We start from the raw sequence: 70,745 nt of genomic DNA, 5'->3' as shown, positions 1-70,745 counted from the left end.
GTCATGCTCAAGCAGGGCGTGGTGCCACATGCCTTTGATCCCAGCACTCGGGAGGCATAGGTAGGAGGATCACCGTGAGTTCGAGACCACTCTGAGATTACATAGTGAATTTCAGGTCAGCCTGGGCTAGAGTGAGACCCTACCTCAAAAAAAAACAAAAAAAAAATTAAAATTAAAAAAAAATCATGCTCAGGAAGGCTGGGGCAATGGCTCTGTGGATAAGGTACTTGGCACACAGTGTGAGGACTGCCCCAGAGCTCAGATTCCCAACACCCATATCCATGCCAGGTGGCCATTGTGTGCTCTTGTTTGTAACCCCAGTGCTCCAGAGGCAGAGACGGGGATCTGTGGCTCAAGCTGACTAAGTAGACTGGCGCAATTGCAAGCTCTGAGTTCAAGGGAGACACTCTGCGTAAACAAAGTGGAGAGCCATCATGGAGGACCCAGTGTTAGCCTCCAAATGCGTGTGCACACATGTGCCTGTGCACTCCCCACACATACATGCACACACAAACATAAGAGCGTGCACACCTCACACTCCAAAAGAATTGGGCTTAGTGGTAGTCAGAGACAAGTGACATAACTGTAAGCATTGCTAAGTTATTTTTAAATTATGAGTAAGAAATTTAAATTACCTAGAAATCCATATATATATTTCTTTTTCCTTCCCCCTCCCCCCCCGCAAGGTAGGGTCTCACTCAAACCAAGGCTGACCTAGAATTCACTGTGTAGTCTCAGGGTGGCATCAATCTCATAGCATCCTCCTACCTCTGCCTCCCAAGTGCTGGGATTAAAGGCATGCACATCACTCCAGGCCCTTTTTTTTTTTTTTTTTTTTTTTTTAAGAGAGAGTGAGTTTGGGCATGCCAGGGCTTCTTGGCGCTGCAGACAAACTCCAGATGCATGCACCACATTGTGCATCTGACTTTACATGGATACAGGGGACTTGAACCCAGACCATCAGGCTTTTGCAAGCAAGCACCTTTAACCACTGTGCCATCTCCCCAGCCCTAGAAATCCCATTTTAATGAAACTTTTTGTAGCTACCATATGCAACATGACATTAATTGATGATGAGAGAGGAGAGGAGTGTGTCCATGTTTGCACATCCTCCCTGGCAGAGTCTGCAGAGCCACCTTAGCTCACTGGCCTCAGGATGTGACTATTGCTTGGACATAGAGAAAGGATATTCAAAGAACATTTGCTTTAACCAAATTGTTCTTTCATTATTAGGCCTTGTGTCATTGCCCTCCTTCCGTAACAAATGGCCATAGATGTAGGCACTTAACACAAGATCAGTATGGTGCCACCCAGAGGTGCGAAGCAGGTCTCACTGGGTGTTGCAGTTACTGGATAAAGCACCCATCCAAAGCAGGGGGTGGGAGGACAGAGCATTTTGGCTTAGAGTCTCGGGGAGAGGCTTCATGGCAGCAGGGAAAAGCAAGGCATGAGAGAGGCTGGATGTCACCTCTGCCATGGCAGGTGGAAACAGCAGAAGGAGAGTGAGACAAGTTCTGGCCAGCGAGAACTGTCTATAGCACCCCTAAGCGTGCCCCCAACAGCACACCTTCTCCAGCAAGGCTCCGCCTCCCAGGTGGCCACTAGCTGGGGACTAAGCAACCAGAACCCATGAGTTTATGGGAGGCGTATGGTGGAAGCCACCACATGGGGCTGAGCCAGGAAGTTCAAGGCTATTCGCCTTTCAGAAACTTCACAAGACATCCTGCTTCCCTGCCTTCCCAGCTTCTCTCTAGAGGCTTCCAGCATTGCTCAGTTCCTAACCGTCCCCCATCTCCAAAGCCAGCGAAGTCAAGTTAGTGGCTTGTGCATCTCACATGATCTCACTCTGACCTTGTGATCCTACCTTTATTGCAGCCCCTCGAGTCTTTGAGCCCGCCCTGGTAATTCTGGGCTATTCTTCCATCTTAGGGTTATCAGTTTAGCAAGTTAAGTTTTTCTGCAACCTTGCTTCCTTTGTCATGTGACAACACACTCCCAGCTTCATGAACTAGAGCAGGGACATTGTTGAGAGACACTTAAAGCCTATCTGCCTCAGCCTTACGCACTCAGCCTGTGCTTAATGAGTGCACGGTCTAGCTCCCCGATAAGTCTGGCCCTGGATTTATCAGTTTTTTTCTAATTGGGAGTCCATTAAGTTATAGATTTTATAACAGTAATAATGCAGGCCTGCAAAAACTAGAGAGAGAGAGGGGACTCTAAGGAGCTCATTAAGAACCTAGGCCGGGGACCTGGAGAGCTGGCTCAGCAGGGAAGAGCACTTGTAAGATGCAAGAGCCACAGCGGAGGAGGAGGACGACCCTGGGCGCCCTCCCCGGGCCTCCCCCTACTGCACACGGGTGGGAGGATACCCCTGCCCACACGTGTGTGTGTACCACCACACATAATGCACACTCCAAATATATACGCACACATAGACACACACATGTCAGGCTAGGCCTGGTGGCGGTACATACCTGTAATCCAGCTACTTGGGAGGCTGTGAGGCAGGAGGATCATATGTTTAAGACCAGCTTGGGGAAAAGAGGGTAGGGGATCAGCAAGAGATGAAGCTCAGTGGTAGAGGGCTTGCCTAGCAAGCACAAGGCTAAATGTTGAGTCTGCTGTAACATGTCAAAATTACCCATATTACCATCCATACATAGTCATTCCTGTATTTTCCTGTGTGTTTCCAATTGTCCACTCCCAAACATGTTTGAGTTTGTTTCTATGATCTTAAGTCCTCCAGGTTAATCATGTAAATATTTGAGCCAGGATCCCAAAATCTTAGTGGGTAGCCAGGCATGGTGGCACATGCTTTTAATCCCAGCACTCAGGAGGCAGAGGTAGGAGGATCGCTGTGAGTTCGAGGCACCCACAGACTACATAGTAAATTCTAGGTCAGCCTGGGCTAGAATGAGACCTCGAAAAACAAAAACAAAAAGTGCTACAAGCATCTGACTTCTTTTTTTGTTCTGTTTTTTTGAGGTAGAGTCTAGTCCAGGCAGTACAAGCATCTGGTGTTTGCTTGCAGCAGCACCGAGAGACTCTGGAGCGACCATGAACACAAACACACTCACACATGCAAATAAATAAAAATATTAAAAAACCAATGAAAAAGCCAGGCATGGTGGTACATGCTTTTAATCCCAGTACTCGGGAGGCAGAGGTAAGAGGATCTCCATGAGTTTAAGGCCACGCTGAAAGTACATAATTCCAGGTCAGCCTGGGATAGAATAAGACCCTACCTCGACAGGGCGGTGGTGGTGGGGGGGGTACCTTAGTGTGTAGCTGGGTGTGGTGGCGCCTGCCATTAATCCCAGCACTGGAGGCAGAAGTTCAAGGCCACCCTGAGACTATATAGTGAATTCTAGGAGGTCAGCCTGAGCTAAGAGTGAGACCCTACCTCAAACAAACAAAAAATCTTGGTGTGTGAAAGGAGTTTGTGCAGTTATAGGTCATCCTAACCTGTGAGAATGTGGGGAAAAGAAGGGTGCACCGTGAACTTTGTCTTGCTTTGGAAATAAAACCCTAAAAGATAGGAGATGTAGCATCTGAGACTAATCCCATAGCAACAGGTTATCTAGAAAGCAGAATTATAACTGGGGAGATGGATCAATGGTTAAAAGTGCTTAATTGCAAAGCCTGCAGGTATGGATTCAACTTCCAGTATCAAATGACATACATATCTGGAGTTTGTTTGCAGTGGCAAAAGGCCCTGGTGTGCCCATACTCTCTCTCTGCCTTCTGCAACTGTAAACACACACCACACTGTGCATCCAGCTTAATGTGCGTACTGGAGAATCAAACCCAGGCCACCAGCTTTATAAGCAAGCCGTCTTTGAGTACTGAGTCATCTTTTCAGCCCTCTACCTTATTTTTTGAGACAGAGCTCACTGATTAGAGTAGGGTAGTTACCAGTGGGCCCCAGGGATCCTCCTGTCTCTACCACCCTAGCACTTGGATTGGGGACATACCAATTTTATGAGTTCTGGGGTGGATGTCCAACCTCAGGGCCTCTTGCTCAGGCAACAAGCAGCTTGCTTACTGAGCCATTTCCTCAGCCTTCATGTAGGATTTTCAGGTCTCTTTCAAATAACACGATGCCAATCAGTATCTGTGCCTTACCTACGGAGGCTATACAAGTGGCATTGCCATGATCACAGTGCAGGGAACAAATGTATGGACTCAGTGCACTAAGGGCTTGTTACGTAGCTCAGAGTGCCTAAGTTCAAATCCCCAGACCCCACATAAAAGCTGGACACTGTGGTGGGTTTCTGTATTCCCAGTGTGTCTGTGGAAATGAGGTGAAAGGTAAGGACTGACCCAAAATTTGTCCTCTGACATCTATACAAGTGCCTCATGCACACACAAGCGCGCACGTGCGCACACACACATAAGAACTAATTTGTTGTTGTTGTTGTTTTTCAAGGTGGGCTCTCATTGTAGCCCAAGCTGACCTGGAATTCACTCTGTAGTCTCTGGGTGGCCTCAAACTCATGGTGATCCTCCTACCTTGGCCTCCCAAAGTGCTGAGATTAAATGCATGAGCCACCACGCCCAGCCAATAAATAATTTTTTTGTTTTTATTTTTCGAGGTAAGGTCTCACTCTAGCTCAGGCTGACCTGGAATTCACTATGGAGTCTCAGGGTGGCCTTGAACTCATGGCGATCCTCCCACCTCTGCCTCCCAAGTGCTGGGATTAAAGGCGTGCACCACTACGCCCAACCAATAAATAATTTTTTAATGTGCTGTAGAAGGAACAAATTCAGGGCTGGAAGGATAGCTTAGCAGTTAAGGCACTTGCCTGCAAAGCAAGAGGACCATGGTTCGATTCTCCAGGACCCGTGTAAGCCAGATACACAATGGGGATGCTTGCAACTGGAGTTTGTTTAGGACGGATGGAGAACCTGGCATGCCCATTTTCACTTCTTTCTGTCATAAATAAATTAATTAATTAAAATTAAGTTGGCTTTTAAAAAAAATTTTTTTTGTTCATTTTTATTTATTTGAGAGTGACAGAGACAGAGAATGAGGCAGATAGAGAAAGAGAGAATGGGCACGCCAGGGCTTCCAGCCACTGCAAATGAACTCCAGACGCATGCGCCCCCTTGTGCATCTGGCTAACGTGGGTCCTGGGGAATCGAGTCTTGAACCGGGATCCTTAGGCTTCACAGACAAGCACTTAACAGCTAAGCCATCTGTCCAGCCCCTGTTTTTGTTTTTGTTTTGTTGTTGTTGCTTTAAGAAGGAACAAAGCTGGGCATGGTGGCATATGCCTTTAATCCCAGCACTCGGGAGGCAGAGGTAGGAGGATCAATGTGAGTTCAAGACTAGCCTGAGACTCCATAGTGAATTCCAGGTGAGCCTGGGCTAGAGTGAGACCCTGCCTCGGAAAGAAAGAAAAGAAGAAACAAGTACATGATAGGTAAATAAGATGGCAATCATTTAATAGCTCCCATCAGCCTCTCGTCTCAGACAGAATACACAGTTCAGCCTCTTGCCAGGATTTTCTCTTTAGCGTCTTACCATATTCATTTATTTCAGCTACATTTTGGATGCAAAATCACGGCCCCACCTCTGATTGCAAATGAATGGAGCACATTCCCACCGTGTGTGTCTTCCAGCTCTTCCAGCTGCAGTGCTGAGGCTGCGTGTAGTACTGGGAGTGAACCGGGCTTGGTGCATGCCAGCCAATACAGTGAACCAGGCTTGGTGCGTGCCAGCCAGTGCGGTGGTGCTCACTGAAAAGAGCCTCGTGCTTAAGCTCGCGCTCCCAAAACTTTACTTCGTTGGCATTCATTACACTGGGGGATTAGAAAGCATAGAACAACAGGCTTGAATTTTTTTTTTCTTTTTTTGATTTTTTGAGGTAGGGTCTCCCTCTATCTCAATCTGACCTTGAACTCAATATGATCCTCCTACCTGTATCTCATGAGTGCTACAACTAAAGGCCCACCATGCCCAGAAAGAATAAACTTTAAAAAGAAAATTTCACCTGGTGTGTTTGTATGCACCTTTAATCCCAGCACTCAGGAGGCAAAGGTAGGAGGATCTCTGTGAGTTGAGGCCAGCCCGAGCTAGAGTGAGACCCCACCTCAAAAAATAAACAAAAACTAAACTGCTTAAACTATGAAAGAAAACTGATGCATAATGTCTGCATGAATGGATAACATTATAAATAGCCAGAAGGGGCTGGAGAGATGGGCTTAGAGGCTAAGGCACTTGCCTGCAAAGCCAAAAGACCCAGGTTTGATTTCCCCAACACCCACGTAAGCAGATGCATAAGGTGGCACATGTATCTGGAGTTCTTTATAAAAAAATAAATAAGCTGGGAGTGGTGGCACACGCCTTTAATCCCAGCATTTGGGAGGCAGAGGTAGGAGGCTCACCATGAGTTCGAGGCCACCCTGAGACTACATAGTGAATTCTAGGTCAGCCTAGGCCAGAATGAAACCCTACCTAGAAAACCCCCCCCAAAAAAATTCTTTTTGAAAGTCTAGAGAGAGAGGGAGGGAGAAAGGGAGAGAATGGGTGCACCAGGGCCCCTAGCCACTGCAAACAAACTCCATATGAGCCATCTTGTACATCTGGCTTTATGTGGGTACTTGGAAATTGATCCTGGATCCTTGGACTTCACAGGCAAGCGCCTTAACCGGTAAGCCATCTCTCCTGCCTGCAAGTCTGCTTTTAATAAATTTAAAAGTTGGGTTGGAGAGATGGTTTAGCGGTTAAGGCGCTTGCCTGCAAAGCTTAAGGACCTACGTTTGACTCTCCAGATCCCACATGAGGCCATCTTGAGACTACATAGTTAATTCCAGGTCAACCTGGGCCAGAGTGAGACCCTACCTCAAAAAAACAAAAAAAAAAGTAAATATTGAAGGGATGGCTTAGTGGTTAAGGTATTTGCCTGCAAAGCCAAAGGACCCAGGCTCGATTTTCCAGGACCCACATCAGCCAGATGCACAAGGTTGTGCACGTGTCTGGAGTTCATTTGCAGTGTCTAGAGGCCCTGGCATGCCCATGCTCATTCTCATTCATTCTCTCTCTCCCTCTCCCCCTCTCCCTCTCCCTCTCCTTCTCCCTCTTTCTCTGTCAAATAAACAATTAAAAATGATTTTTTCAAGTAAATATTGGGCTGGAGAAGCACAAGGTAGCACATGCATGTGGAGTAAGTTTGTAGCAATTGGAGGCCTTGGTGGACCCATTCTCTCCCTGCCCCCCCATCAGCCTCCCTCTCAAATAAAATATTTTAAGAGTAAATATTACCAAGTGTTGTGGTACGCACCTTTAATCCCAGCACTTGGGAAGCAGAGGTAGGCAAGGGCCTTGACTTTTAAGCCATCTCTCCAGCCCCTCCCCACCTTTTTAAATATTTTCTTTATTTATTTGAGAGAAAAAGAAACAAAGTGAGTTTTAAATATGCTGTACATTCTTTTTTCTTTGTAATGACCAAGCCACGCGGTAAGTTTCCTGGATTTATTTCCTCCTCTCTTACTGAAACATTGTGCCACCACTCCTGGTTCTGCATACTGTTTCTATAATGCTGTAGTGATTGATGAACTCTAGATGCATGCTTTGCTTTGTGCATCTGGCCTAACATGGTTACTGGGGAATCGGATCCAGGCCATCGGGCCTTGCAAGCAAGTGATTTTAACAGCTGGGCCATCTCTCCAACCCCTCCTTGTTTAAACAAATTTTTGATTTTCAAGGTAGGGTTTTGCTGTAGCCCAGGCTGACTTGGAATTCTCTATGTTGTCACAGGGTGGCCTCAAACTCATGATAATCCTCCTACATCTGACTCCTGAGTGCTGGCATTAAAGACATGCACCACCACACCACTTCCTGCTAATTTTTTCAATAAAAGATATTTAGTGATATTACAGATTTATTTTCATTTTCCTAAATATTAGTGATGGGGACATTCTTCTTATACTTGTTAGTTAGGGAACACAGGCATCAGGCCCTAAGCATTTCTATAATGAGACTTTGTTTTACTTATTAAAACTTCTTACTGGCTATTGATGTCTTAAGATTTTCTATTTATAATGACAACAAATGCAGCAGGGGTGTGGGGAGAGGAGAACTCTTACTCACTGTTGGTGTAAACAGTGCAAACTGGTGCGGTCACTATGGAAAATTAGCGTGGAGGTTTCTCAAAAAGCTGAAAATAGATTTAGCATATGACACAGTTATATCCCTCCTGGGCATACACCCAAAGGACTCTACCCTAACACAGAGATGCTTGTACATCTATGTCCTAGCTCTTCTGTTAACACTGGCTAGGAAAGGAAACCAGCTTAAGTGGCCTCCAGCTGATGATCAGATAACAAAAGTGGGGTACATATACACAATGGGATTTTATTCAATATAAGGAAAAATAAAGTTAACGAAATTTGTGGGAAAATGAACCGGATGGAAAAGATTACACTAAGTGAGATAACTCTGACCCAGAAAAATTGAATGTTTTTCTCATAAGCAGATTCCAAATATTTTATTTTATTTGCAAGGAGAAAGAGAATGGGCAGGCCAGGGCCTCCAGCCACTGCAAACGATCTCCAGATGTATGCGCCACTTTGCGCCTGGCTTACATGGGTTCGGGAAAGCAGACACCTTAACCACTGAGCTATCTCTCCAGCCCCAGATTTCAATATTTAGTGTTTGTATAAGGAAATAAAAGGATATGAGAGTGAGTTTGGACTATGAATCCTGACAGGAGTTTGTGAGAGAAGAACAGGAGGTGACGAGATGCGAGAGACAAATGGAAACTAGTATGAAAGTAGAGAGAAAGCTGTGGTGGGGAGGAGAAGAAAACAAAATTTGGGCTAGAGAGATGGCTTAACAGTTAAGGCATTTGCCTGCAAAGCCTAACTACCTAGGTTTGACTCCCTAGTAACCACATAAGCCAGATGCACAAGGCGGTGAATGCATCTAGAGTTCTTTTGGAGTGGCTAGAGGCCCTGGCATACCCATGCTGTGTCTCTATCTCTCGTTCTTTCTCATTCACTCTAATAAAAAAATAAAATATACTTTTTTTTTCTTTTGGGGGAAGGGAGTTTTGAGGTAGGGTCTCACTCTAGCTCAGGCTGACCTGGAATTCAGTATGTAGTCTCATGGTGGCCTTGAACTCCGGGCGATCCTCCTACTTCTGCCTCCTGAGTGCTGGGATTAAAGGCGTTCACCATCACACCCAGCTGAAATGTACTTTAATTTTTTTTTTAAATAAAACATAATGAATCCCACTACCATATAAGGACTAACTGACTGAGATCTTCATGACCCCACTGTGAATACCATAACCCTACTGTGGAGGTTCCCCAGAGTAACGGGAGCAGGGGGAAGGGTTTAAAAGAGTATAAGCTATTATATACAAAAATTTTTAAGTGGGGGGAAAAAAACATAATGAAACCTAATTTTTTATATGCTAATAAAAGGTACACTGGCCCATGGCTTTAATCCCAGCACTTGGGAGAGAGAGGTAGGAGAATCTCTATGAGTTTGAGGCTGCCTGGGCTAGAATGAGACCCTACCTTGAAGAAAAAACAACAAAGGAGGGCTGAACAAATGGCTTAGCAGTTAAGGCACTTGCCAGCAAAACCAAAGGGCCCAGGTTCAATTCCCCAGTACCCACATAAAGCCAGCTACACAGGATGATGCATGTATCTGGAGTTCATTAGTAGTGGCTAGGGGACGTGAGACAACCATTCTCTCTCTCTCTTTCTGTGTGTGTGTGCCTCAATCTGCTTGTCTGTCAAGTAAATAAAATATTTTTTTTATTCTTTTTTTTTTTTTATTCTTTTTTTTATTTTTTTTTTTTAGAGAGAAGGAGAGAAAGGAAAGGTAAAGAATTGGCATGCCAGGGCCTTAGCCACTATAATCAAACTCAGATGCTTGCACCACCTAGTGGGCATATGTGACTTTGTGCTTGTCTCACCTTTGTGTGTCTGGCTAACGTGGGATCTGAACAGTAGAACCTGGGTCCTTAGGCTTCACAGAAGCACCTTAACCGCTAAGCCATTTCTCCAACCCTTTTTTTTTTTCATTTTTTTAATTTTTTATAATTAACAACTTCCATGATTGTAAACAATATCCCATGGTAATTCCCTACCTCCCCCCCACTTTCCCCTTTGAAACTCCACTCTCCATCATATCCCCTCCCCATCTCAACCAGTCTCTTGTTTTATTTTGATGTCGTCATCTTTTCCTCCTATGATGATGGTCTTGTGTAGGTAGTGTCAGGCACTGGGAGGTCATGGGTATCCAGGCCATTTTGTGTCTGGAGGAGCACGTTGTAAGGAGTCCTACCTTTCCTTCGGCTCTTACATTCTTTGCACCACTTCTTCCACAATGGACCCTAAGCCTTGGAAGGTGTGATAGAGATAATGCAGTACTGAGCACTCCTGTCACTTCTTCTCAGCACTGTGATGCCTTCTGAGTCATCCCAAGGTCACTGCTATCTGAAAAGAGAAAGTTTAACGAAAAAGTGAGAGTAGCATTAACATATGGGTATGAACATTAAGAGAAATGCTTACTATAGCCCCTTTTTAATAATTTTTTTAATTTATTTTTTATTGACAACTTCCATAATTATAAATAATATATCATGGTAATTCCCTCTGTCCCCCCCCCCACTTTCCCCTTTGAAACTCCACTCTCCATCATATCCCCTCCCCCTCTCAATCAGTCTCTTTTATTTTGATGTCATGATCTTTTCCTCCTCTTATTGTGGTCTTGTGTAGGTAGTGTCAGGATGAGGTCATGGATATCCAGGCCATTTTGTGTCTGGAGGTGCACATTGTAAGGAGTTCTACCCTTCCTTTGGCTCTTACATTCTTTTTTTAAAATTAATTAATTTATTTGACAGAGAAAGAAGGGAGAGAGAGAAAGAGAATGGGCATTCCTGGGCTCCAGCCACTGCAAACGAACTCCAGACAAGTGCACCCCCTTGTGCATCTGGGTAACTTGGGTCCCGAAGAATCGAACTTGGATCCTTTGGCTTTACAGGCAAATGCCTTAACCACTAAGCCTTCCCTCCATCCCAGCTCTTACATTCTTTCCACCACCTCTTCTGCAATGTACCCTGAGCCTTGGAAGGTGTGATAGAGATATTTCAGTGCTGACCACTCCTCTGTCACTTCTCAACACTATGGCGCCTTCCAAGTCATCCCAGGGTCACTGCCATCTGAAAAGAGAAGGTTCTCTAACCAAAAGTGAGAGTAGCATTAATATGTGGTATGAACATTATGAGAAGTGCTTACTGGGCACTTTGGTGAGAATAATATATACTTTTAGCCCAATAACAGCAGACGTTAATACCCCTAGGGCTCATAACTACCCCTGTTGTAGGTCTTCAGTATCAGGGTTATATTCCCTCCCATGGAGCGGGCCTCCAGTCCAGTTAGAGAGCAATTGGTTTACCCCATAATAGATATGCCACTATTGCATCCCTTGGCTCATTTGGCCTGGCTGGCCAAATTTAAGGCTTGCAGTGTCCACTGTGGAGTATCTTCACTGGTGATTTCTCTGTCTCCCATGGAGCTGCGTGCAGTGTAGCTTTTTCTAGCTTTTGGTCAGCTGGTCTACATGGAGGAGGTTTTCAGCTCAGCTCCAACAGGATTTTTCAGTGACGTTGCGGCCCAAGTATGTGGAGTCTTCAGCAGTAGGGTCTTACCATCTATTCCTGGTAGGAAACCAAGGGCCTCAGCAATGCCCTGTAATGTTTTGGGAGCATCAGGGATCTCCCTGGCCAACAAGTCACTGGAAGGTATCCGATCCCTGGTACTGAAAATATTCTAGTAACAATCTATGGCTTCTGAGTTCCTTTGTCCAAGAAAGTGGTTTTCCATGTAACTTATTTATATCCTCTTAGATTTTGATTATATTTTTTAGAAAAATTAACAGCCAGTCATGGTAGTGCACACCTTTAATTCCAGCACTCAGGAGGCAGAGGCAGGAGGATTGCCTTGAGTTCAAGGCCATCTTGAAACCACACAGTGAATTCCAGGTCAGCCTGGGCTAAAGTGAAACCCTACCTCGGAGGAAAAGGAAGGAAGGAAGAAAAGCTAGATATAGTGTCATGCCTTGAATCCAGCACTCAGGAGGTGAGGTAGGATAGTCATGAGCTCAAGGCCAGTTTAGGCTACAGAGTAAGTCCCAGGTCAGCCTGAGCTAAAGAGAGATGCTGCTTCAACAAAAAGAAACAAAGAGCTGTTTCAATTGCTTAGCAATTAAGGCAGGTGCCTGCAAAGCCAAAGGGCCCAGGTTCACATAAGGACCCACATAAGCCAGATATACAATGTGGCACATGAATCTGGAGTTTGTTTGCAGTGACTAGAGGTCTTGCTGCTCTCTCGTGTGCGCTGGCTTGCTCTCTCACTCGCTCGCTTTCTCTCTCTCTCTCTCTCTCTCTCTCTCTCTCTCTCTCTCTCAAATAAGTAAATAAAATTGCTGAAAAATTATTTTTAAGAGCTGAAGAGATGGCTTAAGATGGTTAAGGCGCTTGCCTGAAGCCTAAGGACGCGTGTTTGGCTCTTCGTGTCCCATGTAATCTAGACGCAGCGACACAAGCCCACAAGGGTGCACACGTCTGCAGCTCAGTTACAGTAGCTGGAGGCCCTCGCACACCAATTCTTTCCCCCTTCTAACTCTCACACATACTTTCTCACTCTTGAATTTTTTAAAAAAAAAAGGGAAAAAAATTATTTAAAAAAACAAAGAGAAACAGGGCTGGAGAAATGGTTGAACGGTTAAGGCACTTGCCTGCAAAGCCAAAGGACCCTGGTTCAGTTCCCCAGGATCCATGTAAGACAGATGCAGAAAGTGACATCTGGAGTTTATTTGTGTTGGCTGGAGGCCCTGGCATGCCCATTCTTTCTCTATCTGCCTCTTTCTCTCCCTCAAATAAAAGATTTTTTTAAGTTAAAAAAAAAAACAGGAAAAAGTTATATTTATGATACAGTCACAGTGGGCTCTGTAGTACTAGCGACCCCTCCACAGTGTCTGTTTTGTAAATTTTTGGCAAATGCTCATGATAGTCTTTTGATCCTCTGTTTCATCGTATCAGTTGGATTATCTGTTATGTACAATTTTATAGAATTTTTTTCATTGTTAGTCCAGCGAAATGTTTATTTTGTTGCTGTTGTTTTTTTGTTTGGAGTTTGTTTTTTGAAAAGCCAATTGACTAGCCGGGTGTGATGGCACACACCTTTCTTTAATCCTAACACTCAGAAGGCAGAGGTAGGAGGATCGCCATGAGTTCAAGGCCACCCTGAGACTACATAGTGAATTCCAGGTCAGCCTGGACTAGAGTGGTACCCTACTTCAAAAATAATAATAATAATAAAAATAATAATAATAATAATAATAATAAATAATAATAATAATAAAACAAATAAAAACCAACAATTGGCGGCTGGAGATCATGAGGTCTGTGCCCAGCACTGCAGAAAGAAAGAAAGGAAAAGAAAATGAAAAATTAAGTTGCATATGTAAAGGAAATTATTCAGCCAGCTAAAGTTACTGTCTTCTGATTTCTTTGTACAAATTCAAGAACAGGAAAAATTGCACTTGTGTCTTTAAATATAGCGCATGAGTGTTGCTACAACAAATACACATGCAGTCACCCTCTAAGCAGGTCTGGTCTGGGGAGTCCTCAGCCCCGAGGAAACCAAAACTCAGAGTGAGAGCCAGACACACACCTGCGACCCCAGCACTTGGAGTCTGAGGCCAGACTGTCAAAGTTTAAGGGGAGCCTGGGCTACATAATGAGACCCTGTTTCCAAACTGTAGTAAATGCATATAATAAACCCACATGTCATATATACTAATTTTGTTTTGTTTTTCAAGGTAGCGTCTTGCTCTAACCCAGGCTGCCCTGGAACTCACAATGAGCCTCCTACCTCTGCCTCCTGAGTGCTAGGATTAAAGGAGTGTGCCATCATGCCTAGTTCTTGTTTTGTTTTTTGCCTTCATTGGGGCTAGAACCCAGGGCCTTGCACATGCTAGGCAAATGCTCTACCACTGAGTTACATCCCCAGACCCTTCCTGTGTAACTGAAATCACCACTAGATTAGTTATCTTACCTAATACAGTGTGTATAGTTGTTACACTATATGTGTTCAGGTCATAATGGGGGGGTCGTGTGTACATGTTTAGTACAGGCACATTCATTCGAGAGATCTAACTGCTTCCAGCAATAACAACACAATTGAATTGGTAGATGAAGAACCCAGAAAACAAAGGGTCACCATATAGAAAATTTTACACATGTGTCCCTGTCCCATCTTGACACCAGGCCAAATGTCCTTTATTTCACCACTTCTTCCTTAAGCTTCTTGTTCACATACTCGTATTTTCTGGTTTCATTGTGGAACGCTGTGCCTTGATTGACGTGTGCTGTCCAGAGCCCCCAGGAGCTGGGATGTCGCAGTCCTCTGTACATCCCACACAGAGAGCAGGACGCGTTCGCTGGGACAGTTTGCCTTTGGCCCTGGCCACCAACTCCTGCAGCCCTGGAAGCCTGACTGGAGAAGGTTGTGGACTTCATTTCCCAGAGGCCTCTGTGCTCGGCCACTCGCTCATGCAGCATGCTGGAACACAAGTGGTTTCCATGGACACAGCTGCCTTTTCCTCACCTTGGGGGCCCCTCTGGACACTGGGGGGTGATGAGATCTAGGTCGCTGTGTGTTGCCTAGGTGACAGCATGTCACCTTTCACTGCGGCTGTTGTGCAGGGCTTGCGCGTGTCAGTGAGGGCTCGCAGGGAGCATCAGACCTTGGCCGACCCCGCGCGAGGCCTTGACAGGTGCGCGGATACACGCCAGGAGCCCGGTGTGAGGCCTCAGAGCTGGCTCCCCGGCAGTGGCGCGGCGGTGAGGATGATGGCTGTGTCTCCCTTCCCTGGAAATACACTTATTGCATCTCCCTCAGGGTGACAAGGCATCAGTGTGCCTGGACCTGGGACTGAGCCCATGACTCCTGAGTGATCGCTTTGGGGCCGTTGAGTGCATCATCATCTGGTGAACACGAGTGTGGCACCGTAGCCTGTATTTCTGTCTTCTCTGTTGTTGCTTTCCCTTCATTTTCCAACCATGGGGTACCTCTTGAGACCAGTGGTGCCAAGTGAGACATAGGAGACCTGACCCTGCCATAAAACTGACCAAGGGAAAAGCTGGAGAGATGGCTTAAGATGGTTAAGGCACTTGACTACAAAGCCTAAGGACGCATGTTCAATTCTCCAGGTCCCCTGTAAGCCAGACGCACAGTGATGTACGTATGCAAAGTCACACGTGCACAAGGGGACACACACATCGAGTTCATTGCAGTGGCTGGAAGCCCTGTTGAGTCCATATGCTTTCTCTCCCCACCCCACTTCCCTCTTAAATAAATAAAAATTAAAAAATATTTTTGAGGGGCTTGAGAGATGGCTTAGCAGTTGAGGCACTTACCTGCAAAGCCAAAGGACCTCGGTTCGATTCCCCAGGACCCACATAAGCCAGATGCACAAGGTGGCGCATGGCTGGAAGCCCTGATGCGCTCTTCTCTCTCTCTCCCCCCACTCTTCTCTCTCTCCCTCTTTCTCTCTCACTCTCATAAATAATATTTTTTTAAGTTTTAAAACAAAAAAAAAAAGCCTACTTGACTACACATCATTTAATTTTTTTTTGGTTTATTTTTATTTATTTATTTGAGAGCAACAGACAGAGAAAGAGGCAGAGAGAGAGAGAAAGTGAGTAAAAGGGTGTGCCAGGGCTTCCAGCTACTGTAGATGAATTCCAGATGTGTGCGCCCCCTTATGCATCTGGCTAACGTGGGTCCTGGGGAATCAAGCCTTGAACCAGGGTCCTTAGGCTTCACAGGCAAGCACTTAACCGCTAAACCATCTCTCCAGCCCCTACACATCATTTTAAAAAAAAAAAAGTAGAATGATACCAAAGGAATGGTTTTTTAAATTTTGTATCTACTTATTTGAAAGCAGAGGAAGTTAGAAGAGAGAAACAGAGAATGAGTGTGCCTGGGCTTCTCACCACCACCACTGAACTCCTGATGCAAGCACCATTTTGTGCATCTGGCTGTTCGCGGGTCCTAGGGAATTGAACCCAGGTGATTAGGCTTTGTAGACAAGTGCCTTAACTGCTAAGCCATCTCTCCAGCCCTGATTTTGGTCTTTGTTCAAGAGTCTAATTTTTCAGAGCACTGCAGGGAAAACAATGGTTAGTTTAGCTGCCACGTTTAAAAATAGGTTGTGACTTCCAAGGCTCAGAGTCCATTGTGGAAGAGGTGGTGGGAAGAATGTAAGAGCCAAAGGAAGGGTAGAACTCCTTACAACGTGTTCCTCCAGACACAAAATGGCCTGGATATCTATGACCTCACAGTGTCTGACACTACCTACACAAGACCATCATAATGGGGGGAAAAGATGGTGACATCAAAATAAAAGACTGAGAGGGGGAGGGGAGATGATGGAGAGTAGAATTTCAAAGGGGCAAGTTGGGGGAGGAAGGGTAATTACCATGGGATGTTATTTACAATTATGGAAGTTGACAATAAAAAATAAATAAGTAAAAATTATCTCCAAAAAGGGGGTATGAGCCAGACATGATGGCACACTCCTTTAATCCAAGCACTTGGGAGGCAGAGGTAGAATAACTGAGTTTGAAGCCACCCTGAGACAACATAATGAATTCCAGGTTAGCCTGGGCTACAGCCAAACCCTATCTCAAAAAAGAAAAGGGGGCAGGGTGTGCTAGGGAGATGGCTCACTTAAGCCTGCAAAGCCTAACAACCCCAGTTCAATTCCACAGTACCCACATAAAAAGCCAGATTCACAAAGTGGCCCATGCATCTGGAGTTCATTTTCAGTGACTAGAGGCCCTGACATGCTCATTCTCTCCCTCCCCCTCCTCCCCATGCCTCTCTCTCCCTCTCTTCTTGCAAATAAGTATTTAGAAGATGGGTGCAAGGTTCTAGGGAAAGGGCTCAGCTGTTAAAGGAAGACTCTTTCTTATGAAGCATGCCAACCAGGGTTCATTTGCCCGTTAACCAAATGCACAAGGTAGCACATGTGTCTTGAGTTCTGCTCTGGTAAGAAGCCCTGGTACCACACCCATGTGCTCGCTCGCTCTCTCTCTCTCGCTCGCTCTCAAATATCTTTTTTAAATTATTTATTTATTTGTAAGCAGAGAGAAATGAAAGACAGAGACTGGGCGTGCCAGGTCTTCCAGCCTCTGCCAAGGAATTCCAAATATATGTGCCACTGTACCTGGCTTTATGTGGGTACTGGGGAATCGAACCCAGGTCATTTGGGCTTTGCAGGCAAGTGCCTTAACCATTGAGCCATCTCTCCCGGCCCCAAATAAAATTTTGTTTGTTTGTTGTTTTTCAAGGTAGGGTCTCACTCTAGTCTGGGCTGGCCTCAAACTCATGGTGAGCCTCTTACCTCTGCCTCCCAAGTGCTGGGATTAAAGGCATATGCCACCACGCCCAGCTTCAAATAAAATTTTTTAAAGATGAAGTTTGAGGGTTGCAGAGATGACTTAGTGGTTAAGTCATTTGCCTGTAAAACCTAAGGACCTGGGTTCTATTCTCCAGCACCCACGTAAAGCCAGATGCACAAGGCTGGAGTTTGTTTCCAGTGGCTAGAGGCCCTGGCATGCTCATTCTCTTCCCCCTCCCTCTCTCGCTCTCTCTCTCTCTCCCTCCTCCCCTCCGTCCTTCCCTGTGTATTGCTCTCAAATAATTAAAAGAAAAATTTTAAGTGGAAAGTGAGCAGTGGTCTCTGTCATCAAGTAATTTATAAATGGGAACTTGTTCTGTTAATTAGGACTAGTTTGTGGCTAACAGCTTCAGTCTTAGTTTTGTTATTGTGAAGTAGAATCTCACTGTAGCCCAGGCTGATCTGGACCTCCTCATAGTGATCCTTCCATCTCAGTTTCTCCAGTGATGAGGTTAAAGGCATGCGCCACTATGACCAGCCCTTGCTTTAGATTTTCTGTTTTGTTTTGGTTTACTTTTGGTTTTTTGAGGTAGGGTCTCGCTCTAGTCCAGGCTATCATGGAATTCACTTTGTAGTCTCAGGCTAGCCTCGAACACACAGTGATCCTCCTACCTCTGCCTCCTAAGTACTGAGATTAAAGGTGTGTGCCACCACACCGAGCCTTGGCTTCTGCCTATTTGTATTGGCTCTGACAGTGTGGTTTCCGTTGCTTTTTTTTTGTGAACTCATTCTAGCCCAGAATGGCCTTGAGTGCACAGCACTTCTCCCTCAGCCTCCCCAAAACTGGGAACATAGGCTTGAGGCACCATGTCTGGTTTGATTATATGTTCTGGATCTAGATCAGAGGTTGCTAAACTCTTTTATAATGTTTTTATTTTGTTAGTTTATTTGCAAGCTGAGAGAGAGAGAGAGAATGAGCACGCCAGGGCCTCTAGCTGCTGCAAACAAACTCCAGGGACATGTACTACCTTGTGCATCTGCTTCTATGTGGGTACAAGGGATTGAGCCCAGATAGTTGGGCTTTGCAAGCTAGCATCTTAACTGTTGAGTCAACTCTCCAGCCCTAATGATGGACAAACTTTTTAACTTTTTCTGTTAAAGATTAGGTGATCTGGGCTGGGGCCATGGCCTAGTGGTTAAGACACTTGCCAGCAAAGCCAAAGCACCCAACTTCATTTCCCCAGGACCCACATAAAGCCAGATGCATGAAGAAGAGCATGTGTCTGGAGTTCATTTGCAGTGGCTAGATGCCCTTGTGCACCCATTCTCTATCTGCCTGCCTGCCTGTCTCTCTCTCTCTTTATCTCTATCTCTATCTCTCTCTCCCCCCCCAAGTAAACAAATAAATAGGTAGATAGTTTAGGTGATAAATATTTTGTCTTCTGGGGGCTACATATGGTTGCATATGTTGCTGTTTTGAATTTCAGTAGTTGTTCTTTCTCTAACATCCTTAGTTTTTTTTTAACTTAAGTGACAAATTGTTATATTGATGACATATATGATGTTTTTTTAAATATTTTATTTTTATTTATTCATTTGAGAGCAACAGACACAGAGAGAAAGAGGCAGATAGAGAGAGGGAGAGAGAATGGGCGCGCCAGGGCCTCCAGCCACTGCAAACGAACTCCAGACGCTTGCACCCCCTTGTGCATCTGGCTAACGTGGGTTCTGGCGAAGCAAGCCTTGAACCGGGCTCCTTAGGCTTCACAGGCAAGCGCTTAACCACTAAGCCGTCTCTCCAGCCCATATATGATGTTTTGATATATGTGTATGCATTGTAGAATGATTAGATCAAACTGAATAACATTTCCATGCCTTACTAATTATCTTTTTTTTTTTAATTTACTTATTTAATAAACAGAATGAGAGAGAGAATGGACACACCAGGGCTTCCATTGCAAATGCACTCCAGATGCATGCACCACTTTGCATCTGATTTTACCTGAGTACTGAGGAACTGAACCCAGATCATCAGACTTTACAAGTAAGTGCCTTTAACCACTGAGCCATCTCCCAGCCCCTAATTATCATTTTTACAATAAAACTACTTAGTATCTACTTGGTTTTCAATTTTCTTTTTATATTTTATTTAAGACAGTGTCTCACTCTAGTCTAGGCTGGCGTCAAACCCATCCTGATCCTCCTGTCTCACCTGCTCAGTGTTGCACTAAGGCTTATTGATGGCCCTCTTTTGGGAGGCTATAGAGCCTTTAGGAGTGAGAACTAGGTTCTTATGAGTGAGCCTTTGAAAGTTATAGCCCAGCTTCTGGTTGGCCTTAATGAACTGAAGCCTTTGAGACTCTGCAAGCTAAAATAAGCCTTTCCTGTGTCAGACATTATGATCAAAGAAATGCCCAAGTAACTAACACAATCTAGACATGGTGACACAGACCTTTAATCCAGGCACTCAGGAAGCTGAGGCGTAAGATCACCAGGAGTTCAAGGCAGCCGGGTGCTACAGAGTGAGTTCCAGGTCAGCCTGGGCCACAGTGAGAAACCTACCTTAAAAAAAAAAAGTGTAAAGCTGGGCATGGTGGTGCATGCCTTTAATCCCAGCACTTGGGAGGCAGAGATAGGAGGATCACCGTGAGTTCGAGGCCACCCTGAGACTCCTAGTGAATTCCAGGTGAGCCTGGGCTAGAGTGAGACCCTACCTCGAAAAACCAAAAAAAAAATTTTTTAAAGTAACACAGACATAAGCCCAGAAGTGGGATTGCTGAGTTTGAGCATCACAGGAACTTTGATGTTATTTTCCATAATGGCTATAAATAACTTGTATTCTCATGAAGTTTTGTCATTGTTTGTTTTTTATTTAATAAATTTACTTTGTAGCCAAGCATGGACGTTCACAAGTATACTCCCAGCACTTGGGAGGTAGAGGCTGAAGAGTCATGAGTGCAAGATTACCCTTGGCTGCATGGCAAGTTGAAGCGCGGGCTTGGCTGCATGAGACTACACCAGAAAGAAGAAAAGATGAACAGGTCCAGGTATGGCGTGATATCTCGTTGTTTTAATTTGCATTTCCCTGGATATTACTTCAGATATTGGTCATTTTAATGTGTTCTTTTAAGAAACTATTCAGGTTTTTACCCATCTTTTTGACATTAATTAAAGTTTTTATTAGGTTATGAACCAGCATTTTCAGAGGATGGCCCCAGAAGCTTCATTAGCTCACCTCACTTAGGATAAAGGAAGGACTGGTTTGTAGCTCTGTTAGAAGTGGCGATTGATCAGCTTTTATGGATGATCAGGGGAGCCCGTGTAGAGGGAGTTACATTGTTGTATGACCATCTGCGTATGAGTTCTCTGTAAATAAGCAGAGGTAAAGTTCACACAGCCATTAAATATCCAAAAATCAAGAGACTAACCATTAAGACTATAATAGGTATAATCTTTTTCCATCACAAAAAACCTGAGATCCACTTACCTATTTTTTTTTTTTTTAGTCAGGTTAATTGTTTTCTGGCACTTAAACTGTATGAGCTCCTTGTGTTATAAGACTGTCATTGCTTTTTTTTTTTTTTTTTAATTATTTATTTGCAAGCAGAAAGAGAGAAGAGAGACAGAGAGATAATGTGTGCACCAGGGCCTCTAGCCACTGCAAACGAACCCCAGATGCATGCACTGCTTTGTGCACCTGGCTTTACATAGGTACTGGAGAATCAAATCTGTTTTGTTAGGTTTTGCAAGTAAAGCACCTTAACCTCTGAGCCATCTCTCCAGCTGTTGTTTTGTTGTTGTTGTTGTTGGGCTGGTTGGGTTTTTTTTTTGTTTGTTTGTTTTGTTTTGGTTTTTGAGGTAGGGTCTCATTCTGGTCCAAGCTGACCTGGAATTCGCTATGGAGTCTCAAGGTGGCCTTGAACTCTCGGTGATCCTTCTACCTCTGCCTCCCGGAGTGCTGGGATTAAAGGCTTGCACCACCATGCCCGGCTTGCTTGTTTGTTTTTTGAGGCAGGGTCTCAGTCTAGCTCAGGCTGACCTGGAATTCACTATGGAGTCTGGCCTCAGACTCAAGGCGATCCTCCTACCTCTGCCTCCCAAGTGCTGGGATAAAAGGTATGCATTAACACACCCAGCTCCCTGTTGTTGTTATTGCTGTGTGGTTTTGTTTTTTTTTTTTTTGGTGGGGGGGGGGTTAAGAGCGAAAGATAGAGACTGAGTATGGGTACATGAGGGTCCTCGCTATCCCTGGGGGTCGTTGGCCACCGATGTCCCAGGCGCAGGAGGAGTTGGGGGGAGCAGGGTGAGTGTGACCAGCAATGAACCACCCGGGAGACAGTCTGATGGGTAGGGCTTTGTCTCGTTTATTCAAAAGGGGGTGGGTGTGTACACACTTGGGAAAGGTTGAGGAGGCACACACAGACTGTAAGGTGATTGGATACATAGGGTTGTGGGTTGCTACCTAATTGGCTGGTGTTGGAAGGCAGTTGTGAGGGAGAAGTTGCAAGGGAAAGAACAGAAGGGCGGGAAAAGCTACGTGACTTCAGCCACATACTGGATGACAACAGCAGCAGGGAGACTGCTTGCTACCATATAAGGGTCTCTTGGCCAGCTGGCCACAAGGTCAGGAACTGCGGGGGGCTGGGGGGAGAGCCTTAGACTATGGAATGCTCAGGTGCTTTGGGATGGGGCCCAGGGGTCCCATTTCCTCTGGGCAAAGATGAGGCACACTACAACCTCCCTAGAAGGGAGGGCCAGCTCCGGAGCCAGAGTGGGTTCCCAACAATCAGGCCGGCTGCATCCCCCACAGACCAAGGGCCCCGGCCATGTCCAACAGCCCAGGCAGCTTTCTGACAGTCCCGGCCCATGTTTAGCAGTGCTGGACAGGTATGCCAGAGCCTCTTGCCCCACTGAAAACAAACTTCAAAAGCATGTGTCACTTTGTGCATCGGGATTTATGTGGGTATGGAGGAATTGAATCTTGGCCAACAGACTTTGCAAGAAGTGGCTTTAACCATTGAACCATCTCTCCAGCTCCGACCATTTATTTCTTATCAGATACATGGTTTGCAGGTATTTTCTCCAGTGCATAAGTCATCTCTGCATCAACTGTGAAGTTACGCTATTGTTACTGTTACTACTGTTCCCAGTGGCGCTGGGGACTGAACACAGTGCCTGTGCATGCTCAGCAAGCTTCTACCACTGAGCTACACGGTAGAACTGAACACAGGGCCTGTGCATGCTCAGCAAGCTTCTACCACTGAGCTACACGGTAGCACTGCAGAAGTTTTTAACTTGATTCGGTCCACTTGTCTGTTACTCAGATATACCTTTTAAGGTCACATTCAAAGATTCTTTATGAAGAACAACCTCCAGATCTTTTCTCATGTTTTCTTCTTTTTGGTGTTTCAAGGTAAGGGCTCACTCTAGCCCAAGCTGACCTGAAATTCACTATGTAGTCTCAGGGTGGCCTCAAACTCATGGTGATCCTACCTCAGTCTCCCTAGTGCTGGGATTAGAGGCATGGAGGCATGTACCACCACACCAGGCTTTTTCTCATGGTTTTTTTTTTTTTTCAATCAGTTGTGTCATTTATGGTCTACTGTGTAAGTCATTAAAGCATTTTGAGCTGATTTAGGTACATGGATTGAGGTAAAGATCTAATTCTTTCTTCATGTGAATATCTAGTCATCTTGGTAGTATTTATTAAGGAAGTGGTCTTTTCCTTGTGTGTGATCTTAATTCCTTCACCAGTGCTCATTGATGATACATATGTAGATATTTCACGGGCTTTCTGTTCTGATCTAATTTTGTGCCAATACCTCAGAGGGGGGTTGTTGTATGGAGCACGTGTGTCTGTGTATTAGATAGAAAGAGGCAGATAGAGAGTATGGGCACACTAAGGCCTCTAGCCACTGCAGACAAACTCCAGACACATGTGCCACCTTGTTATCTGGCTACTCAGGAATCAAACCCTGGTTGTTAGGCTTTGCAGGCAAGTGCCTTAACTACTGAGCAATCTCTCTATCTCCTGTTGTATGGACTTTTTTTTTTAATGAGAGATAAAGAATTGGCACACCAGGGTGTCTAGCCACTGCAGTCCAAGTCCAGACATGTGTTCCACCTTGTGCATCTAGCTTACATGGGATCTGGGGAGTCAAACATGGGTCCTTAGGCTTCATAAGCAAGCACCTTAACCACTAAGCCATCTCTCCAGCCCCAGTATGGGCTTTTTTGTTTTGTTTTTGTTTTTTAAGGAAGGGTATCTCTGTACCCCACACTGACCTGGAATTCACTCTGTATTCTCAGGGTGGCCTCGAACTCACAGCTATCTTCTCACCTCTGCCTCCCGAGTGCTGGGATTAAAAGGCGTGCGCCACCACACCCCACTTTGGACTAAGGAGAAGTGTACAAACATCGGCTCACGAGGATAGGGTGCCTACCACAGAAACAAAGTAAAGACCCCAGCACGCCAGTGCGGTCTGGTGAGCCAATGATTTTAACTGGGGTTAAAGATTCCACCATGCCAGTGCAGCTTGGTGAATCAAGAATGGTAACTGAGGCCTGGAGATGGCTTAGCAGTTAAAATGCCTGCCTGAGAAGCATAATGACCCAGGTTCAATTCACTAGAACCCAAGTAAGCCAGACATGCATGGTGAAACATGCATCTGGAGTTCGTTTGCAGTGGCAGGAGGCCCGGGTGCACCCATTATCTCTTTCCCCCTCTCTCTTTCTCTCTCAAACAAATTTTTTTAAAAAAATTTTGAAATAAAGTGTAATTGGAGCTGGGTGTGGTAGTGTAAACCTTTAATCCCAGCACTTGGGAGGCAGGGGTAGGAGGATTGTGAGTTCCAGACCAACCTGAGACTACATAGTGAATTCCAGGTCAGCCTGGGCTAGAGTGAGACCCTACCTTCAACCCCCACACACACACAAAAAAAGTATAATTGGGCCAGGCATGGTGGCACACATCTTTAATCCCAGCACTCAGGAGGTAGAGGTAGAGGATTGCTATGAGTTCAAGACCTTCCTGAGACTACATAGTGAATTGAATTCGAGGTCACCCTGATTTGGAGCAAGATGTTGCTGTGGAAGAAAAGAGAGAGACAGGCTGGAGGGATTGGCTTAGCAGTTAAGGCACTTGTCTGCAAAGCCAAAGGACCCAGGTTCAATTCCCCAAGACCCACATAAGCCAGATGTACAAGGGGGCACATGCATCTGTAGTTCGTTTGCAATGGCTAGAGGCCCTGAGTGCCCTTTCTCTATCTTCTATCTCTCTCTGTGCTTGCAAATAAATAAATAAAATTTTAAAAATAAAAAAGAGAGAAATGTAATTGGAATTACAGATTCCACCATGCCACTGTAGCTTGGTGAACCAGTGACTGTAATGAGTTAAAGACTCACAAGCAGAGCTGAGGAGATGGCTAAGTGGTTAAGGCACTTGCCTGGGAAGTATAAGGACCCAGGTTCAATTCCCCAGTACCCACATAAGCCAGATACACCAAAATGGGAGCATGGAGCGTTCATTTGCAGTGGCTAGAGGCCCTGGCATGGCCATTCTGTCTATCTGCCTCTTTCCGTCTCCCTCTCTTAAATAAATAAAATAAAATATTAAAAAGGGACTCAGCCGGGCATGGAGGCACACACCTTTAATCCCAGCACTCGGGAGGCAGAGGTAGGAGGATCGCTGTAAGTTCAAGGCCACCCTGAGACGAGAGTGAATTCCAGGTCAGCCTGGACTAGTGTGAGACCCTACCTCAGAAAAAAAAAAAAAACAAAAGGGACTCAAGCCAAGCATGGTGGTGCACGCCTTTAATCCCAGCACTCGAGAGACAGAAGTAGGAGGATCACCGTGAGTTCGAGGCCACCCTGAGACTTTGTAATGAATTCCAGGTCAACCTGAGCTAGAATGAGACCCTACCTCAAAAAACAAAACAAAACAAAAAGGGACTCAATCAAAAGCACAATATTCTTCTGTTTGTCTGTTTTTTTAATATATTTTTATTTATATTTATATTTTATTTATATATATTTTTATTTATTTGTGAGCAGAGAGAGAGTATATGTGTATGCCAGGGCCACTTGCCACTGAAAAAGAGAAGCTCGAGATACATGCTTCACTTTATGCATTTGGCCTTATGTGGATGCTGGGGATTGAACCTGGGCCTTTGCAAGTAAGCGCCCTTAGCTGCTGAGCTGCCTCCCCAACCTCCAGGATTTGGCTCTCGTTACTTTTTTCCTTATGAACTCCAGCTTGAACACAAATCTTGCCACATATGCTTTTTCTTTTCTTTTAATGTGAAAGAGATTGAGAGTGAGAATGAGCGTGGGTGTGTCAGGGTCTCGTGCCGCCGCAAGCAACTTCAGACACATGCACCACTTTGTGTGTTTGGCTTTACGTGGATACTGGGGAATTGAACCCAGGCTGTCAGGCTTTGCAAACAAGCTCCTCTAACTGCAGCCCCACCTATGCTTTTGACTGACCTGACAGGACCCATCACTGGCTTCTCTTCCTCCCCTGTTCTCTGAGCACACGTGAGAAACCTGGTGTATGTGCCAGTCAAAGTCCTGCTGATCTGCCAAAGCCTTTCCTATCTCATAAAGATCACCGCCCACCATGGCAAAGCCACTAACACCCCTTTACCAGTCCTGAAGTCCCTGCTATAAACCCCTTTCTTAACTCTCCTGTGAACACAGTCTCAGCCGGCTTAGTGAACTGGGCATCGCACTGCCTCTCTCATGCCCTGTCCCCTTGGTAATGCCGCTCTTCCTGTGTTGGCCCCAGCCCCTGCTCTTCGTGGGATCTCAGACTGTGGCAACCCACTGTCCCTGCTGCTTGTATGAAGACTGACTTCTCTCCCTTGCCTCAGGCTTCGCAGCCTTTCTCTCAAGGAGCTCTGGGCACTTGTGTGGCAGCTTCTCTGCTTGCTCCGCACTTACACTGATGCCAGCGTGCCCCCATTAACCAGGCTGTTAGGGGCACTCTTGTTGCTTGTTTCACTGACTGTCAATTTCTTTTTGTTTTTGTTCTGTCTTTTCTTTTTTTTTTTTTTTTTTTTTTTTTTGGTTTTTCAAGGTAGGGTCTCACTCTGGTCCAGGCTGACCTGGAATTAATTCTGTCATCTCAGGGTGACCTTGAGCTCATGGCAATCCTCCTACCTCTGCCTCCCGAGTGCTGGGATTAAAGGCGTGCACCACCATGCCCGGCTCTGTTCTGTCTGTTCAAGGTAGGGTCTCACTGTAGCCCAGGCTGGCCTGGAATTCACTTGGTCTTGAACTCATGGCAATCCTCTTACGTCTGCCTCCCAAGTGCTGGAACTAAAGGTATGCACCACCACGTGCCCATTAAGTCCTCCGTCTGCATGGTGCATCATGGATTTTCCCTTCCTCTGTATTAGGTCAGACCTGAGGTAACTTCTGTGACCTCTACCTCACTCTCTCTCTCTCTCCTCACTGTCCAGTTCTTCCCATGGGGTCCGAGTTTTGAGTTCCCTGAAGGGATCTAATTTGTACCTTTTTTTTCTTACACCCTGTCCCCAGCCATTAAAAAAAAAAACAGGAAACCAGCAACTCTATCCCATACTTCTTTTTTCCACTTTTCCTGCCCACTCAGAGGCTAATGTGGAGGGCAGCATTTCCTACACGGACAGATCCTTTCTGGATAGACACAAAGGCTTGCTTACAATCCTGTCCCATGTTCAGGGGTTGTAATATATTCTCTAGTCTGTCAAGCATGTTGAGGGCATCCTCGTGCTCATGTGGAGGACCCCATTCATTGAGCAGGGCCACCACTGCACAGCACAGAGGACGATGCCCCATCCACCTACATACAAACGGGGCAGCCTCGGTTGCACAACAAGGACACGCCGGTCAACGCTACTCAGAGGAGGGCAGCCATGTCGGGATTGCCCCCACTAGACACTCCACCGTCAGGTGGTTCGGCCACAGTTACATCCAGAGCAAGGCCGTGGCGTTGCTCCTCCCTGGTTCTCTGGTTCTTTCATGCTACAAGTGGATGCCAGATATTGTGTAAACTTTTTCTGAAAAGAAATAAACAAAAGTTTACTCACTTTAGCTGGGGTCCCAATGGCAGAAGCATATGTGTGGCCTGGTGAACCAGTAAGTTTCACTGGGGTTACTGGCAGGAGCATGGGTGAGAAGTTACTCCTAGGAGCACAGATAGCTTATAGACAGCTACCCTTCTGGAGAAAATCTCTCTTCTCAGGCAACCTTTAACTGTCTGTGTATCCCTGGAAATGCGCATGGCTTTGTGAGTTTAGCAACTGTTAACTCTATTAATGTCTGGTCGGGGAAGGGCCTCGTGAGCCCCACTTCCACTCTGCGAAGCAGAGCTCACGGCCCAATCTTGTGCTGGTCCCCTTGTAATCACAGCTGCCAACAGTGCAAGGTGTCGATGGCCATGTCATGCCTGGAGGGACGCATTAGGATTGTTGTTGTTGTTTTTGGGGGGGTAGGGTCTCTCTCAACCTTAAATTCACTATGTAGTCTCAGGGTAGCCTCAAACTCAGTGATCCTCCTCCCTCTGCCTCCCAAGACAAATTAAAGATATGTGCCACCACACCCAGCTTAAACTCCCTATGTAGCTGAGGCTGATCCTCCTGCCTCTCCAACCCAAGTGCTGGGGTGACAGGTATATGCCACCACACCTGCACTGTTTATGACATTTTCATATATGTGTATTACTATAGTATGCTCATGTTCATCCCCACAGAACCCACCCTTTCACCTTCTCAGTAGTTCCCTTCCCCCCACCATCAACTATCTCTCTACTATTTTTATGTCATATGTATGTATTTAACTCCAGGTTTCACATATAAGAAAGAACCTAGGGCTGGAGGGATGGTTCAGCAGTTAAGGCACTGGCCTGCAAATCCTAAGGACCTGGATTCGATTCCCCAATACCCACGTAAAGCCAGATGCACAAGGTGGAGCATGCATCTGGAGTTCATTTGCAATGGCTAGAGGCCCTGGTGTGCCCATGCTCTCTCCCTGTCTCTGTCTGCCTGCCTGCCTGCCTCTGTCTCTGTCTCTCTCCCCTAAATAAAAATTAAATATTAAAAATAGAGCTGGGCCAGGCGTGGTGGTGCACGCCTTTAATCCCAGCACTCAGGAGGCAGTGGTGGGAGGATCACCAAGAGTTCGAGGCCACCCTGAGATTCCATAGTGAATTCCAGGTCAGCCTGGGCTAGAGTGAGACCCTACCTCGAAAAACCAAAATAAATAAATACAAATAGAAAGAGATGTGTAAGGAGATTGAAGGGGGTGGAGGATTGAAACAAGGTCTCACACGATAGCCCAGCCTAGCCTAGAACTCACTATATAGCCCCAGCTGGCCTCAAACTCACTGCAGGTTTCTGAGTACTGGGATTAGGCCTCCTGCCCTGCCTAGTCCTTGTGGTAGTTGTCTCTTTTGTTCCTTCCTATTATCCTCTCTTTTCTCTCTCTCTCTCTCTTTTTTTTTTTTTGTTTTGTTTATTTGTATTTATTTGAGAGCTACAGACAGAGAGAGAAAAAGGCAGAGAGAGAGAGAGAATGGGCGCGCCAGGGCCTCCAGCCACTGCAAACAAACTCCAGACGCGTGCGCCCCCTTGTGCATCTGGCTAACATGGATCCTGGGGAATGGAGCCTCGAACCGGGGTCCTTAGGCTTCACAGGCAAGCACTTAACCGCTTAGCCGTCTCTCCAGCCCCTATTATCCTTTCTTGATCACTCTTCCTCCCTCCTTTTGTATCCCTTCTTGCTCCAAAATAGTCCTCTTTCTACATTAATATATATGTAGTATGTGTGTGTGGTATGTATGGTGTCAGATGTGTGTAATACATGTAATGTGGAGGGTGTGCACATGCACACATGCAGAGAACAAAAGAAGATATCAGATGTCCTCCCTTATCACTTTCCTGCTTTATTTGCTCAAGCCATTCTCTCACTGAACATAGAACTCCCCATTTTTCAGTTAGGTTGGCTGACCAGGAGCCCCAGTGATCCCCCTGTCTCTGTGGTGTCCAGCTTTTCACATAGGTGTTAGGAATTGAACTTGAACTCATGTCCCCACTCATGCATAGGGGCCTTTACCCAGGGCCCTTTCCCCATCGCTGTTTGTAGTTGGTGAGATCCAGTATGTGATGTGTCCCGCCATAGTCTTGTTGCTCAAGTCAGCTTCAACTATTTGGGATCTTTGTGGTTCCAGATAAATATTAAACTGCTTTTTTTAATGAAAGAGAGCGAGAATTGGCACACCAGGGCTTCCAGCCTCTGCAATCGAACTCCAGACATGTGTGCCCCTTGTGTGCCCATGTGCGACCTGGTGCACTTGCGTCACCTTGTGCATCTGGCTTACGGGAGACCTGGAGAGTAGAACGTGGGTCCTTAGATTCTGCAAGCAAGCACCTTAACCATTAAGCTGCTTTCATTTCTGAGGGGAAAAGAATGCTATAATTTTGATAAGGACTACATTGCATCGGTAGATGACTTTCCTCAATACCTCCCCCACCCCTAGATAGGACCTCACTCTAGCTCAAGCTGACCTGGAATGCACTGTGTATTCTTAGGGTGGCCTCAAACTCTTATCTCTGCCTGTGCTGGGATTAAAGTCGTGCACCACCATGCAAGCCTTTTTTAAAAAAAAAAAAAATTAATTATTTACTTATTTGGGAGAGAATGGGCACATCAGGGCCTCCAGGCATGGCAAGCAAACTCCAGATGCATGCACAACCTTGTGCATCTGGCTTATGTGAGTCCTGGGAATTTGAACCTGGGTCCTTTGGATTTGAAGGCAAGTGACTTAACTGCTGAGCCATCTCTCCAGCACTCAATTCCTTCTCTTTTTTTTTTTTTTTTAATTTATGACAGAAAAAGGAAGGGAAAGAGGCAGATAGAGGGAGAGAGAATGGGTATGCCACGGCCTCTAGCCACTGCAAATGAACTCTAGACACATGAGCCACCATGTGCACCTGGCTTATGTGTAGATTCTGGGAAATCGAACTTGGGTCCTTAGGTTTGTAGACAAGTGCCTTAACTACTAAGCCATCTCTCCAGCCCTCACTTCCTTACTTGAGGAAAAAAAAAAAAATTTTTTTTTTTTCATTTATTTTGACACTGTCAGTTGAGCCCTGGAGTTTGTACATGCTAAGTACATCCTCTACCACTGAGTACACCTGAGCCCTGGAAGTGAAAGGGTTTGGTTTGGTTTGGCTTTCTGTTTTGTACTCCAGCACCAGCATTTCACCAACATTTCAGTTTGGCATATATTCATAATTTGTCTCTTCAGTTTTTTTCTTCATGCAGTTCTTGCTTTGTTTGTTGAATGGGTTCTAACTGTATGGCCCAGGCTGGTCTCAATTTCCTGGGTTCAAATGATCCTTTTGCCTCAGCCTCTTGTGTAGCTGGGGCTACAGGCATGCACCTTCAGTTTTTTGGTGTGTGTGTGTTTTCTTAATAATTTATTGACTTATGTGCAAGCAGAGACAGATAAAGAGGGACCGAGAGAATGGGTACACCAGTGCCTACAGCTATTGCGCCACTGTGCATCTGGCTTTGCATGGGTACTGGGGAATCAAACCCAGGTCCTTAGGCTTTGCATGCAAATACCTTTTAACTGTTGAGCCATCTCTCCAGCCCTGTAGGTTTTACCTAGTTGTCTGGTACCTGCATTTCATTGAGCCTCTGCAATGGGCTGGGGAGATGGCTCAGCAGTTACAGGAGCTTGCTTGCATAGCCTGCTGGCCCAGGTTCAATTCCCAACCCTCCCCACATAAGCCACACGCAAAAAGTGTCACAAGTGTCTGGTGCAGACACACACAAGAAGAAGAGAATGGAAAGAAATGAGGAAAAAGAAAAGAAAGAAAGCCAATCCCAGCACTCAGTAGACAGAGGTAGGAGTATCCCTGAGTTTGAGGCCAGCCTGAGACTACATGGTGAATTGCAGGTCAACCTGGGATAGAATGACACCCTACCTTGAAGAAAAAAAAAAAAAGAAGAAGAAGAAAGGAAGGGAGAGAAAGAGAATAAGCTTTAAGACTCTGTGAGGCAAATTGTAGGTCTATTTTGGATGGCTTACTCCAGCTTTCTGCCATTATTTGGTGTCTTATTTTCTGTGAGTTTTAGTGATCCGCCTTCCGTTGAAGGAGATACACCACTTCCAGTCTGGGCCTGCTGCTCTGTACACATTGATGCCTTCATGTTAGAGCTCTAGGCTGCATGTGATTCACCCAGGGATCACAGTGGAGTGATGTGTGTAAACCAGGTCATATGGCTGTTAGTGGGTTTATGTTAGAGTGTGGGCTGCAAGACCTAACAGGAAGAATCTCATCAAGAACACAGCCAAGGGGGCCAGAAAGGTGGCTCAGCAGTTAAGGCGCTTGCTTGCAAAGCCTAGCTGGAGGCCCTGGCATGCCCATTCTCTATCTTTCTCTGCTTGCAATTTTTTTTTAATTTTATTTATTTGCCACAGAAAGAAAAAGAAGCAGAGAGAGAGAGAATGGGTGTACCAGGGCCTTTAGCCATTGCAAATGAACTCCATCCAGAAGCATGTACCACCTTGTACATCTGCCTTATGTGGGTCCTGGGGAATTGAATTTGATCCTTTGGCTTTGCAGGCAAGTGCCTTAACTGCTAAGCCATCCCTCTAGCCCACAAATAAATATTTAATTTATTTACTTGCAAGCAGAGAGAGATAAGAGAAGAGAGACACAGAGAATGGGCATGCCAGGTCCCCAACCACTGCAAACTCCGATACATGTACTACTTTGTGCATCTGGCTTTATGTGGGTCCTGGGGAATAAATCCTGGATGGTTAGGCTTTGCAGGCCTTAACCACTGGGCCATCTCTCCATCCCAATAAATTAAAAAAATAAGAAGAACACAGCCAAGTGACTGGCTGGGGAGTGGGGGATTCAGGGCTGTTACAGCCTCTGCTGACGGATTGTGTTGTTGTACAAGGCAGTCCTGATGACCCAGGTAATGGACTGCACTGCTCTCAGGACACACTGGTAGGTTCAAAACTTGGCCTTCTTGGGGCAAGCTTCTGGGAAGCTCTGGGAGTCAGCAAAGCATGTCTCACTCTGAGATTTTTCTGTGAGCTGATCTGTTCTGGGAACACAGCTGAGTGAGCTGGAGCCAAGTGTCAGGACTGCCTGGGCCACGCCTGTAATCTCAGCTACTCAGGGTACTGAGAGGGGAAATTGTGAGTCCCCCATCGCAAAACCAACTGAGGGCTGGGGAGGTGGCTCAGCAGGTAAAGGCACTTGGTTGGAAAGCCTGTCATTTGAGGGTTCAGTTCCCCAGGCCACATATAAAGCCAGATGAGCAGTGGTGCATGTGTCTGGATATTGTTTGCAGCAGCAAGAGGCCCTATTTACACCCATGCCCATTCTTTCTGTCTCTGAATTTGAGGTCAGCCTGAAGCTACAAAGTGAGTTCCAAGTCACCCTGGGCTAGAGTGAGACCTTACCTGGGGAAAAAAAATAATAAATTAATGAATGAATTACAAAGATAGTACCAAGAGTTTCCAGATACACAAGCTTTCCCTTTTTCTCATTGTTACAATTAATAAACAACTTTTTATATATTCTATCAGTTAAGCTCCATTCTTTATTCAAATGCCTGTTTTTATGTAGCTGTTGGTCTGTTCCAACATCAGTAATTATGAGGACACATAAGAAATTGTAATTATCCCAAATTTTTCATTACACGGTGTACAGGAATCCTACCCAACATGTGTTCCCAGCCGCCAGAGTTAAGACACGGACATCTCTGAGAGACAATGGGTGGTTGTGCCCGCTACAGGCTTTCCATTCAGCTTTTCCTAGTGACCGCGACATACTGCCTCCCCCCAGCTATGGCCATTTGTCTTTGTTAATCCTTTCTCTCTTAATTGAGACTCCCTTAAGTGATAGTACACATAATGGGATTAATGTGGGCAAGCTGCCAAAAAAATAGGAAATCGGTTCCCTGGGGCCCTCATAAAGAATGGCAAAATTACCCTCTGTAGATAATTACTGCTAATATTTTGCTATGTATGTGTCTCCACTTCCTCTCTAAGTATGGGTGTGTTTGTATTTCTGGAACCTTGAATCCTGCTAATTGATCGTGTAAATGGGTCAAAGACTCTCCAAACCACAGACTATAAAAGAAATCCTACTGAGCCCTGGGTCACATAGTAGCTATGTTGATGTGGGCGAAGGCAGGGACACCAATAATCTCTTCTCTTGAAAAGCCACTCACGTATATATTTTTTTCTTTTTTTAATGAGTGCACAAACTAATGGGTTTCATTTCAACATCTTTGGAAGTTAGGGTGTTTTTTGTTTTGGTTAAGTTTGTTTTGTCTGGCTCTTTTTGTTTGCCAAGGCTGGGTCTCATTCTAGCCCAGGCTGACCTGCAGCTCATACTGGAGCTCAGGCCTGCCTCGAACTCACAATGATCCTCCTACCAAAGATCCTAGGATTAAAGGTGTGAGCCACCGTGCCCAATGTTCATAATTTGTTTTTATTGATTCTCCTCTCCCCTTCTCCCTTTTATTCCCCACTCCCATGCCCTTCTAACCCTCAGTAGCTCCTTTCATATCATATCCCATATTACATACTCTGCCTTATAGAATTAGAGGTATATCACTTAAAACTAATCCCATGGAAAAATATCAAAAAATACAGAGCCGGGTGTGGTGGCACACACCTTTAATCTCAGCACTTGGGGGGCAGAGGTAAGAGGATCACCATGAGTTCAAGGCCACCCTGAGAGTACATAGTGAATTTCAGGTCAGCCTGGGCTAGAGTGAGACCCTACCTTGAAAAGCAAACAACAAACAAACAAACAAACAAATAAAAACACAGCCTTTCAGAATTAGAGTTCCTATGATCTTCATGTTTATTACACAGGAAATAGTAATCACGGATGCCTGGTGCCCTAAATTTACGCTATACAAATAACACGTCTAAGACATAAGGAAAATGACTAAGGTGGCTAAATATAAGTGATCACAGAGACCTCCCACAACAGAGGGGAGGTGCGGCTGAGCCTGGGCCAGTGTTCTCAATTTGGTATCTTTTCCCATTAGTCTGTGAGCCTGATTGCCAATGCAGAATCATGCTTCTGCCCCCTGCGTGTTCATAGTGAGGGGACATTTCCTCCTTGTGTGCCACAGAATCCTTTTGGCCAATATTGCTAAATAAAGAGAATCTCATTCTTAGCATCAGGCTCTGAAAGTTTCTCGTATTTAACATTCATTCCATTAGCAGCTGCTTTACAAAGCACCTGTTTTTCTGTAATAAAAGAAGGAGGGCTGGAGAGATGGCTCAGCTGTTAAAGGCACTTGCTTGTAATAAAAGAAGGAAACAACAGGCTTATTTTTTCACTTATAAATATGAATTAAGGGATGTCTACCACTACTGATCTTCAGTAACAACAACTAATTTGTGTGAAATAATTATAATGTATTCTGGATGTTTTATGTGAGTTTATCTTAATAGCTGAGGCAGTTGTCTCATTTGACCTGCAGTATAATTTTATTTTTTTAATTGAGAACTTTATTATATGAACATACAGTAATTTTGATCACGTTCCCATCCTATTGTCCTGTTTTGTCCCCTCTTCCCCTGCCTGATCTCCTGAGAAACCCCCCCCCCTTTCAAGTTAGTTAGTCCTCTGTTCTGTTTTCTCATTCCCTTTATCTTCTTCATTCTCCATGTTAAAATGTTGATGGGCAGGTTGGAGAGATGGTTCAGCAGTTAAAGGGGCTTCCTTACAAAGCCTGATGGCCCAGGTTCCATTCCCCAGTGCCCCCATAAAGCCAGGTGCACTAAGTGGCACTTGGATCTGGAGTTGGTTAACGGTGGCAGGAGGTCCTGGTGCACCCATACTCACTGTCCTTCTGCCTCTTTCTCTGTGTCTGTCTGTCTGTCTCTCTCTCTTAAAATAATTTTTTTGGGGGGTTCTACGTAGGGTCTCACTCTAGCTCAGGCTGACCTGCAATTCACTATGTAGTCTCAGGTTAGCCTCAAACTCACAGCGATCTTCTTCCTACCTCTGCCTCCCAAGTACTGGGATTAAAGGTGTGTACCACCACACCTGGCTTTAAAAAAATTTTTTTTTCTTTTTTTTGGTTTTTCAAGGTAGTGTCTCGCTTTAGCCCAGGCTGACCTGGAATTCACTGTGTAGTCTCAGGGTGGCCTTGAACTCATGACAGTCCTCCTACCTCTGCCTCCAGAGTGCTGGGATTAAAGGTGTGCACCACCACGCCCGGCTTAAAAAAAAAAATTCTTTTAAATCAAAACACAAAAAGCAAACCTTCATGGTGATCCTCAGTCTACCAAGTGCTGGGACTAAAGGCATGAGTCACCCTGCCTGGCTTTCTCTTTTTGTGTTTTGTGAATTTTGTTTATTTTTTTACTTTATTTTGTTTATTTATTTGAGAGAGAAAGAGGCAGAGAGAGAGAGAATGAGTGTGCCAGGGCCTCCAGCCACTGCAAACAAACTCCAGACGTATGCTCTACCTTGTGCATCTGGTTTACGTGGGTCCTGGAGAATCAAACTGGGATCCTTTGGCTTTGCAGGCAAGCACCTTAACAGCTAAGCCATCCCTCCAGCCCTAGCTTTCTCTTTTTAATTCTAATAATCCCTGGTGAATAACATCAATGAATTCTTGGTGTTCTAGTAATATTACACTATGGCACAATCACTAATTGGCATAAGTAAGTGAAAGACACAAAACCTCTCAGAATCATTTCTCATAATTATATTATAACTGAATATGATCTATAATTCTCTTCTCTTTTCTTGCATGTGCATGTGTATAGTCTATGTGCCTATGTGTGTGTTCTAGTGTGTGGGCACATGTGGGGGGGTGCTTGTACACGTGTGTGTATGCATTTGAAGTCCAAAGGTCGACATTGAAAGACTGGAAGCCTTCCTCAATCACTCTCCACCTTTCTTTCCCCCACTTTGGTTTTTTGAAGATCACCCTGTAGCCCAGGATAACCTGGAATTCACTCTGTACTCTCAGGCTGGCCTTGAACTCATGATGATCCTCCTACCTCAGCCTCCCAAATGCTGTGATTAAAAGTGTCCACCACTACGCCCAGCCTCCACCTTATTTATTGGAAAAGGGTCTCTCAATTTTAGAGCTTGCTGAGCATTGTGGCACTTTTCTTTAATCCCAGCACTTGGAAGGCTCACTTAGGAAGATCGTTATGAATTCAAGGCCAATCTGAAGCTACAGAGTGAGTTCCAGGTCAGCCTGGACTGAAGTGAGACCCTGCCTCGGAAATATATATATTCAATATGTATATATTCAATAAACTCCCATATATATGTATGTGTTACACCATGCCTACTTGTCTTTCATCTCTTTAAATATTTTTTATTATTTTATTTTCAAGCAAAGAAAGAGAATAAGGACTGGAGAGCGGTTAAGGTGCTTCCCTGCAAAGCCAAAGGACCAAGGTTAGATTCCCCAGGACTCATGTAAGCCAAACGTACTAGGTGGCGCATGCATCTGGAGTTCGTTTGCAGTGGCTGAAAGCCCTGGGATGCCCACTTTCTCTCTCTGCCTCTTTCCCTCTAGCAAATAAATATATAAAAAATAAAATATTTTTTAAAAAGAAAGAAAGAGGGCTGGAGAGATGGCTTAGCGGTTAAGTGCTTGCCTGTGAAGCCTAAGGACCCCAGTTCAAGGCTCGATTCCCCAGGACCCACGTTAGCCAGATGCACAAGAGGGCACACGCGTCTGGAGTTTGTTTGCAGTGGCTGGAAGCCCTGGCACACCCATCTCTCTCTCCCTCTCTCTCTCTCTCTCTCTCTCTCTCTCTGCCTCTTTCTCTGTCACTCTCAAATAAATAAATAAGAATAAACCAAAAAATTTTAAAAAAAAAGAAAGAAAGAGAATAAATGGGCAGGCAAGGGCCTCTTGCCTCTACAAACTCCAGACTGCATGTGGTACTTTGGGCATCTGGCTTTACATGAGTACTGAGGAATGGAACCTGGGCCAGGCCAAGCTACAGGCTTTACAAGCAAACGCTTTTAACAGCTGAGCCATCTTCCCCAGCCTAAATATGAGAGAAGGAGAGTATAGACGCACCAAGGACTCTTGCCACTGCAAAGGAATTTATATGCCACTTTGGGCATCTGGCTTTACATGGGTACTGGCGAACTGAATCTCAGAAATATATATTTCCGAGGCAGGGTCTCACTTCAGTCCAGGCTGACCTGGAACTCACTCTGTAGCTTCAGATTGGCCTTGAGATTTTTTTTTTTTTTTTAGTTTGCAAGAAGAGAGAGAGAAATAGAAGTGAGATAGAGAAGAATGGGCACACCAGGGCCTCTAGCCACTGCAAACAGACTCCAGATGTATGTGCCCCTTGTGTATTTGGTTTATGTGGGTCCTGGGAAATCAAACCTGGGTCTTTTGGCTTCACAGGCAAATGCCTTAACCACTAAGCCATTTCTCCAGCCCTCTTTAAATACTGTTTTTAGGGCTGGAGAAATGGCTTAGCGGTTAAACACTTGCCTGTGAAGCCCAAGGACCCCGGTTCAAGGCTCCATTCCCCAGGACCCACATTAGCCAGATGCCCAAGGCAGCACAGCGTCTGGAGTTCGTTTGCAGTGACTGGAGGCCCTGGCGTTCCCATATTGTGTGTGTGTGTCTGTCTCTCCCTCTCTCTCTCTCTCTCTCTCTCTCTCTCTCTCTCTCTCTCTCTATCTGCCTCTTTCTCTATCACCTTCAAATAAACAAATGAAAATAAATATGGTTTTTAAAGAAAGTTGTTTTTATTGGAGAGAGAAAGGAAAAAAAATGGGCATACCAGGACCTCTTGGCCACTGCAAAGGAACTCCAGACTTGTATGTCACTGTGCATCTGACTTGATGTAGGAACTGGAAAATGGAACGAGAACAAGTATGTTTTGCAAGCAAGTGCATTAACCACTGAGCGACTCCACGGACTTTTTTTTTCTTCGAGGTAGGGTCTCTATCTGGTCCAGGCTGACCTGGAATTTATTATGTACTCTTCTCAGGGTGACTTCTAACGCAAGTGTTCCTCCTACCTCTGCCTCCCAAGTGCTGGGAGTAAAGGCATGCACTACCACGCCCCGCTCCCCAGACCTCTTTAAATATTTTTAACCTCATACTGTTGTTACCGCTATCTATGTGTTTATGGAGTCAGATTTCCCGCACTTGGTATGGAACACTTGTGCACCTGATGTGCTGTCCATCATGGCAGCAGTGAGGCCATCTGAGGCACTTTGTCCCGGACGGGCCACGTGCAGAGGCCCCATGGGTTCACAGTGTGACTGGTCACCCTCCACCCACGTCTCATGCAGCCCCCAGGCCTTGCCAGAAGGGCCTGAACTACGTTTCCCAAAGGCCTCTGGACTGTGCCAGTGGTGCGTGCTGCATGCTGGGACAGGGGTGTGCAGGCTCTGGTTTCCATAGACACGGCCTCCTGTTCCCCTCACCCCTATACCTTCACACCACCCAAGCAGAGGCGATCCAGGGGGCCAGAGGCGTCCCTCCAGGGGCCCGACCAGGTCTTCGAGCGCCACGACCCAGTGAAAGCTCCGCAGAGAACTTTGCAGGGCGCCGTGCCCATGTTCACGCGTGCGCGCGCATGTCCCCGTGCGCGTGTGTGTGCGCGCGTGTCCGTGTGTATGTCCCGGTGCCTGCGCCTCGGCCTCTGGCCGGAGCCCTGTGCGCATGCGTGTGTCCTGGTCCGAGGTGGCCGGGCTCGCGCGTGGCCGGCGCCGTGTGCGAGTGTGCCCGCGCCCCCGTCACCGTGACGCACGCGTGTGCCCGCGTCACCGGTGCCCCCCGCGGGGGCGGCAAGCTAGCGCATCCATGCCTTGACGCAGCCGCGTTGCCTTGACGACGACGCGGCAGCGCCAGCCGCTGGGGCCCGGGGGCCTCGGGGTCGCCGCAGGGGCCCCGCGCCGCCGCCGCCGCCGCCGCCTGACGCACTCGCCGCGGACCGCGCTGCGCTGCTGGCTCGCTCGCTCGCTCGCTGGTGCTCGAACTGCGAACTGCGCCACAGGTGTGTGGAGTCGGACGCTCCGTGCCGCCGTCCCGCGCCGCCCGCTGCTGCCTGCCCCGGCCGCAGGTAACTTGTCCGCGGGGCAGTGCCGCGCTCGCCCGCCCGCCCGCCCGCGGGTCGGGGGTGTGCCGGCCGCCGGCCGCATTGTGAGCTTGCCGGGTGCCTGGCGCGGAATTGGCGCTCGCTCGCTCGCTCGCGTGTCTCGATACTTAGCCAGACGGCTTTTGCGGAGTGAGCCCAGTTGTGGGGTGCTGTAACCTGTTGTTGCGACGTTTTTTGCCGCTTCCTCGAACCAAGGGGTGTCGGGGTCGTCCCCACGAACCGGAGTCAGGACAGCCTGAGAGCGGGCAGTGCTCGGTGCAAACTACCTGCGGGGCGGCAGGAGGTGGCCCCGCTGCAGCTCCTCGCGTGCAGGGAAAGTTCTCATAGTTCTGGTCGCATGTGTCGGTCCCCGTAGTTTCGCAAGGACTCGCTCAGAATCTCAGATCAGGGCCACTTTTATTTCCACTTGCTTTTGCCTTCGCGTGTGTTTTCCGTCGTCACCTGTTGCCCACAAAGACCCTGGTGTCTCACCATCGCCCTCCTCTTACCCCCACCCCAAGGCCAGCTTTTAAAGAGTGGATCGATCGTCTGATCTGTAGGAAGTGTGGTACATCTGAAATTTAAGGTTCTGGTGAGGTCCCTTTTTTTTTTTTTTTTTAAACTACATGGTTTCACCTTATAGATACTGGAAGGGAAAATGGCATATTTATAAAAATCTTGAAGATGACACAAGGGTCATGGTAAAACAAAGGTGAGAGGAAAGGTTTGTCATAGGAGCATTTACAGACGTGTGTGCAGTCTGTGACCCATGCTTTGAGTGCACTGTGCAGCGTTGTATGGCTGTCCAGCGTATTTGTAAAAAATAATAATACCCACGAAACAGTGTTTTCAGACTGAGAAAGGGGAGGGAAGGATGGCAGGGATGAAGGGAAAGGGAGGAAGGGAGGGATTGCAGGGATGAAGGGAAAGGGAGGAAGGAAGGGGAGATTCAAACCTGTCTGTCACTGGCGCTTCCTACCATTTTGAGCTTTCAGAAAATTGGGTCATTATGAGGACAGAATGCATTAAATGTACTTAAAACCCATACGCCAGCTACTCAGAGCATAAGTGCTCAGTAAATACTGTAGCTATTATGTGGTAAGCCTGGAAGTTTATAAATCATGAACAACACACATATGAAGATAACAGTACTAAGAGGTTCACAAAATGAACTAGAGCCTCAGACGGTCAAGAACAGGAATTCCAGCCAGACATGGTAGCACACGTCTCTAATCCTGGCACTCTGGAGGCTGAAGCAGCAGGATCACTGGGAGTTCAAGGCCAGCCTAGGCTACATAGTAAAAACATTATCTAAAAATAAATAAGCTGGGCATGGTGATACATACCTTTAATCCCAGTCCTCAGGAGGAGAAATAGGAAGATTGCCATGAGTTCAAGGCCACCCTGGGACTACATAGTAAATTCTGGGTCATCCTTGGCCAGGGTAAGACCCTGCCTCAAGAAAAAAAAAAAGGAAAAATAAATACATAAATACATGGGGCTGGAAAGATATATCAATGGTTAAAGTTAAAGGCTTACTACCAGCCTGGGCTCAATTCCCTAGCCTTCCATGTAAAGCTAGACAGGTGATTGTTTGCATTAACAAGTGACTCCAGGGCACATACATGTGCAAATAAATAAAAGCACCAGGCATGATGGTTCACACCTCTAGTCACAGTACTTGGAGATGGAAGCAGGGTGAGTTCAAGGCCAGCACTAGCTATGTGGTGAGGCCAGCCTAGCTACATGAGACTTTGTCACAAAAACGAAAAAAGTAATTCCACTTCTCCCACTTCTAAGCATGTATGTGTTTTGTTTCTGCAGCATAGAATCCTCCTAATTCGTGTAAGTTTGCTAGACTCTCCAGATCTTAGCTTGGGAAAGGTATTGGGACCTAGGGATGTAGGTCTGTCACATAGTACACCCAATACAGCATCTTGCTAATGCCCTCAAACCAGTGTCTTCTGTAGGTTGATTTTTTTTTTTTTTTTAAGTAGGGTCTTGCCCTAGCCCAGGCTGACCTGGAATTCACTATGCAGTCTCAGGCTGACCTTGAACTGATGGCAGTCCTTCTACCTCTGCTTCTCAAGTCCTGGAATTACGGGTGTGCACCACCACATCTGGCTAACAGCTAATCATTGCATACTGCTGCATGTTTTAGAAATATTACCTTCCTTATAGTTGGGATAGCCACACCTTGCAGTTTATTCCAGTTTTAGCAAGGAGGAAACATACACTATTAGTTAGTAACTGTCACTCAAGAGCTGGTATTCAGGATGGTAGGCACATTGGCATGATTGACTAACAGTCTGCATGGTTCATCCCAGTCCCCAGGTCCTTCCTCACCAAGACCCTCACCCTGAATCACCGGATTGGTCATTCCAGAGTGCTCAGCCCCCACTGAAGCAAAGAAAGGCATTCCTTTCAGGTAAGACAAATGTCTCTCAAATTCTAAGGGCAAACACCAGAAGCTTCCAGACAGGGCCGTATGCTTTAAGGGATTCTAGCACCCTCTTCTGGCCATGCAAAAAACTGGTCAGACATCCTGCTGGGTCTGGGTTTGTTTTTAAGGCAATAAAATTTAAAGAAGAAAAAAGGAAAAGCACCTCTGCTGTACTATGAAGTTGCTGGAAATCTGTGACTGTGTCCGGGATCCCCATTTCGTTTCGTTTCTTTTCTGTGTTTTTTTTTTTCTTTCTTTCTTTCTTTTTTTTTTTTTTTTTTTGAGATAGGGTCTTAGGGTCTTGCTTTTGCCCAGGCTGACCTGGAATTCACTATGTATTCTCATATTCTCAGGGTAACCTGAAACTCAACAGTGATACTACTACCTCTACCTCCCAAGTGCTGAAATTAAAGGTTTGTGTGACCACATCTGGCTAGAATCCTTTTGATTTTCCCCAGATGTTCAGATTTTGGGCATGTGTGCATGTTGGACAGCAAGGATGAAATTGCTAGAAGGTCATATGGAGTCATTTGAGAGCCCAGTTGCAACTGGTTTTAATATCCGTTTCTGCCCATAGCTCTTACCTCTTAGATTTTGTGTTTTCTGGAGAAGAAACCCCAAGATGGCTGATAAGACCGTGCATACTGGCGCTGTGGAGGACGGCAGTGTGGAGGCCGGGCGTGACGAGGCCGGCAGCACTGTGGCCCGTGTAAGTGTGCGATTTCCTGCCTGCCGTGGAACAGGTGGATGTTGTGAATTACCGGAAGCCGCGGACCTAAGCCAAGCCCATCTTCTAACTTCTCCTGACGTCTCCCTGTGGCAATAAAGAATGCCCCCACTTGACCCTGTGTGTATCTTTTTGGCTATTTACCCAGTCACGGAGCAAATTATTCATCTCCTGTATCCTCAGTTTTCTTGGCCACAATAAGGTTGGGGCAGTGAAGAAACAAAGTCCTTTGAGGGAAACATTAAATCATGGCTGGGGTCTCATGAGTTGGACTCATCAGTCCCATTGGACTACAAGAGAAAATCAGAGTCTCCAGTAATCATGTGTAGTGGGGTGGGTAAGAGGGGATATTCCTATCTGGAGATCTCAGTCTTACCATTTGGTGAGGCACAAGCTCTGAGACTCTAGAGCTGGCACTGTACCTGCCATGAAAACTGAGGGGCACGTTTCGTTGTTGAGTGGACCTGCCAGACCTGTGTGGTTGTCGCCATTCGGCACTGGTATCCTCTTACTCACTCACTGACAGGCTCGAGTACTTAGAGTGCCGGCGGACAGGTCATTCCCACACAGCAACGCAGAGGGGTTCCGCCCCAGCTGTGGGTGGCATGGTGTTCGTCTTCACAGGAGGCAGGGACTAGCCTGTGCCCGTCATCACAAGGGTTCCTCCTGTCATGTCCTCACGAGTCTGTGGGTCTATTTTCAGAATGTTATAACGTTCTCGGATGTGGCAGTGGATTTCTCTCAGGAGGAGTGGGCCTGTCTGAACTCTTCCCAGAGGGACTTGTACTGGGATGTGATGTTGGAGAACTACAGCAACTTGGTCTCCCTGAGTAAGTCCCTGAGACCCTGCGCTCTGGAATAGCAGCAAGCCACTGTGGTGTTCCAGAGCCATCTCTCTAGGAACCTGGCTTTGTGGAGCTAGGCAGAATGTGTACTTAACATGCACATTTCTTGGGTTCACTCCTTAGGCCCCCGAAAATTAGAGGGTTCTGCAGGTATAGCAGTGCCTAACGCTCTCAAAGGCCATTGTCAACGTGGCCTTTTCTGTTTGTCTTTAACAGTAAGGCCTGCAGTATTCCCTCACTAAGTTGTGGTCCCAACAATTTTTTGTTTTTGTTTTTTTGAGAAAGGGTCTCACTTTAGCCCAGGCTGTCCTATAATTTGCTATGTAGTCTCAGGGTGGCCTTGAACTAACAGTGATCCTACCTCAGCCTCCCAAGTGCTGGGATTAAAGGTGTGTGCCACCATGCCCAGCTTGTCATTTCTTTTTTAATAAATTTTACTTATGTATTTAAGAGCAAGAGAAGCAGACAGAGAATGAGTATGGGCATGCCATGGCTTCCAGCCACTGCTAACAAACTCCAGATGCATGCAACATTTAGTGATCTGGCTTTACCTGGGTACGGGAATCAAACTTGGGTCCTTAGGCTTTGCAGGCAAGTGCCTTAATGGCTGAGCCATCTCTCCAGCCCAGAAATGTCATTCCTACTAGAGAAGCTTAGTTTGTGGGTTGGCTTAGCTTCTGATTTCTGTTAAAGGTTATGTATTTTTTTTTCCAGATTTGGAATCACCATGTGATGCTAGGAGGTTTGCCATTGCAAAGAGCATATATGGCTTGAATTTTCACAGAAAGAAGTCAAGTGGCAAAAGTAAATTTCGCCTCCCTATCAGGATTCCTGAAGGTGAGTCTGAAAGACCACAGGGCTCCCAAGAAGGAAATGGCAATAAAGCAGCAGTCAGCTCTAAAAAAGCACCCAGTGAGAGAGAGAGCACACCTGCTTCTAAGCCACGCCCCAAACCCCGGAAGGAGAATGCCTATAAGTGTAAGGAGTGTGGGAAGGCCTTTAGTCGTAGCTATCAGCTTAGCCAGCATCAGAAAATTCACACTGGTGAGAAACCCTATGAATGTAAAGAGTGTAAGAAAGCCTTCCGTTGGGGTAATCAGCTCACTCAGCATCAGAAAATTCACACTGGGGAGAAACCTTATGAGTGCAAAGACTGTGGGAAGGCCTTTAGGTGGGGCTCCAGCCTTGTTATTCATAAGAGAATTCACACTGGTGAGAAACCCTATTTGTGTAAAGACTGTGGGAAGGCATTCAGGCGTGGTGATGAGCTCACTCAGCATCAGCGATTTCATACTGGTGAGAAAGACTATGAGTGTAAAGACTGTGGGAAAACCTTTAGCCGTCTGTATAAGCTCATTCAGCATAAGAGAATTCACAGTGGTGAAAAGCCCTATGAGTGTAAAGACTGTGGGAAGGCCTTTATCTGTGGTTCTAGCCTCATTCAGCATAAGAGAATCCACACAGGTGAGAAACCCTTTGAGTGCCAAGAATGTGGGAAGGCCTTCACTCGAGTCAATTACCTCACTCAGCACCAGAAGATTCACACCGGTGAGAAGCCTCATGAGTGTAAGGAATGCGGGAAGGCCTTTCGTTGGGGTTCTAGCCTTGTTAAGCATGAGAGAATCCATACGGGTGAGAAGCCTTATAAGTGTACAGCATGTGGGAAGGCCTTTAATTGTGGTTATCACCTCACGCAACACGAGAGAATTCACACGGGTGAAACACCTTATAAGTGCAAGGAATGTGGGAAGGCCTTTATTTATGGCTCAAGCCTTGTTAAGCATGAGAGAATTCACACAGGGGAGAAACCCTATAAATGTAAGGATTGTGGGAAGGCCTTCAGTCATGGCCATCAGCTCACCCAGCATCAGAAAACCCATATGGCAAAGTCTTACCCATGTAAGCAATGTGGGGAGGTTTTTAATCATATAAGCCTTCTTCGAGAGCATGTGAAAACTCATTAAGAGTTGAAAAGCCTTTTCAGATTATACCAAGGCCTCTGTCCTGCATTCATTTCTTCCTCAACATGAGGAAAATTCATGTTTGATTTTACATAAGAAAGCCTTCACTGGTCATTTTCCTGCTTATAGAGTATCAGAAGTCATACTAGAGGCACACTTGGGAGAGTGTAGTAGAAGTCACTTTTTTCTTAATGATCACACCATGTTCTGTATTGGCATTTTTACTGGATAGGTCAGCTGAGTGAATGTGTGTTACACTTCAGGATCATCCTAAGGGACAACCCTACTCATGTGACAGTTGTGGGGAAACCTTTTTAGTGTTGACACATGCCATACCAACCATGTTCACCATCCCAACTCTTCATTCTGTGAGACACAACTGCTCATTATGTGTGTGTTACAGATACACTCAGCACACAGTAAGGGTACATGCTGATAAACCTGTCATGCTGGCAACACCATTTAGAAGTACATCTGGTACACCTTACCAACCAGGCCGCATAGCTTTGCCCAGCCCACTTTATGTGCTCCAAACACTCCCATTAGCCTAAGTTGGGCAACGACATCTAACACAGTCTATTTAGTAACAAAACTATTGAGTGTCTCACATAATTTATTGACTAATTGCCAGGCATGGTAGCACATGTCTGGAATGTCAGGAGGCTGAGGCAGGAGGATTGAGAGTTCAAAGCCAGCCTGGGTTGCAGAACAGGTTCCAGGCCAGCCTATAGCAAGACCCTGTCTCGAAAAAAAAAAAAAATTGAATATTGTTCTAAAGTGAAACCAGTGGTTGTGTGGGGAATGCTTGTGCCCCATTGTGAAGCTGAAAACTAGCTGTACTGGATGTGCTCTTACTATCTCGAAGTTCAGTGGTTGTGTTGGGCACACTTGTGCACCACCATAAACGTGAAAAATCAGTGGTCGTATTGGGTACGCTTTCACGCCTTTGTAAACTTGAAAAATCAGTGGTTATACTGGATATGCTTTCGTGCCATCGTAAAGTTGAAAAATCCGTGGTTATATTCGATATGCTTTCACACCTCGTAGAGTTGAAAAATCAGTGGTTATACCAGGTACGCTTTCGCACCATTGTCAAGTTGAAAAATCAGTGGTTAATACTGGATATGCTTTTGTGCCTTGTAACGTTGAAATATCAGTGTTTGTATCAGGTACGCTTTCACACCATCGTAAAGTTGAGAATCAGTGCAGTGGTTACATGGACATGCTGTCGCACCATCGTGAAGTTGAAAAGGCAGTGGTTCTGTGGATGTGCTTTCACACCATCGTATAACTGAAAAATCAGTGTTGAATAAGATATGCTGTTGCACCATCATAAAGTTGAGTAATTGTGAGTCAAAATGTCTGTGTGTTGAAACTTGTGTATTTGTAAAATGTACACTGTGTGCATTACTTGTACATAGGGATAGTCATATTGTGGAAACTAAATGGTATGTGTAAACTCTTTGAGAAGTGTCTGGAAAACTATGTCATTCAGTAAATACTACCTACTACTGTTCTGTGATCATCATCAGTGTTCTGTCAGTGAGTTAGTGCCAGGCCACCTGTGGGTGCAGTGGGTTTAGACAAGGCTTTCAGGCTTCGTGGAGATGGTATGGGAGATTATTGTCACATCTTCAGTCAGGAACAGACTGGACTGAGTGCTAAAGATTGTTATTTGCCAGATGTAGTCTGTTCATGAGATGACGCCACTAAGATGGAGACAAGCCCGGAGCGGAGTGAGGGAAGCTGGCCCACGCACCCAGCCAAGGACTCACACACAGCAAAGGCCAATCAGCAGGTCAGGCGAAAGGGAGACAGAACGTGGCGCCAGAAACTAACAGATGGCCACAAAGACGGAAAAGTGTTCCGCCTCCCTACTTGTCGAGGAAGGACAAGGGAGCACCATGAGATGTCAGGCGGCTGTCACCAGGATGCATAAAATTCAAATCAAAGTATTTCAAATGTCTCACCACAGAGGTAAAGGAGGCTTTGGACATGCTCTTTTGACTCAATCTTTCCACATTGTATACATGTATTAAAGGGTCACTGTATTCTAAATGTAATATAAAAAGTGAAAAGTCAATGTAATACAATTATTTGTCAACTAAAAATAAAGTTTTTAAAAGTGTAAACTGATTTTGTTGTGTACGCAGATGAGCTATTCCTGAAGGAACTGAACTGTTGAGGTGTGCACAGCAAGGACACACACGGGCAGGGAGCCAGTGTCCTGAGAAAGAGGCCACAACGGAGTCCTGGGACGATTGAGGGAATAGGTAGGCTTGGGTAGACCTGAGCCTTCTTAAGATGTGCCTACAAGGCTAAAGAGATGGCTCAGTGCTAAAGGCATTTGCTTGCAAAATCTTACAGCCTAGGTTCGGTTTCCTATACTCAGATAAGGCCAGGTAGCGGCACATGCATATGAAGTTCATTTACAGTGACCCATACCCTCTTCTCTGCCTCTTTACACTTGTCTAAAGGGAAAAAGGGAAAAAAAGGCTGGAGAGATGGCTTAGTTGCTAAGGCGCATGCCTGCACAGCCAAAGGACCCAAGTTCAGTTCTCCAGGTCCCACGTTAGCCAGATGCACTAGGTGGAGCATGCATCTGGTGTTTGTTTGTAGTGGTTAGAGGACCTGGCATGCCCTTCCTCCCCCCCAATAAATAAAAAATAAATCTTTAACTAAAGCAAGGAAAGGAAGAAAGAAAGAAAATGTGCCTACAGTAAAGGGAGAGCCAGAAGCCCAGGGGCTGGGTTTGGAGGGTGGCAACGTGTTGAAGGGTACAGGAACCTTGAAAGCCTAGGAAGAAATGGGTGGAGCCTCCCATCACCATGCATGGGTGGACTCCACCCTACATTGACACGTCTGCACAAACTAGAAATAGATGGGATAGCATGAGGGGAAAGGAAGAGTGAGGTGGGAGGAAAAAGAACTGGGTTATCTGAAATGGTAGGGGAAGCCATACAGAAAGAAAGGTGTGTAGAATGTTATGCAAAAAGAATAAGGAAGGCTGCAGAGATGGCTTAGTGGTTAAGGCACTTGCCTGCAAAGCCCAAGAACCAGGTTCAGTTCCCCAGGACCCACATAAGCCAGATGCACAAGGTGGCACATGTGTCTGAAGTTCATTTGCAGAGGCTGAAGGTGCTGGCGTGCCCATTCTTTTTCTGTCTGCCTCTCTTTCAAAATTTTTTAAAGTGAAATATAAGAGACCATACAGTGGGCTGAAAAAAATGGCTCAATGGTTAAAGGCACTTTGCTTGTGAAGCCTGAAGCCTGGGGTTCAATTCCCCAGTACCCACATAAAGCCAAATGCACAATAGTGTATGTGTGTGAAGTTCATTTGCAGTGGCAGGAGGTCTGGCTGCACTCAAGCTTCCTGTGTGCCTTTCTGTCTCTCAAGTAAGTAGCTGGGTATGGTGGCACATGTCTTTAATCTCAATACTGTGTAGGCTGAGGTAGGAGAATTGCTGTGAGTTAAAGGCCAGTCTAGAGCTAATGAATGAGTTCCAGGTCAGCCTGGGATAGAGTGAAACCCAGCCTCAAAACAAACCAAACTGGTGAGATTGCTCAGTGGTTAAAGGTACTTGCTTGCAAAGCCTAATGGCCCAGGTTTGATTCCCTAGTGCTCACAAAAAGGCAAATTTACCAAGTGGTGTATGCATATTGAGTTTGTTTTCAGTGGCAAGAGGACCTGGCATACCATATTCATTCATCTTCTCTCTCACAAATATTTTTAAATCCAGATGTGAGGATGAACAGATGACTTAGCAGTTAATGAACTTGCCTGCAAAGCCTAAGGACCCAGGTTTGACTCTCCAAATCCCATGTAAGCCAGATGCACAAAGGTGAGGCAAGCGCAGTGTCGCACATGCCCACTAAATGGCACAAGCATCTGGAGTTTGACTGTAGTGGCTGAGGCCCTGGCGCCAATTCTATATCTCTAAAAATAAAAAATAAGAGCCGGTCGTGGAGGCACACACCTTTAATCCCAACACTCGGGAGGCAGAGGTAGAAGGATCGCTGTGAGTTTGAGGCCACCCTGAGACTACATAGTAAATTCCAGGTCAGCCTGAGCTAGTGTGAAACCCTACCTCAAACCCCCCCCCCAAAAAAAAATTAGAGCCAGGCATGGTAGCACATGCCTTTAATCCCAGCACTTAGGAAGCAGAGGTAGAAGGATCACTATTGAGTTCCAGGCCACCCTGAGACTCCATAGTGAATTCCAGATTAGCCTGGGCTAGAGTGAGACCCTACATCCAAAAACCAAAAAATACAAATAAAAATTATTTTAAAATGCCAGGTGCAGTGGCACATACCTTTAATCAGGAGGCAGAGGTAGGATGATTGCCATGAGTTTGAGGCCACCCTGAGACTCCATAGTGAATTGCAGGTCAGCCTGGGCTATAGGGAGACCCTACCTCAATGCTGCAAAAATTCTCAACAAAATATTGTCAAACAATACAAGAATATATCAGAAAGATAATTCATCCTGACCAAGTAGGCTTTATCCCAGAGATGCAGGGATGGTTCAACATATGCAAATGGATAAATGAAATACACTATATCAATGGACTTAGGACAGTAATCACATGATCATCTCAATAGATGCAGAAAAGGCATTTGATGAAATTCAACATCCCTTCATGGTAAAAGTTCTACAGAAACTGGGAATAGAAGGAACATATCTCAACATAATAAAAGCTATTTATGACAAACCTGCAGCCAACATAATAAAAAATGGGGAAAATCTTGAAGTTTTTCCACTAAATTCAGGAACAAGACAAGGATGTCCACTGTCCCCACTTTCATTTAAGTATATTTTATTTATTTATTTATTTGATACAGAGAAAGAGGCAGAGAGAGGGAGAGGATAGGCACGCCAGAGCCTTCAGCCACTGTAAACAAATTCCAGGTGCATGTGCCACCTTGCACATCTAGTTTATGTGGGTCCTGGAGAATCGAACCAGGGATCCTTTGGCTTTGCAGGCAAGTACCTTAACCACTAAGCCATCTCTCTACCTCCCCCCCCCCACTTTTATTTAATATAGTACTGGAAGTCTTAGCTATAGCAATAAGACAAGAGACTCATAAAAGGCATACAAATTGGAAAGGAAGAGATCAAGTTATCATTGTATGCAAATGATATAATTCTACATATAAAGACCCTAAAGTCTCTTCCAGCAAACTGTTGGAGCTGATAAATAAACACACAGAAATCAGTAGCTTTCCTATATGCTAACAACAAGCATGTGGAGGTTGAAATCAGGGAATCGCTCCCCTTCACAATTACCTCAAAAAAAAAAAGTATCTTGGAATAAACCTAACCAAGGAAGTGAAGGATATCTATAATGAGAAATGTAAAACACTCAAGCAAGAAATTGCAGAAAACACTAGGAAATGAAAAGAATCAATATTGTGAAAATGGCAATCTTAGGAGTCGTGAAGGGGAAAATGGGGGAAGGGAGAGAAATACCATGGTTTATTGTCTGTAAGTATAGAAGTTGCCAATAAAAAAAAAGTTTTAAGTTGCACAAGAGTTCCGTGTGGATGATAGAAGTCATTGTATGAGCCTTAGCTGGACTCAGGGATGATAACTTCAACTGGATCTGGATTTGGGCTCTGCTTTCCTTTATTTATTTATTGGCAAGTAGAAAGGGAGAGAGAGTAGGGGTCTGCCAGGTCAGATGCGGGCACCACTTTGTGCATCTCAGTCAACATACCTGGCTTTCCTTTGACTTTAATCCTATTTGCTGATATTCAAAGTTCAACATGGGCTGGGGGACATGGCTCAGCAGTTACAGATGCTTGCTTGCAAAGCCTGCCAGCCTGGGTTCAATTCCCCAGTATCTACATAAAGCCAGATACTTGGAATATACATTAGAATGGCCCATGGCGGGCTGGGAGGTGGCTTAGCGGCCAAGGTGCTTGCCTGTGAAACCTAAGGACCTAGGTTTGATTCCCCAGTACTCACATGAGCCACATACACAAGTGTCTAGAGCTCATCTGCAGTGGTAAGAGGCCCTAGTGCACTCATTCTACCTGCCCCTATCTCATAAAATAAAATATTAACTTTTGTTTTATTTATTTGCAAGCAATGAGCACACCAGGCCCTCCAGCCACTACAAAGGAACTCCAGACACATGTGCCCCCTTGTGCGTCTGGTTTACATGGGTACTAGAGAATCAAACCTGGGTCCTTTGGTTTCTCAGGCAAGCACCTGAACTGCTAAGCCATCTCCCCAGCCCTCATAAGTAAAATATAAAAAAAAAAAAAAAAAAGACTGGGCTGGGAAGGCCAGGCATGGTGGCACACACCTTTAATCCCAGTACTCAGGAGGCAGAGGTAGAAGGATCGTCATAAGTTCAAGGCTACCCTGAGACTACATAGTGAATTCCAGGTCAGCCTGGGCTAGAGTAAGATGCTGCCTCGGAAAAAAAAAAAAAAAGAATGGGCTGGGAAGATGATTTAGTAGTTAAGGAACTAACTTGCCTAAAAACCTAGGATGGGTTCCCCAGTACCTACATAAGCCAAATGCATAAGGTGGTGCATGCATCTGGAGTTTGCAGTGTCTGGAGGCCCTGGCAATACCCATTCTCTCTGTCCCTCTCTAATAAAAAACAAACTTTTTTCTAAAATGACTGCCAGGTATGGTAGTGCATGCCTTTAGTCTCAGCACTCGAGAGGCAGAGGTAGGAAGATCACTGTGAGTTCAAGGCCACCCTGAGACAACATAATGAATTCCAGGTCAGCCTGAGCTAGAGTGAGACCCTACCTTGAAAAAAAAAAAAAAACTGACCCTGTCTCAAAACAAAAAGATAGGGCTGGAGAGATGGCTTAGTAGTTAAGCGCTTGCCTGTGAAGTCTAAAGACCCCAGTTCAAGGCTCAATTCCCCAAGACCCACGTTAGCCAGATGCACAAGGGGGCGCACGCATCTGGAGTTCGTTTGCAGTGGCTGGAGGCCCTGGCGCACCCCATTCTCTCTCTATCTCTCTGTCTCCTTCTCTCTGTCACTCTCAAATAAATTTAAAAAAAAAATTTAAAAAAAGATGAGGGAACAAAATAGTTAGCTTGATTTGCCCCCATTCCACAATGTATAAATAACAACATCATGCGCACCACAAGCATGCAATTTTTATTTGTCAAATAGCTAAAAAGAATTTTTAAAAAAGTAAAAGGAATAAATGCTAAGGCACTTGTTCACTCGCAGTCCATATACACTTCCTTGATCCAAGATTGGCTATGCAGGTAGGGATACGGCTCTGTGTTAGAGCGCTTGCCCTGTATTCACAAGGCCCTGAGTTCAATCCCTAGTACTGCTGCTTTCCCAGCACCACCAAGAAAAAGACACCTACAGTCTGCAGGACATGTCGGTCGTTTGTTCAGTTAACTCAGCACCAGGGATGTTTTCGTGGAGAACTGAAGAGCTTGAGTCTGGTGGCTGCTGATCGTTCTCCTCAAAGCTGTGCCAAATCCCATATCCAAAATAAATAGCAAATCCTGGCAGAGGAGTGAGATGGTGAGGTGAGGAGACACCCGTGCCTGCCCTTCCATGCCCGACAGGAACTCTGCACATCCTCCGGGCTGCTTTAAAGGGGAGACAGAACGCAGGAACCTAACTGCCCAAGAGTCTGTCTCCCCCTCACACACTTCTCCCAAAAGGCCACTCACCATTAAAACACACACAAGGGGGGCTGGATAAATGGCTTAACAGATAAGTGTTGGCCTTAGAACCCTAAGGACCCAGGTTCAATTCCCCAGTATCCATACAAGCCAGATGCTCAAGTTGGCACATGTGTCTAGTTCATTTGCAGTAGCTGGAGGACCTGGTGCACCCATTCTCTCCCCTCACCCTCAAATAAATAAATAAAATTTAAAAACTAAAAAACAGTTTTAAAGGCCAGGAGGGGTAGTGCACACCTTTAATCCCAGCACTAGGGAGGCAGTGGTAGGAGGATCACTGTGAGTTCGAGGCCAGCCTGGGCTAGAGTGAGATCCTACCCAGAAAAATAAATCAAAATAAATAAGTAAAAAGCCATTTGGGGGCTAGAGGAATGGCTTAATGGTTAAAGCACTTGTCTGCAAAGCCGAAGGACGCAGGTTCAATTCCCCAGCCCCCACATAAGCCAGATGCACGTGGTGGAGTGTGCTTCTGCAGTTCGTTTGCAGCAGGTGAAGGCCTTAGCATACCTCTTCTCTCTGTGTCTGTCTCTCACTCTCCAATGAATAAAATACATTTTGAAAATAAATAAAAATAAAAAGCCACTCACCACCAGGTATGGTGGCACATGCCTTTAATCCTACACTCGGGAGGCAGAGTAGGAGGATCGTCATGACCACCCTGAGACGCACAGTGAATTCCAGGTCAGCCTGGGCTAGACTGAGACCCTACCTCGAAAAAAAAAAACAGAAGAAGAAGAAAACAAAAGCCACCTACCAATCAGCATCCAAACTCCAAACCGAGCCCAGGTCCCAGCAGTCATTTGCATCATGAGGTAGACATTCACAAAGATGCTCAGCAGAGGAAGGACGGGTAGGAAAGGCACCTGTTGGCAAAGCCAGCCAGTGAGCTTCCGCACATGGCAGACACGAGCTCCTCCCCAGCTCCATCTGGGCTGTGCATGCATGTTCCTCCTGGGGACCCCATGGGATGTTCCAGAATACACAGGTACTAACCATGGGCATTGGGCAGGGAAATACCCCCTCCTTTGTTGTTGTTTTTTGAGCTAGGGTCTCACTCTCGCCCAGACTAACCTGGAATTCACTATGTAGTGTCACGGTGGCCTCAAACTCACAGCAATTGTCCTACCTCTGCCTCCCAAGCACTGGGTTAAAAGCGTCCACCACCACTCCCAGCTTTGTGTTTAGTTTGAGACAAAGTCTCATGTAGCCCAAATTAGCCTTGAACCTGTGGTGGCACACACCTTTATTCCCAACACTCAGAGGGTGACGTAGGAGAACTGCCTGTGAGTTAAAGGCCAGCCTGAGAATACAATTCCAGGTCAGCCTGGGCTAGAGGGAGTCCTTATCTCAAAAAAAAAAATTTTTTTTTAAGCTAGCTTTGAACTCCTGATCCTCCTGCCTCAACCTCAAGTGCTGAGATCACAGGCACCACCTCCTCTAGCTGTCCACCAGTTTAGTCAACTCTTCTCTATACTTTTTTGTTCCCTGGTACAGTAAAGCATGTTTAGACCTCAAAGTATGCAAGACAATTTTCCCAGGGTGAGCCATCCAAACACAGTAGGTCCACCTACCTTGAAGTGGAGCGGAGAGGTGTTCTGGGGTTGTCTATAGATAATGGCCACCATCAGATGAACAAGTACCAGCAGTGAGACAGTCACTACTACCAACACGAGGTCTCCAGAGAACAGGCGCCCCGGCCACTGGGCCAGGATTAGACACACGAGGGTCAGCACAAGGACTGAAAGTCAAGGCAGGGAGAAGGGGTTCACTGCCAGCCACTGAGTGTGTCCATGACCTCGGGGCCACGTCCACCCAAACTGCCCAGTCACCACTGCACCTCACTCAGCACGTGACAACAGTTCCCCCCCCCCCCAAGCTGTCAACTTCCCAGTGCCCAAGGAGAAATGTCAGAGCTCACCAGTGAGGGAAGCACAGCCATAGACGATCCAGCCAGACCTCACAGTGGGACCAGCGTCCGCAGAGTGCCACAAGCTGCGTAGAACCCCTGGGCTTCCTGCTTCGGAACCAGGCTCTGAGGGTGCCGTAGCTTCAGGGGTAGCCTTCATCTCAAGAGACTCCCCCTGGGTCTTCTCATTCCTACCATGGTTTAAATTCTGATCTGGCTGGTACCTGAATGAGGTATGAAGGCAAATTTTATTATAAACATGACACATGTGTATTATAGAAAATTTTAACTGGATGTGGTAGCACATGCCTTTAGTCCCAAAACTCAGGAGGCTGACTTTGGAGGATCACTGTGAGTTCGAGGCCAGCCTGAGGCTACATGGGAATTCCAAGTCAGCCTGGGCTAGAGCAAGATCCTACCTTGAAAAAAATTTGTTTTGAAACATAGGAATCCCTTAAATTATCCATCTACATATCCCTAGTGTTAACGTATTTGGGCTTTTTTTTCTGAGGTAGGGTCTCTCACTCATGTGTCTGGCTTATATGCGATCTGGAGAGTCCAACGTGAGTCCTTTGGCTTCGCAGGTAAGCACCTTAGCTCCTAAGCCATCTGTCCAGTGCTTTTTTGTTGCTGTTGTTTTAACAGTCTCACTCCATCCCAGGCTGACCTGGAATTCGCTTTGTAGTCACAGATTGGCCTCAAACTCATAGTGAGCCTCCTAACTCAGCCTCAAGGGTAACTTTTTGAGGGAGAGAGAATAGGGTGTGCACGAATGTGTGCATGCACGTTCCTATGCGGATATGTACACGTGAGTCCATGTACATGTGTGTGTGTGTGTGTGAGAGAGAGAGAGAGAGAGAAGGCCAGGGGACAACATCAGCTATTAATCTCAGGAGCATGAGTCATCCACCTATTTTTTTAATTCTTTTTTAAAATTTTTTTGTTCATTTTTTTTATTTATTTGAGGCAGATAGAGAGAGATAATGGATGCGCCAGGCCTTCCAGCCACTGCAAACAAACTCCAGACGTGTACGCCCCCTTGTGCATCTGGCTTACGTGGGTTCTGGGGAATCGAGCCTCGAACCGGGGTCCTTAGGCTTCACAGGCAAGCGCTTAACCGCTAAGTCATCTCTCCAGCCCATCATCCACCTATTTCTGAGACTGGCTTGGAGTTCACCAATTAGGATCGACTGGATAGACAGCCACCTCCAAGGGATCCTCCCCCGTGCTGGGATTACAGGTGCACACCATCCCACCTCACATTATTTATTACACGGCTCTAGGGGATCAACGGGTCCTGATGCTGGCGAGACAAGCGCTTGGCCGGCTGACTACCTCCCCTGCCGCCTGTGACGGAAACGGCAACCACAAGTGTGATGCATCCAACGTCCAGCTCATCCAACTGGGATGGGCGCCGGCCATCCTCATGTTGTCCCAGAGCCCCATTCAGCCTGTGGTGGAATCTCACCTGAGGACTAGGACACAGAAGGCCACCAAGGAGTAGGCCAGCAGGGTCCCGATGGATGTGAGGTCCACAAGATCACCGAGCTCAAAAAGGAAAGCCATGAATGCTGCCAATCAAAGCAGAAAGAGCAGGGTCTGTGAGACACTGCCGAGTGGACGCACCCAAGCTCGGTCACCGGCAGCGTGTGGGGCTTTTACCTGCAATGACTCCACAAATGACAGTAGCCAGGACAGGCGTGTGCGTGCGAGAATGGACCACAGCGAGTCTCCGGAACAGGAGTCCATCCTCCGCCATGGCATAGACAACTCGAGGCACAGGGAACATGGAACCGAGGAGGCTAGAAAGAGAGGGGAGAGCCAAGTAGGGATGGGGATGGACGGCGCCTGCTCCGGCCCGTGCGGGCAGCATTCCCGTATTCCCTCCCCTGTCTCCATCCCAGTGATCCAACAGCAGATGGGAGAGACCTCGGATACCAACCTGGAGGAAAGGGCACAGAGGGTGCCAGCAGCCACTGCGTAACGCGCAGGGCCCCAGTGGACATGGACAAAGGCCTGAGGCAAGGGGCTGTCTGTCTGAAGCTGGTAATAGGGCATCATGAGGGTGAGCGCCGCGGAGACACCAAAATACATCAGAAAGCAGATGAAGAGTGAGATCACGATGCCCAGGGGGATGGCGCGCTGAGGGTGGCGGGCCTCCTCTCCTGCAGGGCACAAGCAAGTCCTGGGTCAGGGGACAGGGACACACAGGCCGTGCACAGACCCCTCCCCGCTCTTACATCCCCCCAAAGCAAGTTAGCCTTCCAACAACACAACAAGCCAATACCTAAGGGTGGGCCCGGCCCAAGCCCAATCCGCCCACGCCCGAGAGGACAGGGAGCCCAGGCTACTAACCTGTGGTCGCGATGCAGTCGAACCCAATGAAAGCAAAGAAGCACGTGGCCGCCCCACGGAGAATGCCGTCCAAGCCGAAAGGTGCAAACCCCCCAGAGCCCAAAGGGCCCAGGCTGTGGTGAGAGAAGAAAGGGGAGAACATTGCAGGGGCCAGGCACGGTGGAGCACAACTTCAAAACCAGCCGTAGGAGCCGGGCGTGGTGGCGCACGCCTTTAATCCCAGCACTCGGGAAGCAGAGGTAGGAGGATCGCTGTGAGTTTGAGGCCACCCTGGGACTCCATAGTGAATTCTAGGTCAGCCTGAGACACAGTGAGACCCTACCTCGGAAAAACGAAACAAACAAACAAAACGGGGGAGTGAGCTGGGGATACAGCTCTTGCCTCGCATGCAGGAAGTCCTGGGTTTCATCCCCAGCACTACACACCAGGCATCGTAGCACATGGCAGCTTTAAGGAGGCAGAGGCAGGAGGATCAAAATGTCAAAGTCAGGCTAGAGAGATGACACTATGGTTAACGGGGCTTGCCTGTAAAGGCCAACAAACAGTCCACTTTTGATTCACAAGTACCCACGTAAAGCTAGATGCACAAAATGCCAGTTGCATCTGGAGTTTATTTGCAGAGGCAGGAGGCCCTGGCATGGCCATATTAACTCTCTCAAAGTACACAGGCTCTTGTGAAGCACAAGGACCCGGGTTTGTTTCCCCAGTACCCACATAAGCCAGATGCGCAAGGTGGCACATGTGTCTGGAGTTCGCTTGCAGTAGCTGGAGGCCCTCACATGCCCATTTTCTCTCATCTGCCTCTTCCTCTCTCTCTCCTTCCCCCCTCTAAAATAAATAATTATTTGTTTTCATTAAAAAAAAGTACACAGGCTCAATTCCCCAGTACCCACATAATCCAGATACACAAAGTGGTGCATGCATCTGGAGTTCATTTGCAGTGGCTACAGGCCCTGGCGTGCCCATTCTCTCTCTCTCTCTCTCTCTCTCTTCTCACTCTCTGAAATAAATAATAAAAACTTCTTTGCTTTAAAAAAAAAAACTTTAAAACTATGAATCAGGACTGGAGAGATGGCTTTATTATTATTATTATTAACTTTCGAGGAGGTAGGGTCTAGCTCTAGGCCAGGCTGACTTGAAATTGGGTGACCTCAAACTCAACGGCCATCCTCCTACCTCTGCCTCCCCTGTGCTGGGATTAAAGGTGTGCATCACCACATGAGGCCTTTTTAAAATATTTTTCTTTATTTATTTGCAAGCAGAAAGAGAGACAAGCTGGCCATGGTGGTGCACGCCTTTAATCCCAGCATTTGGGAGGCAGAGATAGGAGGGTCTCCGTGAATTCAAGGCCACCCTGAAACTACATAGTGAATTCCAGGTCAGCCTGTGCTGGGCTACCCTACCTTGAAAAGAAAGAAAGAAGGAAGGAAAGAAAGAAAGAAAAAACAATGCTCTAGGTCAGCCTGAGCTACTTGAGCCCATGTCTCAAAAACAGAAGACACTAAGGGTATATGCAGCTTCGACTGCATGCTCTGTCGATACCCGGCCCTGGTCCTGGGCTGCCATGTCCCTGAGCTCGGCCAACCAGCCCGATCCTCTGCTCTCTACCTATCAGCAACTCACCCCTGAAGTGCCCTGGGAGGCCCTCTGACCTGTCATTGCTGTTGGACCCCGTCATGGCCAGTTGGTAGTCCTCCTCCGTGAGCTTCCAATTGTTCAGGTCTCCCTTAATGAAGCCAGAGAGAGAGATGAAGCTCAAAACCAAAAGGTTCACCCCTGTGAATACTCGGGTGACCAGGGCAGACTCTCGAGCTCCCAGAACCAGCAGACCTGTGGGAAGTTAGGAGAAGAGATGCCCAGTAAAAGAATTCCAGGCCAGACTTAATGGCACACATTTTAATGGCACACAGCACTTGGGAGGCCAAGGTAGGGAGATTGCTGGGGAGATGGACCAGCTATTAAAGGCACTTGCTTACAAAGCCTAACAGCCAGGGTTCAATTCCCTAGTATTTTTATTTGTTTACTTATTTATTTCTTTATTTGATAGACAAAGAGAATGGGCGCGCCAGGGCCTCCAGCCACTACAAATGAACTCCAGACGCATGTGCCCCCTTGTGCATCAGGCTAACGTGGGTCCTGGGGAATTGAACCTGGGTCCTTTGGCTTTGCAGGCAAATGCCTTAACCACTAAGAAATGCATCCAGCCCAATTCCCTACTGTTTATGTAAAGCCAGATGCACAAGTTGGCACATGTATCTGGAATTCACGTTCTTTTTCTTTTTTTGAGGCAAATCCAACACACTGGCATTTTCTTAATATTTTATTTATTTATTTGAGAGAGTGTTTAGCACACTCTCCTATTGCTATTGTCCACCTTATGTTGGCCAGGTGGTGATATCCACCCTCTGCTCATACCGTTGTCTTCCCCTGCCATTACGAAGCTTCCCCTCGAGCCTATAAGCCAAAGTAAACCTTTTTTCCCACAAGCTGCTCTTGCTCTGGTGATTTCCACCAGCAATGCGAACGTGACTGCAACACTCATGCTCACGTCCCCCACCAGCCACCATTCCCCCTTTCCAGAGCCTCGCCCACATCATCCCTGACCCTCACTTACCAGTGAGGAGTAGCACCAGACCCAGTGCAAAGAAGTCGGGGTACTTGGCCAGGAAGCTGGGCGCCTGCATACGGAGGGCGGCATGCAGAGCCTGGGAGATGCTGTTCCCCGTGAGGCCATCAAAGGCAGCACTCCAGGCTCGGGCTACGCTGGCTGCGCCTGTGAGGGAAGAGGAGGCGCCCTCCCTCACCAAAAGAGCACTCATCCTGAGGACCGTGTGCCTCGGGAGAGACTCACAGACAGGAAATACCTTGGGGCTCTACATTTGGTGAGGGTGGGGGAAAAAAATAATCTCATCTGCAGAGGTAGGAGCATCACCATGAGTTCGAGGCTACCCTGACAGTGCATAGTGAATCCTAGGTTAGCCTGGGCTAGATTGAGATGCTACCTTGAAAAACCAAAAAATAAATTATCTATCTAGCTATCTATATACAAAAAATGTGATAATGAAGCCCACTATTATATATGATTATTAACATATACTAATAAAAATAGTTTGAAATAAATAAACAAAAACCCCTGACCATTCCCTCCAGTTTCCATTTCTCCTAGGTCCATCCTGGAGAAAAACAGGACAAAGCCAGGTAGAATGACATCTGAGGTCCTCCTCATTACACATACCAGGTGAAATTATCCTTGGGAATGAGGGCAAACCCCACTTTGGCTCCCCTCCCCAGCATTTCTAAGTCTTCTGAGCCCACACTTCCTCACCAATGACATAGGAGAGGATGAGATTCCAGCCGGTGACAAAAGCCAGCAATTGGCCCACTGTGACATAGCTGTAGAGATATGCAGAACCAGAACACGGCACCCTGGCTCCAAACTCTGCATAGCAAAGCCCAGACAGCACCGAAGACAGGGCAGCCACCATGAAGCAGATGACGATGGATGGTCCAGCTTTCTCTCTGGCCACCTCCCCAGCCAGAACATACACGCCTGCGCCCAGGGTACTGCCCACACCCAGGGACACGAGGTCCAGTATGCTCAGACAGCGGGACAGATGACTCTTGGATGCCGCTCCCAGCACCAGAGGCTTCCTGCGAACCAGCTTCTGACCAAAGCGGCGGACATTCTGCCACAGCATCCTAGGCATGTTTTTGAGGCCAATATCTGCTGGAAAATAAGACAATTGTCAAGAAGGTTAATCCATCTGGGAGTTGCACGTAAGACATATTCTTTGGAGCAGTGGCTGTATGAGTAACAAGACAGACATTCTTCTTGGAATCATAGAGTCCTCAAATGAAAATTAGAATCCTAACCACCTCCTTTTTGTTTTGTTGTTATTTGCACATAAAGAGAAAGAGAATAGCCACACCAAGCCCTCTTGCTACTGCAAAAGAACTCCAGGCATATGCGCCACTTTGTGCATGTGGCTTTATGTGGGTACTGGGGACTCAAACTCAGACCATTAAGCTTTGCAAGCAAGGGCCTTGAACTGCTCAGCCATCTCCCCAGCCTCCTCATATTTTTTTTTAATTTTTATTTATTTATTTGAGAGCGACAGAGACAGAGAGAAAGACAGATAGAGGGAGAGAGAGAGAATGGGCGCGCCAGGGCTTCCAGCCTCTGCAAACGAACTCCAGACGCATGCGCCCCCTTGTGCATCTGGCTAATGTGGGACCTGGGGAACCGAGCCTCGAACCAGGGTCCTTAGGCTTCACAGGCAAGCACTTAACCACTAAGCCATCTCTCCAGCCCAGCCTCCTCATATTTTGAGACAGGGTCTCACATGCGAGCCCAGGTTTGCCTCAGACTCATGGTAGTCCTCCTGCCTCCATGTACTGAGTGCTGAGATTGTAGGTGTAAGCCACCATTGGCCAACTCTGCTGCTTTTCAAACTGATTTGCTCGAATAGATCAGTTCAAACAAAGGCAAACCAGGCATGGTGGGCTCACCTGTGAGTTTCGGGCCAGCCTGAGATTACATAATGAATTCCAGATCAACTTGGGCTACAAGACCTACCTCAAAAAACCAAAGAAAGAGCTGGAGAGATGGCTTAGTAATTAAGGTTTGCCTGCAAAGCCAAAAGACCTTGCTTTGATTCCTTAGGACCCACGTAAGCAAGATGCACAAGGTAGCACATGCATCTGGAGTTCATTTGCAGTGGCTGGCTGCCCTGGTATACCAACTCTTTCTCTCTCTCTCCCTCCTTCTGACTCTCTCTCAAATAAATAAACAAAAATAAAAATATTTGAAAAAGAAAACAGCAACAAACTCTCAAAACATGTCATCCCAGGACTTCTTTATTTGTTTGTTTGTTTTTGTTTTTGAGGTAGGGTCCCATTCTAGCTCAGGCTGACCTGGAATTCACTATGTAGTCTCAGGGTGGCCTCAAATTCATGGCAATCCTCCTACCCTCTGCCTGCCTGAGTGCTGGGATTAAAGGCATGCACCACCATGCAGCTTTCATCCCAGGACTTCTGAACATAGGCAAGAGGACTGGAAGTTCAATGTCAGCCTCAGCAACATAATGAGTTTGAGGCCAGCACCATCTAAGACCATGTCAATAAATATATAAATAAGATGTGCGTGGTGGCACATGCCTTTAATCCCAGCACTCGGGAGACAGTGGTAGGAGGATCGCTGTGAGTTTGAGGCCACCCTGAGACTCCATAGTGAATTCCAGGTCAGCCTGGGCTAGAGTGAGACTCCACCTTGAATAAAAATAAATAAATACATATAAATAGATCCTTTCCAGCATAGGGTCTGGAATACAACATCTGCTTCATTGATGAGTGTTTTTGTGAACCAAATCACCTTGTTCAGACCCCAGCTCTGCCACTTGTCAGCTGACTGATTTTGAACAAGGGTCACTCATCTCCCCTACCTCTTCTATTGAGCAGGAAGAGCGATAATCATCATCACTCCCACACTGTCTTCATAGCCGTGTGAAGTGGCACTTTAGGCGAACACAGGACCAACACTGTACAATGCCAAGCAGGGGCTCGGGAAGCCCCGTAGCTTTGGCTCATTGGTTGCAGCTTAGAATGGAGTTGGTATTTGGAGCCAAAGCAAAATGACATGAAATTAGTAGGATGCAACAGACCCTAACCTGGCCCAGTCAAGGACCCACACTGGCCAGGGATCTTATCACATACGTGCATTTCCAGAACTAAGAAGTCAGAGGCAGCCGGGCGTGGTGGCACACGCCTTTAATCCCAGCACTCGGGAGGCAAAGGTAGGAGGATCACTGTGAGTTTGAGGCCACCCTGAGTCTATGCAGTTAAATCCAGGTCAGCCTGAGACAGAGTGAGACCCTACCTTGAAAAAAAAAAAAAAAAGAAAGAAAGAAATCAGAGGCAGAAAGATGATCTCATGAGTGTGAGGCCAGCCTGGACTACCTTACAAAGTCCTGACTCAAAAAAAATAAATAAGTAAATAAAAAATTTAGCCGGGCGTTATGGTGCACGCCTTTAATCCCAGCACTCGGGAGGCAGAGGTAGGAGGATCAGGAGTTCAAGGCCACCTTGAGACTTCATAGTGAATTCCACGTCAGCCTGGGCTAGAGTGAGACCCTATCTTGAAAAACTACAAAAAAAGGAAGAAAGAAAGAGAGAGAGAGAAGGAAGGAAAGAAGAAGCCCGGTATGGTTGTGCACACCTTTAATCCCAGCACTTGGGAAGCTGAGGTAGGAGGATCGCTGTGAGTTCGAGGCCATCCTGAGACTACATAGTGAATTCCAGGTCAGCCAGGGCTAGAGTGACACCCTACCTCAAAATGAAAAAAGAATGGTTGGGAACAGAATTCAGTTCTGTTGCCACAGTGTCTTCCTAGCATGCATGAAACTGTGGGTTTGACCCACAGCACCTCATAACCCAGACCTATGGGGGTACACCTGTAATCCCAACACTCAGGAGGTAGAAGCAGAAGGATCACAAACTCAAGGTCATCTGCAGCCACAGAGTTTGAGGTCAGCCTGGAATAAATGAGAACAGACCCTCTCTCTCTCCCTCTCCCTCTCCCTCTCTCTCATTCTCTCTCTCTCTCTCTCTCTCACACACACACACACACGCACGCACACACTAATTGATGAAACTCACTGAAACACCAAATACAAGGATAGTTTCCATGGCCACCAGGAGGACGGAACAGTGAGGAGTTAATGAGCACAGTTTGCCTTTTCCACTATGAAAAATGTTTTGTTGTTATTGATTTTGCTAAGAACTAGAAGGGCTCTAAATACATACAGAATGCTGAGATGAGAAAAATAATTATTTTAAAAAAAAATAAAAAGGAGGATGAGATGCAGGTTACTAGAGAATTTACCTAGCATGCATGCCTGCCTGATTCAATCCCCAGCATAGGAAAAAAAGGCACAAAATTGTAAATATATTTAAAATTAGTGAACAATACACTTTGAAAACCAGGGCTCCAGCCAGGCTTGATAGGACATACTTTTAATCCCAGAACTCAGAAGGCAGAGGTCAAGGTTAGCCTGGGCTAGAGCAAAACCCTACCTCAAAAAACGGGCATGGTGGCACACGCCTTTAATCCCAGCACTCAGGAGGCAGAGGTGGGAGGATTACTGTGAGTTCAAGGCCACCCTGAGACTACATAGTGAATTCCAAGTCAGCCTGGGCTAAGTGAGACCCTACTTTGAAAAAATAAAAAGTAAAAATAAGCCAGGCATAGTGGTGCATACCTTTTATCCCAGCACTCGGGAGGCAGAGGTACAAGGATCACTATGAGTTTGAGACCACCCTGAGACTACATAGTTGAATTCCAGGTCAGCCTGAGCTAGAGTGAAACCCTACCTCGAAAAAACAAAAACAAACAAACAAAAAAAAAAGACCTTTGCAGTGGCTGGAGGCCCTGGTATACCCATTCTATCTGCTTTTCAAGTAAATAAAATATTTGAGCCGGGCGTGGTGGCGCACGCCTTTAATACCAGCACTTAGGAGGCAGAGGTAGGAGGACTGCCATGAGTTTGAGGCCACCTGAGACTCCATAGTGAATTCCATGGCAGCCTGGGCTAGAGTGAGACCCTACGTCGAAAAAAAAAAAAAAATCAAGTAAATAAAATATTAAGAGAGAAAGAGAAGAGCTGAAAGCTGGGCATGGTGGTGCATGCCTTTAATCCTAGCACTCAGAGGCAGACATAGAAGGATCACCGTGAGTTTGAGGCCACCTGAGACTACACAGTGAATTCCAGGTCAGCCTGGACCAGAGTGAGACCCTACCTGGGAAAACCAAAAAAAAAAAAAGAGAGAGAGCGAGAGCGAGAGAGAGAGAGAGAGAGAGAGAGAGAGAGAGCTGAGAAGATGGCCCAGCACTCGGTGGTTAAATGCACTTGCTTACAAAGCTTACTGGTCTGGCTTTCTTTCCCCAGCCACTCACATTAACCATTTAGAAAACGTGGTAAACAGCCAGGCATGGTGGCGCTCGCCTTTAATCCCAGCACTCGGGAGGCAGCGGGAGGAGAATCACTGTGAGTTTGAGGCCATGCTGAGGCTACATAGTAAAACCCAGTTCAGCCTGAGCTAGAGTGAGACCCTACCTCAAAAAAACAAAACAAAAACAAAAGAAAAAGTGGCAAAAAAACAAGTCAGGGTTGGTGGCGCATGCCTTCATCCCAACACTTGGGAGTGAGACTATATAGTGAGTTTTTTCTAGGTCTGCCTGGGCTTGAGCAGGACCCTACCTCGAAGAAAAAATAAAAATAAAAACTGGTGTTCATTTGCAGTGGCAGCAAGAGGCAGAAAACAACCACACACAGAAATGTGCATGCAAATATGTAATTTTTAGAGTAGTTTATCTTTTTTTTTTTTTACTTTATTTTTATTTATTTATTTGAGAGAGAGAGAGAGAATGGGCATACCAGGGCCTCTAGCCACTGCAAACAAACTCCAGACACTTGCGTCCCCTTGTGCATCTGGCTTACGTGGGTCCTGGGGAATTGAACCAAGGTCCTTTAGCTTTGCAGGCAAACACCTAGTAATTTTTTTTTTTTAATAAGTAATGGACTAGAGAGATGGCTCAGTGGCTAAAGGATTTGTCTGCAAAACCTAAGACCCAGCTTTGTTCCCTAGGACCCACATAAAGCCAGATGCACAGTGGCACATGAATCTGGAGTTCGTTTGCAGTGGCTGGAGGCCCTAAAGCACCCTTCCTTCCTTTCTTTCTTTCTTCCTAACACTTTCTTTCTCTCTCTCCTTGAGAATAAACAAAAAAATTAAGAATTTTTGAAAAAATAAGTAATAAAGTTCTATCAGTGGCAATGTAGCCAGTCATACAGAATTGCTGTGTGTAGAGGCAGCCATGATGGCTCACGCCTTTAATCCCAGCACTTGAGAGGCAGAGGTTGGATCACCGAGAGTTCAAGGCCACCCTGAGACTACATATGAATTCCAGGTCAGCCTGGGCTAAAGACCCTACCTCAAAAATAAAAAATAAAAGGAATTGCTAGGTATGATAACCTAGTCACCACATTATCCCTGAGGAATACTCAAGTCGTAAACAGAAAATGGCATAATAGGGCTGGAGAGAGGGCTTAGCGGTTAAGCGCTTGCCTGTGAAGCCTAAGGACCCCGGTTCGAGGCTCGGTTCCCCAGGTCCCACGTTAGCCAGATGCACAAGGGGGCGCACGCGTCTGGAGTTCATTTGCAGAGGCTGGAAGCCCTGGCACGCCCATTCTCTCTCTCTCCCTCTATCTGTCTTTCTCTCTGTGTCTGTCTCTCTCAAATAAATAAATTAATTAATTTAAAAAAAAAAAGACCCAGGTTCAATTCCCCAAGACCCTCATTAGCCAGATGAATAAGGGGGCACATACGTTCAGAGTTCATTTGCAGCGGCTTGAGGATCTAGTATGCCTCTCCCTCTCTCTGCCAAATAAATAAATAAAAATTAAACAAAAGAAAATGGCATAACATTTGCGTAGACCCTAGAAATATCCCCTCACGTAGTGTGGTGACTACTGGCAGTACTAGGAATTGAACTCAAATCCTCTTGTAGGCAAAGCACACTCCGAACCCTTTCTTCCCTTCACCCATCAACTGTGGAACCCACAAACATGGAAAACTGAAATCTCTGACCCCTACACAAGATCTCTGTGGGACTGAGCGTCAATGATAAGTGTTAAATGCCAGCCAGGAAGTGGGCCTCAGAGCCTCGTAACACATCCAAAACCCCTCCTGAGAGTGTGGAGTGGAAATCAGTTCAAAACAGCGTCTCCTGCTGTCCCCTAACAGCACACCTCCCTTCTGTGATTAAAAGGTGTTAGGTTTTGTCTCTACCAGCAAGCAGCCCTGCAGAGACAGAGACCCCACTGGGTATCCTTAGACAATAATCAGTTGTTGATGCAAAAAAGTTTGAGAGGACTATGAGCAAAAGTTCTATCAAAGAGCAACAAATGCTACAAAAGAACTGGACATAAGAGCACGTAAATCAATACAGACAAAAAGGAAAACCAGGTATTGACGCTATCTGTAATTAGCAATGGTTCCCATGGGTTCAATAAGACTCTACTTCAGACCTCGTCAAAGTTTCAGGCCTCAGGAACTTCTAACCTACCAGATACTAATTGGGGTCCCCATGACCCCGCTCTCCATGTTTGATTAATGAGCTAAAATAGCTGATAGAACTATAGCTCATAGGGAAAACTATACTTGCCTGGAGGCCCTGGCTGTCTCTCTTCTAAGTCTTTGCTTGCCAATAAATAAAAGTTTTTTGCCAGGTGTGGTTGGCACACGCCTTTAATCCCAGCACTCGGGAGGCAGAGGTAGGAGGATCACCATGAGTTCAAGGCCACCCTGAGACTACATAGTGAATTCCAGGTTAGCCTAGGCCAGAGTGAGACCCTATTTCAAAAAAAAAAAAAAAAAAATTGTTTTAAATACGTCAGGCTGAGTGTAATGGTGTACGCCTTTAATCCCAGCACTCGGGAGGCAGAGGTAGGAGGATCACCAGAGTTCCAGGTCAGCCTACACTAGTCTGAAACCCTACCTTGAAAAACCAAAACCTAAAAATAAATAAACACATTGGTGCAGTCCTGTGTGGTGGCGCACCTCCTAAGACTTAAGATCATGGGGCGGGAGGGGGCGGCTGAGGGCACCACCGCACCCATCACACCAATATGTAGCTTCAAGCAGGATGCTTTGGGCCCTGACTCTGCTCATAAGGTGGTTGATGGCACCAGCAATCCAGCTCAAGTCCTGGCTGCAAAGGTTTCACTAGATGCCACTCAGGGCCACTCACCACGAAGTTTATGAGAGCAGGAGTTCTGATCACCATAGGGCAGGTAAGGCTGTTAATCCAGTACTGCCTGCTGAGAGCTGAATTCTGCCTTTAAGATCAAGGCCAGTTTGTAGCCTTCTCAATAGCTCCAATCATACTAGTCACCCCCAAACCACGCGAGCCCAGCGCTCTAAGACCAACAGCAGTTCCTCCCAGCCACACACCGTTCCCACCTGACGATCGAAATACATTTTCCTAGCAATGGGAAGGGGGCTCAGAGGTTAAAGGTGCCCAGGTTCAATTCCCACTGCCCATGGAAGCCAGATGCCGAAAGTTGAGCACACGCAGAGACTTTTTTTTTCTAGCCAGGCCTGGTTACACATGCCTTTAATCTCAGCACTCGGAAGACAAGGGTAGGAAGATCACTGAGTTTGAAGTCAGCCTGGAACTAGAGTGAGTTCCAGGTCATCTTGGGCTAAAGTGACACCCTTCAAGAAAACTAAAAAAAAAAAAAAAAAAAAACTAACTAAAAAAAAGGAGACTTAGCCAGCTGTGGTGGATCATATCATACCTGTAATCCCAAACAATCTGGGCTACAGAGTAAAACTGTCATGCATACCAAAAAAAAAAAAAAAAAAAAGTAAGGTGTGGTGGCGCATGCCTTTAATCACAGCACTAGGGAGGTAGAGGTAGGAAAATTCCTGTGAGCTGGAGGACAGCCTGGGAATACAGAGTTCATTCCAGGTCAGCCTGGGCTAGCATGAGACAATACCTGGGGGAAAAAAAAAAAAAAAAACAGACAAAAAGAAAGGAAAGGGAAGAAGAGGGGAGGGAAGAAGGGAGGGAAAGTAGAAAGGGTTCTAGGCTGGGTATGGTAGTGCACCCTTTTAATCCCAGCACTCAGGAGACCAAGGTAGATGGGTCACTGTGAGTTCAAGGCCACCCTGAGACTTCACAGTGAACCCAGGTCAGCCTGAGTTAGAGACCCTACTTCAAAAAACAAAAACAAACCAGGCATGCTTTAATCCCAACACTTGGGAGGCAGAGGTAGGAGGAGCACTGTGAGCTCGAGTGTGCCCTGAGACTACATAGTGAATTCCAGGTCAGCCTGAGCTACAGTGAGACCCTATCTTGAAAAACCAAAAAATAAGAGAGTGAGAAAGCGTGTAGAAAGACATCTGAAGCTGGGCCGCTGCCGGTTACCTTCCTGTGCGCCTCCACTGGCTCAGCTTCCAGAAGCCCTGAGACCTGACCTCCTGGGCCTCCACAGGTGGTTGTGATGCTAAATATAACACGCTGAGGGCAACTAGCAAGGCCTGTCCGTTTGGATTCTTCTGGACCTTTCTGTGCAGCATTCCTTTCTCCCAAATATGGTTTGGGACCCTTTTTAGGGTTTATATGACTCAGCCTGGGGAAGAGAAGGTTTAGGTCCTTACGACCCCGGCATGTCCATATACACACACTCGTGCAAATAAGCAAGTAAAAAAATATATATATTAGGGCTGGAGAGATGGCTAAGTGGTTAAAGATGCTCACTTGTAAAGCCTGATGGCCCCAGTTTGATTCCCTAGTATCCACGTGATGCCCAGCCAGAGTTCCGCATATGTATGGAGTTGATTTGCAGTGGCAAGAGGCCCTGATGTTCCCATTCCCTCTCTCTCATAAATATCAACCCAGAAAAAGCCAGCGCACAGTTTGATTCCCCTGTACCCACTTAAAGCCAGGTGCAAAGTGGCCCACACATAAGGAGTTCTCTGAGGGCAGCCAGAGGCCCTGGCGCACCCACGCTCTCCTCTCTTTCTCTCAAGTAAGTGGAAACAAATTTCGAAGAGGGTCTCGCTCTAGCCCAGGCTGACCGGGAATTCACTATGTAGTCTTGTGGTGGTCTCAAAATCATGACCATCCTCCTACCTCTTCCTCCAAAATACTGGGATTTAAGATATGTTGCCAGCTCAGTAAAAATAATTTTGTAAAATCAAGTAATTGCTGGGCATGGTGACCAGGCCTTTAATCCCAGCACTCAGGAGGAAAGGGGAGTATTGCTATGAGTCTGAGGCCAACCAGGAGCCACAGAGTGACTTCCAGGTCAGCCTGGGCTAAAATAAGACCCTACCTCAAGGAAAAAGAATAATTGCAGAGGTAGTCTGTATTTTGCATCTCCACGCATACCACTTTTTTTTTTTTGCTAGGTAGGTTTACATTCCAAGTCTAGGCTGAGCTGGGATTCACTATGTAGTCTCAGGGCAGCTAGAACTCACATCAATCCATCTACCTCTGCCTCCCTGAGTGCTGAGATTAAAGGTGTGTGCCACCATGCCCAGCTTTTCTTTTAAAGCAGAGTTTCCCTCTAGGCTGACCTGGAAACTCACTCTGTAGCATCAGGCTGAGCACAAGCTCCTCTTACCTCAGCCTGTGAGTTCTGGAACTAAAGATATACATCACTACACCTAACAAATTATTTTATTAAAAAACAAAAAGTAGTCAGGCATGGTGG

At 46.3% G+C, this 70,745-nt stretch overlaps 2 protein-coding genes across 5 annotated transcripts; one reads left to right on the top strand and one right to left on the bottom strand.

Moving 5' to 3' along the window:
* The first annotated feature begins 19,422 nt into the window (after positions 1-19,422).
* Positions 19,423-47,625, top strand: Znf331 (zinc finger protein 331). 4 transcript variants are annotated; one of them, XM_045133519.1, is made up of 7 exons: positions 19,423-19,475; positions 20,324-20,478; positions 41,878-41,978; positions 42,347-42,406; positions 42,585-42,702; positions 43,424-43,550; positions 44,280-47,625. In XM_045133519.1, the coding sequence occupies exons 5-7, from the start codon at positions 42,616-42,618 to the stop codon at positions 45,527-45,529; spliced, it is 1,464 nt and encodes a 487-aa protein (XP_044989454.1). In that variant the 5' UTR covers positions 19,423-19,475; positions 20,324-20,478; positions 41,878-41,978; positions 42,347-42,406; positions 42,585-42,615; the 3' UTR covers positions 45,530-47,625. The 4 variants fall into 4 exon arrangements, with proteins under 4 accessions (XP_044989454.1, XP_044989451.1, XP_012807400.1 ...); XM_045133516.1 differs by having other exon boundaries at positions 42,571-42,702; XM_012951946.2 differs by lacking the exons at positions 19,423-19,475; positions 20,324-20,478 and adding an exon at positions 39,427-39,535 and having other exon boundaries at positions 42,571-42,702.
* A 5,247-nt stretch (positions 47,626-52,872) lies between these two features.
* On the bottom strand, positions 52,873-61,163 carry LOC101596000 (cationic amino acid transporter 3-like). The gene is made up of 11 exons (XM_045133340.1): positions 60,791-61,163; positions 60,080-60,238; positions 59,118-59,295; positions 57,466-57,578; positions 57,053-57,275; positions 56,773-56,912; positions 56,579-56,681; positions 55,123-55,334; positions 54,776-54,942; positions 53,959-54,067; positions 52,873-53,021 (listed from the first exon to the last, which is right to left on the bottom strand). Exons 1-11 carry the CDS (start codon positions 61,161-61,163, stop codon positions 52,873-52,875), a joined length of 1,926 nt encoding a protein of 641 aa, XP_044989275.1.
* Between the last annotated feature and the right edge of the window lie 9,582 nt (positions 61,164-70,745).

Source organism: Jaculus jaculus, chromosome 14, assembly GCF_020740685.1.
Source record: "Jaculus jaculus isolate mJacJac1 chromosome 14, mJacJac1.mat.Y.cur, whole genome shotgun sequence".
NCBI lineage: Eukaryota > Metazoa > Chordata > Mammalia > Rodentia > Dipodidae > Jaculus > Jaculus jaculus.
Note: the sequence above shows the minus strand (reverse complement) of the source record. Positions and strands in the feature narration are given on the sequence as shown.

Coding starts and splice junctions, on each gene's coding strand:
- Znf331 (XM_045133519.1), top strand. CDS start 42,616: ATGGCTGATAAGACCGTGCATACTGGCGCTGTGGAGGACGGCAGTGTG. Junction 42,703..43,423: donor CCGGCAGCACTGTGGCCCGT/GTAAGTGTGCGA, acceptor GTCTATTTTCAG/AATGTTATAACGTTCTCGGA. Junction 43,551..44,279: donor CAGCAACTTGGTCTCCCTGA/GTAAGTCCCTGA, acceptor TTTTTTTTCCAG/ATTTGGAATCACCATGTGAT.
- LOC101596000 (XM_045133340.1), bottom strand. CDS start 61,163: ATGCTGTGGCAGAATGTCCGCCGCTTTGGTCAGAAGCTGGTTCGCAGG. Junction 57,579..59,117: donor GGGTCCAACAGCAATGACAG/GTCAGAGGGCCT, acceptor CTCTCACCACAG/CCTGGGCCCTTTGGGCTCTG. Junction 56,913..57,052: donor CTCTGTGCCCTTTCCTCCAG/GTTGGTATCCGA, acceptor CTCTCTTTCTAG/CCTCCTCGGTTCCATGTTCC.